Source organism: Populus alba, chromosome 3, assembly GCF_005239225.2.
Source record: "Populus alba chromosome 3, ASM523922v2, whole genome shotgun sequence".
Classification (NCBI taxonomy): Eukaryota; Viridiplantae; Streptophyta; class Magnoliopsida; order Malpighiales; family Salicaceae; genus Populus; species Populus alba.
The window spans coordinates 20291616-20347646 of record NC_133286.1 but is presented as its reverse complement, the minus strand read 5'-3'; the positions used below and the strand labels follow the sequence as shown (position 1 = coordinate 20347646).

General features: G+C 33.7%; 6 protein-coding genes and 1 pseudogene across 14 annotated transcripts; 2 read left to right on the top strand and 5 right to left on the bottom strand.

Annotated features, from left to right (window-relative positions):
• Positions 1-291: 291 nt before the first annotated feature.
• LOC118054725 (uncharacterized) lies at positions 292-19954 on the top strand. 7 transcript variants are annotated; one of them, XM_035066399.2, is made up of 29 exons: positions 293-483; positions 725-980; positions 1072-1229; positions 2632-2697; positions 4621-4738; positions 4838-4971; positions 5073-5168; positions 6743-6866; positions 7593-7660; positions 8029-8115; positions 8320-8472; positions 8558-8647; positions 8830-8889; positions 8994-9112; positions 9205-9292; positions 11061-11165; positions 11243-11347; positions 11438-11490; positions 11635-11698; positions 11806-11940; positions 12027-12139; positions 12218-12311; positions 12618-12837; positions 13401-13531; positions 14881-15027; positions 15201-15329; positions 16997-17095; positions 17319-17357; positions 19284-19954. In XM_035066399.2, exons 2-29 carry the CDS (start codon positions 740-742, stop codon positions 19419-19421), a joined length of 3174 nt encoding a protein of 1057 aa, XP_034922290.1. In that variant the 5' UTR covers positions 293-483; positions 725-739; the 3' UTR covers positions 19422-19954. The 7 variants fall into 7 exon arrangements, with proteins under 7 accessions (XP_034922294.1, XP_034922290.1, XP_034922293.1 ...); XM_035066402.2 differs by having other exon boundaries at positions 720-980; positions 4838-4947; positions 11246-11347; XM_035066400.2 differs by having other exon boundaries at positions 720-980; positions 11246-11347.
• A 1338-nt stretch (positions 19955-21292) lies between these two features.
• On the bottom strand, positions 21293-25179 carry LOC118054724 (protein NCA1). Its single transcript, XM_035066395.2, has 8 exons — positions 25104-25179; positions 24658-24945; positions 24314-24545; positions 23875-24020; positions 22842-22929; positions 22607-22753; positions 21920-22069; positions 21293-21831 (listed from the first exon to the last, which is right to left on the bottom strand). Exons 2-8 carry the CDS (start codon positions 24927-24929, stop codon positions 21775-21777), a joined length of 1092 nt encoding a protein of 363 aa, XP_034922286.1. The 5' UTR covers positions 24930-24945; positions 25104-25179; the 3' UTR covers positions 21293-21774.
• Positions 25180-29324: 4145 nt separating this feature from the next.
• LOC118054721 (CO(2)-response secreted protease) lies at positions 29325-38016 on the top strand. Of its 3 annotated transcripts, XM_035066393.2 has the most exons (11): positions 29325-29544; positions 29638-29741; positions 29833-29930; positions 33408-33560; positions 34403-34514; positions 34817-35357; positions 35487-35587; positions 35667-35909; positions 36563-36677; positions 36763-36976; positions 37148-38016. In XM_035066393.2, the coding sequence occupies exons 1-11, from the start codon at positions 29410-29412 to the stop codon at positions 37696-37698; spliced, it is 2367 nt and encodes a 788-aa protein (XP_034922284.1). In that variant the 5' UTR covers positions 29325-29409; the 3' UTR covers positions 37699-38016. The 3 variants fall into 3 exon arrangements, with proteins under 3 accessions (XP_034922284.1, XP_073263961.1, XP_034922285.1); XM_073407860.1 differs by lacking the exons at positions 29325-29544; positions 29638-29741; positions 29833-29930 and adding exons at positions 32134-32317; positions 32554-32683; XM_035066394.2 differs by lacking the exons at positions 29325-29544; positions 29638-29741; positions 29833-29930 and adding an exon at positions 32134-32317.
• A 2628-nt stretch (positions 38017-40644) lies between these two features.
• LOC118054720 (cytosolic sulfotransferase 15) lies at positions 40645-42027 on the bottom strand. The gene has a single exon (XM_035066392.1). The coding sequence runs from the start codon at positions 41955-41957 to the stop codon at positions 40983-40985; it is 975 nt and encodes a 324-aa protein (XP_034922283.1). The 5' UTR covers positions 41958-42027; the 3' UTR covers positions 40645-40982.
• Positions 42028-42285: 258 nt separating this feature from the next.
• On the bottom strand, positions 42286-43711 carry LOC118054719 (cytosolic sulfotransferase 15-like; annotated as a pseudogene).
• Positions 43712-50349: 6638 nt separating this feature from the next.
• On the bottom strand, positions 50350-51544 carry LOC118054718 (cytosolic sulfotransferase 15). Its single transcript, XM_035066391.2, has one exon. The coding sequence runs from the start codon at positions 51475-51477 to the stop codon at positions 50527-50529; it is 951 nt and encodes a 316-aa protein (XP_034922282.2). The 5' UTR covers positions 51478-51544; the 3' UTR covers positions 50350-50526.
• Positions 51545-53484: 1940 nt separating this feature from the next.
• Positions 53485-54727, bottom strand: LOC118054717 (cytosolic sulfotransferase 15). The gene has a single exon (XM_035066390.2). The coding sequence runs from the start codon at positions 54677-54679 to the stop codon at positions 53690-53692; it is 990 nt and encodes a 329-aa protein (XP_034922281.1). The 5' UTR covers positions 54680-54727; the 3' UTR covers positions 53485-53689.
• Between the last annotated feature and the right edge of the window lie 1304 nt (positions 54728-56031).

Here is a 56031-nt window from a genome sequence, read left to right as displayed (position 1 = left end):
AATTTTTTAATGTATCACAAAACAAAAGTTATCTTACCCTAACATACTTTAGCACTATTTTCCAACAAACCATCATATCAAATTATAGAGCTTAAAATCAATGTAGATATATTATTATTTTATATCTTGTTTGTTTTAAAGCTTTGATCGTGATTTTTTTTAAAAAATATATATTTTTAATATTTTTTATTTGTTTATACTCAAGATAAATTTTTTAAAATAAATTTTCCAAGAACTATCTTACACATAAACCCAAAAGGAGAAATAATAATAATAAAAAAGAACAGAAAATACAAAGCCAAACCCAACAAGGCTCCTGGCCATTGGAGATTCCCCTCTCCTATTACAAAAAGCTAAGCCAAACAAAAAACAAAAAATAAAAAATCGGATTCTCTCTTCGATTCCCTCTCCATCATAAGAAAACATCAACAAAAACACCAATTCCCTTACTCAACACTAGTTTTTAGATCTCAGATCCATCAGGTAATCTCAAAAGTCCTCTCTCTTTCTGTTCACTTGTCTCCTTTTCCATGTCCTCCCCTGAATTTCTTCTCTTCCTCTTCAAATCGCTCTTTTCACTGATAATCAAACCCTAACTTCCACTATCTTTTCCACGTAATCAAACAGTTTATCGATTCTTCATTTCAGAGATTATTGATTTTTTTTTTATAAAATTTTGGATTAGTTAATGCGATTATGTTTTAATGATGATGATGAAGGTTAGGGTTTGGTTTTATCGATGGAGAGTTTAGCGCAGCTAGAAGCATTGTGCGAGAGGTTATATAACTCACAAGATTCTGCAGAGAGAGCACACGCTGAGAATACATTGAAATGCTTTTCAGTGAATACAGATTACATTTCGCAATGCCAGTACATTCTTGACAATGCGTCTACGCCTTACTCGTTGATGCTCGCCAGTTCTAGTTTGTTGAAGCAAGTCACCGATCACAGCCTCTCATTGCAGCTCCGTCTTGATATCAGTATTATATTTTAGTTTGTTTTTGTTTTGATCAGTTTTTTTTTTTTTTATTGTTACCTGGATTGAATTTGTCTGTGTTTGTTTTGTGGTAGGGAATTACTTGATCAACTATTTGGCTACGAGAGGACCGTTGCCGCATTTTGTTAACGCGTCTTTGATCCTACTTCTCTGTCGTGTTACGAAGTTTGGATGGTTTGATGATGATAAGTTTAGGGAAGTAGTTAAGGAGGCTACTGATTTCTTGAGTCAGGTTGGGTGTTATGCGTTTACGTGTGTAATTGCTCTCTCATGTTTTCATGTATACGGATATTATCATTTTTTTTTTTGTGAAGTGCTAGAGACATAGATGATACCAATGCGAGTTTTTCATTGGTATATTTAATTTTGGTTGTTTTTTTGACTTTTGACGTGTACTTACTCAAGTTAGTATTAATGAAGCAAAACCAGCTCGTAGCTTTGGCTTTGCCGAGGTGTTTTCTAAGATAATTTTGTTGCTCTTAAATTCGCATGTAATAAACAAAACCAATTTATAGCCTTACCCTTGTCTATGTTTTGCTATGATAATTTCCTTGCCTCTAAATTGGCATGTAATAAGTGAAACCAACTCGTTGCTTTACCCTTGCCAAGATGCTGCTACTTATGATATCTTGGCTCCTGAAATGGCAAGTAATTTAAGATGAAATCATTATGTTGTTTCTATGTTTGCTGTATTTTATACAAGTCTATTTAGTCAAGTGATGTTTTTTTTTTATTCTATGGTTTTACGTGCAATTGCAGAATGTGTATTGCTGAGATGTTTGCACGTTGGTTTTCCTCACATTTTAGTTTGTATGGTTTTGTGTCTCTTAAAGGATCATTATGGCTATTTTTATATTTTCATGGAATGCTAGGGGTGTGGACGATACCTATGCAAGTCTTTTGTTTTTGTTTTTTTTTTTTGAATTTTGATGTTTATTTACTTATTTTGATAGTATTGAAGATGTAAAACCAACTCGTAGCTTTAGCTTTGATGAGGTGGTGTTACTGATAACATCTTTGCTCTTAAATTGACAAGTAATTTAAGACTAAATCAAATTATGTATTTTTTTGTGAGATAAACCTCAACTCAAAGGGTATAATTAAGAAAGTTTCAAATTGTAGGACTAAAATGTGAAGTTTCTAAAATTTTCAGGGTTGCCATGGTCCTTATTTTTATTTTTATTTCAGTGAGCTTGTTCCAAATGGAGTGTTATGGCAAAGATGAAGAATAGATATCGGAAGGAGTTGATTAGATAATGTTTTTCTAATTGCAAGCACAAGTCCTAGTACTTTAACTGGTTAATTATTCCTTTGGTGTTTAAATAAAATTTTGTCTTCCTATCCTTTATTGGACTGCCTTTTCATTCTTAATTAACATCACCCCTTAAATTGCCATGTGCCACTCTTCCATCTAGCAAACTAAGCTCTACATGCTGCTTACGAGATTTCAAAGTGTTTCATTACAGCTTTTCTTATACTACATATTGATTCTTTTGTCCTATATCATGCATTAATTGGTGACCTGCAGTTATTGATTATGTCATTTGGAAGTGCACTGTTATTGATGAGGTGTGTTTGTAAACATTTATTATTATCATCGTTGTTATTAATATTTACTTCTCTCCTATGTACAGGCATCATCAAATCACTATGAAATTGGTTTGAAGATATTGAATCAACTTGTGACTGAAATGAATCAGGTTGGTTTCTTGCACTTGTCAAAGTTTCTCAATAGTATGGTGCTAGTTGCTAACTTGTGCATAACAATTAAATGTACTTTATGTTCTCGTGATGATTCCTAGAAATAATGTATTTATGATGCTTAAAACTATTTACAACATTATCATTCTATTTCCATTTTTATGAGAAGCAAAAAATGGAAGCAATTACGAATGCTTTGCTTGAGATTGATCTGTAGCATGAATGCTTATTTTATAAAATTATGTAATCTATCCACTCAGCTGCCACATGATGGGTTCTTAAAGGTTAAATCAAACTGATATGTAAAGCATGGGAATCCAAAGTGGCTTTTATACCCAATTGTAAAGGAGGCAATGCCTTTTAGTAATTTTGCAGTAGTTATGCAAGTGACAAATGAAATGCATTGAGAAATTTGAATGGCTAGTAGGCTGCTTGTTGAGGTTGAATCATGCTTCGATTGATATCTTTGTCTGGGATTCCTCGTCTGGGATTCCTCTTGACATCTTTGTTTCACTTTTGATTCTTAAGCATCTGGAAATTGGATGGGATTTCTTGTGGTTTATAAACTTTATATGGAGGATAGGAGAAGAGATCACCTAGTTGGTTATGAGTTTGCTGTTGGTCTAAAAGTGTAATGGGATGGGTCTTGGTTATTTAGTTTAAAAGAAAATTGGGATTTGTGCGATTCTCCATGGAACAAGGTTATTTATGAATACGTGCTTCACTCAAATAATGAGGATCCAAGGCAAAAGCATGAATCACTCAAAACGAGTTTGGAAATTCCCTCGTCAATACCTTTCTTTTCTTTCTTTTTCCTCCATTGAAATATAATGTTTGGAAATGGGAGAATCAATAGGAAATAGAATCTTATTCTTTCTATTTGGTTCCTGTCTTTATTGCCTTTTTCGATTGCATGATGCTCCTGTAGAATGCTTAAAGCTTCTTGTAGGCAATTTTGTATGTAGGCAATTTTGTATGAAAATAAATGATTCAATATCACGTGGTTTGTGCTCTCTTAAATAATACTGTTCTGAGAGATATTTGGATCTCCTTGTTCAACTTCGTATCTCTAATTCTCATAGTTTTTTATCTTGTTCGAACAATGTGTTAGATTCTAGATGGTTTTTTTTAAACTAATTTCACTCCGTCTAGCTCGGATGCCTATTGTATTGGTCTATTGTCAACTGTGCCCAACTAGCAGAGGCAGGTCAAGGCTTTTTCAAACTACATAGGCTCCATAGTACTTTGCTAAAGGACACTTAGAGTTTAATGATTCATTGGATATAAGGAGGCTCCATAAGCCTTCTAAGCTTCCATCATCTTCAATAAAAATATGAGGGGAGGGCTCAAAAAATAATAATAAAAATAAATAAAAGGAGAAGGAATATGAGGGTAAGTTTTAGTACCTAACATTGTGCATCAAAGCGGAGCTTCATGCTTCATTCATGTGGTTAAAAATATGAAGAAATGTAACTGCATTTCATCATTGAAATACTCCATACATCATTGTTTCGGGGACAAGTGAATCTTGTCATTTCATGTACTTATATATGCTGCATTATATATAGATAACTGGTAAGCCTCTTATATACTTGTAGTGAATGAATGACCCTTGACATCTCCAGGCTTGTTAGAGTTTTATTACGATTCTTATTCTTGTACTTAATAGATCTCATTCACTCATTCATTGTAAAATGGCTTTCCACAACATGCTACGCGAAGGTTTCATATAGATCACCCTTACCGCTATTACAAGACATAAATAACTTGCCTTTGCTGTTTGAATGTGACTCTTCTCTCTCTACCATCACTTAGTTGTTGTTGTCATTGTTAGTATTGCTCATTACCACCACCAACATCATTGCTGTTGTTTTCCGATGACTGACATTTGCTTATGCATTTCTTGATGCTTAAATTCTCAGCCAAATACAGGGTTGTCGTCAACACATCATCGAAGGGTAGCCTGCTCCTTCAGGGATCAGTCACTTTTTCAAATATTCCAAATCTCTTTAACATCATTGGGTCAACTGAAAAATGATGGTAATGGTTTAATGTTCTTATCCCCCCACCCACCACCCGTGTGCCTGTTGTAGCTATTTCTTTATTAGTCATTCTGATATTTTACAATGTCTGGTACAGTTACAGGTCGATTGCAAGAGTTGGCACTTTCTCTTTCTCTAAAATGTTTATCTTTTGATTTTGTTGGGACATCAATTGATGAAAGTTCAGAGGAGTTTGGTACTATTCAGGTTTTGATTACTTATTCTAGTAATGTATGATCTTTTCTTAATTGTAAAATTTCCTTACACTTGAATGTGCTATATATGTTTTTTATGGATTGGATTGTTACAAGAAAACATGTGTAATTCTGTAGATTCCGACATCTTGGAGGTCTGTTTTAGAGGATCCTTCTACATTGCAGATCTTTTTTGATTATTATGCTATTACAACATCTCCTTGTTCAAAAGAGGTCAGTTGATGTTTCGCTAATGATCACACATTATAAATTTTTATGATTCACCATCATAGTATTGACCATGCACTTAAAGTCCTGTAATATTTTTCCTCACTTGCTTCATTATGCATTGGCATGCATGCTTTAGCTGGTCTACAACATAAGTTTAAAATCTTGATACATTGAATCTATCTTTGTGAAGAAGATCTTGAATTTGTCAATGTGTGCATTTTGAAGCTTAAGATAAGGTAGGATATAGGTCTAAGGAAAAGAGAGTTGGGTAGGGATGGAAGAGCTCTATTGTGCTTGCTCCTCCCTACTAAGAAAAAGAAAGCAAGGCAGGCATGAGAAGGATTCACTGCTTTATGACTCTTTTAACGGATTGAAAAACATTATTTCTCCCCTCCTTATCAGTCAAGTTCAATTACATCGGGCCTACTTTTTGAACTTTGGTTTACTGCTCTTCAAGTTAGAGAAGGACTTGCATCAACTGCGGACTGGCTTCGCGAGACCATATTGGTCCACACTGGAGAACTTGTGTTTAGGATCTTTTGGGCCTTAGTTTCTTTTGGGTCATGGTTGTGTAAATTGAGGTGGAGTGGAATGCATGGAGATTGTGCCTTTTTTGTTGATGCTCCTCAAAAAAGATATTTAGGGTTGCATTCTGTTGGCTATTTTTGTTGAGGGAAATAGATTATTTGGTTTTGAGGTGAATTTTGTTTAGGATGGTGGATTTGCTGACAATTTCCTTGTGGCTTGGAGGAAGATTTTAAGTTTCTATCATGTGGATTCACCTGTTGTGTTTGGATGGATAAGAATGCTAGAATTTAAGGATTGGTTCTGTTCCTTGCATCTTTGTGATGTAGTGCTTTAGGTGCCTTAATGGGTGCTGTTCTTGCTTATATTTAGCAGGATTGGTGTCTCTTCTATATTGAGTTTGGTTTCTTCATCGTCTTTGTTGCTTCGGAGGATTTCTTATTTATTAACTCATCTTGTGCATTCTTCCCATGCTAATAGTACATTATCTTATGAAAATATTTTTTTTTGCCGAGGGAAGAAAAGGAGATTCGAGGGAAGAGTCTTTGCTTGCATCTTTTACATCCTTGAAAGATGTTTGGTCTTAAGCCTATAAATTATTGGCAAACACGGCAACTTTTACTAATTAGGAGGGCATCTTAACTGTGCTGATTGTTTTTGCATGTAGTTCATCTGATCCTGTATAATAGTGGTACTTGTCCTGTATAGTACTGGTACTTTTAGTGCTTTGTCAATGCAAATTCACACTTCCAATGTTAAAAAAAATTGTTGGATGTAGTGCTGTTGTCATAGGATCAAGGCCATCAGGAAGAGCATTAATCCAAAAAAATAAGAAACTGATAAATATTATCATGTATGTAAATGTAAATGAATAATGGAGAATTTATGTAAATTCACACTTCTAACATATACAGGCTTGTTTTTGTTGGATGTTGAAATTCAGACTTAATTTTTCTGGCCATTTGTTATTTGTCTGTTTGAGATGTGGATTTATGTGTTTCTATGCTGTGTCACTCTTCATTGCTAGGGGTTCTTATTGGTTTTCTTTTTAGGCACTGGAATGCTTGGTCCGATTAGCATCAGTACGGCGCTCTTTGTTCACAAATGATGCTGCTCGTTCCAAGTTTTTGGCCCATTTGATGACAGGAACCAAGGAAATTCTTCAAACAGGACAGGGTGCTGTTACCTTCTTCTTTTTCCTTGTAGCATATGGTTTTGTGATTGTACCCTGTGATTATTCAAATACAATGCATAGGCATTTCCTTTGTTTTGGTTTTGGTTTCTATGCTGTTTAACTTCTTTTTCTTTGTTTTGTTTTCTTTTCTTTTGGAGGATTCTTATTCTCCTTCAAGATGTATTTCTTTCAAGGATATCTTAATATAATAAATTATATCTTAAAAGAATTCAAATAAAATGCACTTGCATTTCTGTGTGGGGTTTTTTTCTTAAATTGTTTATCATACTGAATCATTTTGTTCACTTTCTTCCTATTTTTGTTTTCTCCATTTTCCTTCTTCAGAATGAGTTTGAGCGTGGACAATAGATCACTGTTAAAGGTGGCATGCATAGGACCTCTGGAGTGAAAATTCTGTAATTGTTGTTCGTGTTAAGTGGTTGCAATCTGTTTGTTTAGAGATTTTAATCATGCTTGCTTAGCAAATACTTCTTGTTGAACAGTTTCATTGTCTTTTTTCTCCTTACACTTCCAATTCTGAAGGGGTTTTGGAGGCCCCTGAATGAATGTGTCAATTTAGAAGTGTGTACGTTCTAAATTGTCTTATCCTGTTTTGGGTTTTGCAATCACCAGCTATTCATTTTTTTATTTCCCAACTTTTAAAATTGCCCCCCCCCCCCCAGTTTGCTTCTCATTTACTGATTTTAGTGGGACATGGTCATTATTAGGTCTTGCTGATCATGACAATTACCATGAGTATTGTCGCCTTCTTGGAAGATTCAGAGTGAATTATCAGGTAATTTATTGTATAGTCACATTTTTGACACCGATCTTTTACTTCTATGTTTTGTTTTCTTGTTACATTTTCCCATGCTATTGGTTTACAGCTTCATTTGCATGGGCATATTCACATGTCTGTAGGGACTGCCACTTGATGTTATATAACCACAAATTTGTGCATGTGCATGGGTAGAGTTTCTGCTGCTTTTAATTATTTTAATTAATTTTACTCTTTGTAACCCCATTTTAATTCCTCTTTATTAAAATGCTTTTCTTTCACTGAAAAAAAACTGTTGGTGACATGTATTCATAGCATTGCATGATGCTCTTTAATTACATAGAACTACAAACCTGACTCCATTTGATACACAAAATTTACTGCAGTTGTCAGAGCTTGTGAATGTGGAAGGCTACAGTGATTGGATACAGTTGGTGGCAGAGTTCACTTTAAAGTCTTTGCAGTCCTGGCAGGTGGGTTGGTGTTTATTTTCCTATCGTGATTTAAAAATTAGTCATATCTAGCCTTCGTGATAAATAACTGCATCTATGTTTAATAATGGAATGCCTCTTCCTTGCAACAATAAGTATACCATGCTTAAGTGCCTGAAACAACATGCTTTGGATCCATACTGCATTTTTGCAACTTATCTGCTGATTAAGTTCATGTCTTACCAGTGGGCCAGCAGCAGTGTATACTATCTTCTAGGGTTGTGGTCCAGATTGGTGACATCTGTACCATATTTGAAGGGAGAGGCACCAAGTTTGCTTGATGAATTTGTGCCTAAAATTACTGAAGGCTTTATAACATCAAGATTTAATTCTGTGCAGGTCTGCTTTGTCTTCATGATTGATATTTCTCTTTAAATTATACATAAAATGTTGAATTCCTATTTGGCATGCCTTTTTCATGTAGGCTGGATTTGCTGACGACGACGATCCATTGGATAATGTTGAGCTTCTTCAAGATCAGCTAGATTGCTTTCCTTATCTTTGCAGATTCCAGGTCTAGTTTTTATATATAATATAATATGTGATAGCCTCCCTGTTACTTATCCAGCCTGGAGTTTTCTAGATTTAGAAGTCCCTAACGATACTAATTTTAGTTTCCTGTGCCAAACTCGTGATTGTACCGGCCCATTAAGGCTTGGAGTCTGTTATGATTATTCTTATTTCTTTTTTTTGCAGTACCAAACAAGTAGTTTATATATAATAACCACAATGGAGCCTATTCTGCAAGCATACACGGTACGATAAGTGTATTGGATGATGTATTCTTTGGATGTTGAATATTTATGGACACTCAATATGATAAAAAAATATTTAAAATTATTTTTGAATGGAATACACAGGAAATAGCACTACGACAGAGTGCTGATAACAGTGAGCTTGCTGTTATTGAGGCAAAACTTTCTTGGATTGTTCATATCATTGCTGCTATTCTTAAAATAAAACAATCCACTGGCTGTAGGTAATTTTTTTTTTCATTTTTGTTTTGTGATAGGAATAACATGCATATGTACTTGCAAATATCAATGTATTTGTTACGTTTATCTCATGCAGCGTGGAGTCTCAAGAAGTGCTTGATGCAGAACTTTCAGCTCGTGTGTTGCAATTAATAAATGTTACTGACAGTGGGATACATAGCCAGGTATACCAACAATAATGGCCTGTAATGTGAAATGGAATAGTGTCAAATTGCTTATCTTTTCTCTCATTTTCCTTTCAAACAGTATATGAGATATGCTGAGTCATTTCTGCATTCATACAGCATTGATATGTGATCTTTAATTATTTCTGCATAATGCTATCAATTTGAATATCAGTTTATTTCCTTGTCTGTGTAACCATCTTTTTGTTTAAATCATTTGAATTTATCAATTTGCAAATATAATTTCGATTATCCATCTTGTTTGTTCTTTTATGGTTTGTGTGCATAAAAAAATTGATTCAGTTGGTTGGAGCTTTGTTTCTGAGATGCAAGAGAATTCTAATTAGTTATTGTTAATTGAGGTGATTTGAAATGTCATGTATGCTAGAACTAAGTTGGTTGGAGCTTTGTTTTCAAGATGCAGGGGAATTCTACTTTGTTATTATTAATTGAGTTGATTTGAAATGTCATATATGCTAGAAGCAATGTGACCCACATCTTATCTTCTAGTTTTTGAGAATTATTGCAGAATCAGAACTGGGTAGCTTCATGGACGCTGACATGTTAGGTTCTTCAGCATAGGTCTTCTGGGCATAACATCTTACAAACTAGCAGAAGGCCACATTGGTAGGATAGATTCTGGGAAAATAGCATCATTGGATGTTGACTTGTTTTAACCCTTTTTTTTTTAAAAAAAAGGTCTTGACACTTTTGGTTCTATAAAATTTTATAGAGGCACATTCTTAGAAGAGATTTACATCAAAGACCAATTTATTGATGATAAAACTGCTAATATACTGACAATTATTAACTCCTCTTACAAGCAACTGAAGTCTCTTCCTTGACTTCTTTAAACCTTGCCATTTTCGATTTGACTTGAATCTGTCACTTTTTCCCCCTTTTCATTTTAATGTGCTCATGACATTATATTCATTGCATTTAAGTTTAATGCCCAGACAAGTGCTTTGGCATAGATAATGTTCTTTTATGTTTGCTTATTGTCAAATCTTTGCCTTGGGAACTTTGTCTCAGGGCCTGAAATTTTCGCATTTCTTCATATCAGAGATCTCATGTTACAAATTGATGCTATAGCTTATTGGAGGTTAAAATGCGTCATTATTGGCTATGCTGGCATTTCAATTTGTTATTTGTTTGCTGTCATGTAGTTTGGGCATATGGGGAGATGGGTTTTTGTAGTATCATTATAGAATTACTCTGGCATCTTTAACAGTAGGGAAATTGGTAGAATTCTTTTGCACATGTTCTCAAAGAGGCTATGGAATCTGGATAACATGGTTCACCACTTATTTCATGAACCTTGGCAACAATATTGCATCTATGTTCATTCCCGAGCTTAAAGTTAATACTGAATGGCTTTGTTTTGTCACTCTAGGTTAATGTAGCGGGAATCCATTAGATGTTAAATATGCTATTATGTTTATCCATTTGGGTTATCATTTGCTTACTAACTCTTGATATGCTGAAGGTTTTCTTTGTAACTCTTGTTACTAACACTCAAATAATTTGCATAGCTTCATATCTGCCTTTTCGTTTGCTTTTGCTCTTTTAAGAGAAGAAGGGTCTTTATATTTTTTTCCTCAAAGGCTTTGAAAAACATGCTTATGTAATTGTTGCTCTAAAAAATCCTTTCCCTCTTTGTGGTCATGCTTTTTTTGTTCCATTATATCTGAACTAGGTTCCATCAATTTCTCAATAACAACTTTGGCACTGATTTTATTAGTATACTCATTGCCCTTGTATTTAACAGAGGTACGGTGAATTAAGCAAGCAAAGACTTGATCGAGCAATTCTTACCTTCTTTCAGCATTTCCGTAAGTCTTATGTTGGTGATCAGGCTGTGCACTCATCGAAGGTAATGATGTTGTTTTTGTCTTCATTATAAGCTTTGCATGTGTCAATATTCTCCAAGTCTTTCTTGTTGTGCTGCAGCAGCTATATGCTCGTTTGTCTGAACTTCTTGGACTTGGTGATCATCTACTATTATTGAATGTGATTGTTTCAAAAATCGCTACAAATTTAAAGTGTTATACAGAGGTGAATTCTTCATTCTGGATTGTTCTTTGATTCCTGTTCAGTATGTTTTTCAGAAAGTTTTTATCATACCTTCATTTGTGCTTGGTTTAGAGTGAGGAGGTCATTAATCATACATTAAGCTTGTTCTTGGACCTGGCATCTGGGTTAGTATACTGCTTCCTTTTTTGGCTAAAAGTAGTATAGCATATTGTTATGTTTTCACGAAGTTTAATTTCATCTACAATGATTGCTTGTTTGACTGATCATTTTTCATTTATTTATTTGGTTACTTTTTTTTTTTTGTTTAGATATATGACTGGAAAGCTGCTTTTGAAGCTGGATGCTGTCAAATTTATAGTTGCCAACCATACTGTAATTACAATTCTGGCATAAATTTTTTGCTTACCCGTTCTTCTTTTAGTTTGTTCTTTGAAATAATAATGTGTTATTAATATTAAGTATTCTTTTTGAATTTTTAGAGGGACCGCTTTCCTTTCTTAGAAGAATATAGAAGCTCTCGTAGCAGAACAACCTTCTATTATACTATTGGCTGGTTAATATTCATGGAGGACAGTCCTGTGAGATTCAAGTCTTCGATGGAACCGCTTTTACAAGTACTTTCCCACACTCACTCAGAAGGAAAGAAAAGCTTTTTCTTAGAATTTAATTGATTACCTAAATAATATTTATGGTGTCTTAGGTGTTTATAAGGTTGGAATCAACTCCTGATTCGATGTTTCGGACTGATGTGGTGAAGTATGCGCTAATTGGGTTAATGAGGGATCTTAGAGGAATTGCTATGGCCACAAACAGGTTAGTATAGGTTTTGGGTACGGGGTTGTTTATTTATGAACTGTTAGGTTTCATGCCCATTTTTTAACCATTTTTCAGTCGAAGAACATATGGGCTTTTATTTGATTGGCTGTATCCTGCTCACATGCCGCTTCTCTTGAAAGGCATTTCACATTGGACAGACACACCAGAGGTATGAACATATGAGAGAGATTCAAAATCTTAGGAGCCATGTTTTATCATGATTTATTTTATTTTCAACTAAAAGAGCGTTGTTTAGAACCTTATAATGGAACCTTTTGCGCTGTCTTCCATTCAAATTTTAGTCAAAATTGTAATATGTTTTCTGAGCCACTGGCTACTTTATCTTATGCAATAACGTGCTGAAAGAGAGCAAATGAAATGTGACTTTACCAATCTTATCCATGTATTGTAGATCGTTGGTCTAATTTCTCTGGTTCCCAATATAGAGACATCATTATTTGATTTGGTGCTGCAGGTCACCACCCCTCTATTAAAATTCACTGCTGAATTTGTGTTGAACAAGGCCCAACGTTTAACTTTTGATTCGTCGTCTCCTAATGGCATTCTTCTTTTCCGGGAAGTCAGCAAATTAATTGTAGCCTATGGAACAAGGATATTATCTCTTCCAAATGTTGCTGACATATATGGCTACAAATACAAGGGAATATGGATTTGCCTAACTATTCTGTCAAGAGGTTAATATAAGACCCCTTTATTTTTGTTAATTGAAGAATTTGTATGCTGAGATTGTTGAAAGTTGCTTGGATTTACTTGCCTTCTACCATAAGTTTGTTGCTGGTCATTTGTATTTTACCTGATGAATATTAATATACAAACCATTCTTGGAGAAGTTTTCAAGGTCCGTTGGGCTGAAGAATCATACATGCACATGCCTAAAAACATGTTTATTGAAACAAGACAAAGGATTCTCATCTAGCCCTATATGCATTTGCTTGAAAATAACTCTTCTAACTATCAAACTGCGTTATATCAGTTTAATGTAGTTGTCTAATGAATTTGGGTGAATTTGTACAAGTAATCGTACTTTGGTTCATTTGCTTATTGTTTTGTGGCATATATAACTTATTTTCTTTGTTGCGAACGTGTATTTTTTATATTTGAATAGTATGGATGGCAACAAGTTGAGCCATATACTGTTAATTTGTTTCCTAACTGGTCCAATGGTCACTGAATATGAACTTTATAATAAGTATATATCTTATGTGTTGATGTTCTTGAATTTGCCACTTATTGGCAGCTCTTGCGGGAAACTATGTCAACTTTGGCGTGTTTGAACTGTATGGTGATAGAGCACTCTCTGATGTACTTGATATTGCTCTAAAGATGACACTGTCAATTCCTCTGGCTGATATTTTGGCATTTCGAAAGGTGTGTAGGACTTCTTGGCTTTCACTCACATTCCATTGATATTTTCCTGCCTCATGTATGCCTCCATGTTCCCTCTTGTTTATTGATTTGTGTTTGTTTTCTTTTACTCTTCAAGGTTTAGTTTAGTATACACTATATTTTGTGTGTTTGCATGTCTTTTTCTGTTAAGGACATAGGGGCATAGTTTTAAAACCCGTCTTGGGATAAGGCCCAGGTCAAGAGGGTCAACCATGGTTGTCTGGATTAACCTAAAAAAAATTATTTGCATATATTAATATTACAAGTAGCTAAATGTCTTGTTTTTTATAAATAGTAAACTGGAAGTAACCCACCCTAACAATGACCCAAATTTCCCCACTTCCAAACCAAACCAATCTAAACTTAAATAAATAAGACTCCCAAAAATACTAAAAAAAAGAAAGAACTAATTATTTCTTCATTTTAAATTCATACAGTATTTCCATTTGCAGTCTCAAAATCAAAATTTCCATTTTAAACCGCTGAACATTTCTGGCTCAAATATTTTAAATTTTGATTCAATTGCATTGGAATAGTATATTATTTTTGCACTAATTTCGCCTGGGATCACCCTCCTCCTCAATGTTGTCATTGTTTGATGATCAGACAGACATTTCTTGCACACAAAAATATTTGCAAATTTAGATGACATGGAGTGACGTGATACATTATTTTATGTGTATCTATTGTACTTGGTGATTGTCAGGCACCTCTGTGGTCGATGCAGACAACAAATCAAGCAAAATGCCTGTATTTTTATGTGATTTGAAAGACAGTAATTTCCAGATTGACTGGAATTTCATGAGTTTAGGCCTTATTTTAAATATTGGGGATAATTGGGTCTTCCTATCCTAAATAGGAGTGGTTATTTTTTTTGTTTCAGAGTCTTGAATCCTTGTTAGAATAGGTATGCAAATACGGCATAGCTTTAAGATGAGTACATCGAGTCTATGAATACATTTGTTTGTAGTGCTTTGTTTTGAGAAAGAGTTTAATTAATTTTCCAGGAATTATGCTTTATTTTAGGCATGACTCCTAAGAACCCTAGGCTTGATGCTGTCCCTCCAAGGTGTGGTTCCTAGAAACCATGCTAGCGTGACTATTGTGCCCATATGGACATGTTTGCATATGCTTTCATTTTTCCTTCTTTTTCCAAAACTCTTTGTATTTTATTATTTGTCATCTAAATTTTATGCTTTATGTACCAATTTTGGCTGATGCATGATGTGTAGCTTTTCATTTGGTGTTGGTTGATTCTCATGTCAATTTGGCCACTGCTATGTTTTTCCACTAATAATGGTAAGTTTGTGTCTTTGTATGTTTCTTTGCAGCTTACAAGGGCTTACTTTGCATTCTTGGAGGTTCTATTCAGCAGCCACATTGTGTTCATATTCAATCTGGATACAAACACCTTCATGCATATTGTTGGTTCCCTGGAATCAGGTCTTAAAGGTCTGGATACAAATATCTCATCGCAGGTATGTCATGCCAATACTGCAGATCGCATCACTCTTCTCACCAACTTCCCTTGTCATTTATGCATGTTGATTTGTCATGCCAAGCTCACCTGGCATATCTGAATATGATGCCATGTATATTTGATTTGTTTTGCTGATTCCCTGCATTTAAAATAGAAAGATGAACTTTTCAGTGTGCATCTGCCGTCGACAATTTGGCTGCTTTCTATTTCAACAACATTACAATGGGGGAGCCACCCACTTCACCTGCTGTAATTAATCTTGCTCGTCATATTGCAGATTGCCCCAATTTGTTTCCCGAGGTTAGTCAGACTATTCTTTATTATAGTACACCTCCCTAATATTATTTGCAAGTCTTGTGTGACTAAAAATGGCTTACATAAAGTTTCATCTTCTGAAGTGTTCTTGATGGTATAATACCCTCCCTTCAGGTATCTCTATTTGGTAAATTTTAGATGTTGATTTCTGAGTTTTCCTTTTTTCGTTAACAAATATTTTATATGTTGATTGTGCAAAAGCATAGAAGCAACGGTTTTACTTTTCCTGCTGTTATAAGAGTTTGTGCTTATGGATGTATAAGGATGGAAAGAGGGTGGATGATTAGCTATTAACTCTTTTGGACGCAAGGAAGAGCGGAAAACAAACAATAAGAGATTCCTTCAAGAACCTTTTTTGTCTTCCTTTGAAAAATAAGGTGGACGTGGCAGAGAAAATGGCTTTCTGAATTATTACCCTATGTTACTTTTAATATCAAATGGATCATGGTATTTCTTTTGTTAGTTTCAGAAAGCCACTTTCCGTTGTTCCTTTTCATTAATTCTAGGGAATGAATAGTTTGTTTTCTATTTTGAGGTTTGAGGCTCTTTTTTTCCTTGTTGCTTTTTTACACAACTTCCAGAGTAATTTTTACTAATTACCCAGGTTTGCATGACTTGTGGGTTGTTGAGACTCTTACTGCTCTTGCTTGGTTATTGTTGTGCTGTTGTTTTGACCAGAGCAACTGATATATGCGTTGATTAAAGAATTTGTATTATTTGCTACCTTTTGGTCTTACTCAATTGCATATCCAAGCGATAAACATCTGACATCTTTCCTAAGCTGAGTCATCTGTTCTGTTTCAGTGAAAACTCCCTTTTGCATGTCTTGGTCATCTTTTTAGTTTTGAGGCCATTGTGGTTGCTGGTGAACATAGGATGGCTAGATAACAGTGATTAGCATAGTAGAGGATTTGTCGGGGGCAATAGAAGGCTGTAGGCATCTCTGCAAACTTGGAAAGAAGGAATTCTTATTTGGCTTAGTCTCCTGTGTTACATGAAACCAGGGGAAAATATGTTCCCTTAAAAGCTGTTCCCCATGAACAAAGAGACATTATAGATGACTGTGGCGGGGCTCCACTTATTTCAAATTTGTGGATAGGCGAAGGGGTTTGAATAATTAGCTTTTTCTTAGGTTTAAAGAATGAGCAACTAGATGGGGGTGATTCATCAAAATTTGCCTGCTTTGCATTCCAAATGTGCTCTCATACTCAGAACACCAACTCAGAAATTTTAAACTTGCAAAATTAAATCAATTATGCGGGTCACGTGCCTTCAGGCCTTGCATCACATCATCACCTTGATCAAATATGTGTCAGTTTCTTTTGAATCAAATATGTGTCAGTTTCTTTTGAACTCAATCTCCAGGATGTATTCCATGGTCTTACTGGAAATAAGTTAGCACCTACATCTTGGTGCCTAAATTGGTTCAATGCATTGTTAAGATGAGTTATCCTGTGAGCATGTGAATCAAAGCACTTTTTTTAATTGTTGACCATGTTCTCTGACACCAGTTTTTAGAATTTTCTTAACATGCACTGTCTTGTAGAGCTTTCTTTTAATTATTTTTTTTACCATTTTAGATTTTATTTTCATGGTGCCATTTTTGTTGTGTTGAGTACTTGGTAACTTGAATCGTTTCCCTGCATTTACAGATACTGAAGACTTTGTTTGAGATTGTTTTATTTGAGGACTGTGGCAACCAGTGGAGTCTTAGCAGACCCATGTTGAGCTTAGCTATTATCAGTGAGCAGGTAAGAGTCTATGGCAGTCGTCTTCTGTGTACTCAATTTCTTTGAGTAACAACTTTAATTTTATGTTTACTTATTATTTGAGAATAGTTAACATGGCTGTGGCAGTTCATATGTTTGATTTGGATCACTTTGGATCTTCCTTTGAGTTGCTTATTTAGTAATTGTGTTTTTATTGTCCTTTTATTTTTAATATTTGTCTAAGATAAGCACTGTTCACTTGCAGATATTCTCTGATTTGAAAGCTCAAATTTTGGCTTCACAGGTAAAATATTTACTTTATTCATTGTCATAACCATCCTTTTCCTTTTTAATTTTTAAACAAAATGCAGTTAGTGTCTACCTGGTTATATAACTATTTATTTAAAGAGTGATGCTATTTGTTAAGAAAATTGTACAAGTTTCGAGAATACACAGTTATTTGATTGTAGTTTTCACCATTGGGTCCCAAATTAAGATCATGATCCAATGACTCACAATTTTCTTGAAGCTTATTCTGAATCTTATATCTTGTCAAATATCACGTCTCTATTTTAAAGAGGGGAGATTTTGTTTTTAGTTTGTATTTGTTACAGTTATACTGTGTTTTATTTAAAGCTTGTTCAACTCCATTTGGGTAGAACTAAAATAATGCATCAAAGCTAGACAGCGATTCATCGCACACAGCTAATACCTGCCCTCCCCAAAGGACCAGTCTCCGAGCCCCCTCACTGAAGAAATACACATAATAAGAAGAAATGCTACTTTCTGAGTTATTTTGGTATGCTAATGAGCCCATGAGATAGATGATACATTTGACTATCACGCGCTGCTACTTTTATTTACTCACAAGCACAAGGTATATAAGCCAAGTGTTTTAGTTCTAGTACTAGTGTAATATTTGTTGTCATCTATATGAATCAATGTTGAACAATTTTATTTCTGATTTTGTATGATCTTTCATCGGTCTCAAACTCAAATCTTTTTTTTAATGATGTTATTTTAGAGCCAATGAGTTGCGTGTTTGTTGAGATACTTAGTTAAGCGTCCTTTTTTATTGATATTCAAGCAATTGCATAAGGAACTTGGTTTTCTAGTCAGTAGTTACAGGGGCCATTCTTTCTGAATGAAACTCGAATTTAGGATTACTGTTAAATAGGTTTCTAAGATTGAAAAGAAGAGGACTTGGATTTTCTTTTTCATGTTTCTAAAATTGGAATTATGTATCCCTTGTGGTGACAGTTAATTACTAATTTGATACTGTGAGGGCCTCAATATATCGTTTATGAAGGCTGAATATACCTTTCAGGCTAGGATATCAGCAAGTACAGAAGTCATATAGCATTGAACCAATTATTTTACATTTCCCAACTCTATTCTTGATTCGGCCAGATCTTGACCGTATCAATCTGAAGCAATCACTGGGGCTCCTAATATTTTTCTCATTATGTGAACATCTTTGTGCATGGTTTGTTTGGAAAATTACACTCTTCTTTTTGTTCCTTTCCTTTCTGCTGACATTAATCTGTTAACATTCAGACAGAATGAAATAGAATGCAATTTTTGGTATATTTGTTGGATGCTTGTGATGTATTGTCTGTTTGTTCTTGATTCTTGTTTTGTGTTTACACAGCCTGAATGAAATAAATGGGGGGAGAAAAAATGGTTAGTGGCACTTTTTTTGCGATTTGCTGAACTTGAATGAAATGGGGTGTGTTTGAGCTGACTAGTTGACAAATGTTCATATATGCACTCCACAAGCAAAAGTTGGTGTTTCTTTGTTTGATGATGGTTCTTAATGTTATTCTATTAGTGTTGTCTACCTTTGAGCTGGTAAAACCCCTCTTATTACTTCTGTGCAGTTTTGATTAACGTTTTTGACAAATGATTACCTGTCAGCCACAACTCTTCATAGTTTCTGGTGATCAGGTGTTGATGAATTATTGAACTCGTTTCGTTTCATATTGTAAACATAACTGAAAAAAAGAAAAGAAAAAATAATGGTTTACACGATGTGTTTTAGTTTCATAGAACTCATGCAACCCCAGAGTTGTCCATAATGAGTACTTTGAGGTTGCATTTTGTTGTGGGGTTTGAGCTTGAACAGTTGAAACTACTGTAAATTAATGGCGCTTTTCTAGCACCCATTATACCGCCTCCTGTTTCCAAAATGTGATCCCTATGCTTACACTTTCTTTGCATCATCTTGCAGCCAGTGGATCAACATCAGCGGCTTGCCCTTTGTTTTGACAAACTGATGGCAGATGTTACTCGAAGCTTGGATTCAAAGAACAGGGATAAATTTACTCAGAATCTGACGGTTTTCAGGCATGAATTTCGTGTCAAATAGCTCTGATCTCTTGCTTGCTGCTGCTTTGCTTTGGGAACTGAATTACGTCTGCAGAAGATTTTCATTTGAAGAATTTCCATGCACATACTTCATACACAGGTGTGCACAGAAACGAGTGGTTTTGTTGCTTATTGACAAGAGATGTTACCTCTGCAGTACTTAGACTGTTGTCCAAACCATGTGAAGCAAATATCTTGTATAACCAAGTATCTGCTACGAAGGTGGAGTATAAAATTTTTTTGTACAGGCCCTGCCTCCCTCTCTAAAAAAGTTTCAAGGGGGATGATACTGGAAATTAAGATAGCGCACTATGCTTAGGGGGTTATCAAAGGTGTGCAGAAGAAGGTGGTGGTGGTTTGATAGATAATTTTAGGGTATTGATCCTTTTTAGAACAAAGATGTAAATCTTTCATGAGGTTTACTTGGTGTTTCGGAGTTGGGTCAGTTGGAAATAGATTTTTTTGTACATTAACCCCAACATATTCATTGTATTTGTTGATAATAGAATGGAAAATGGTTTGAAATTTCAGTCATTCTTGGTTTGCCTTCCTATCATAGAAGTTGTCTTTTAGCACGAGAGGTCATAGCAAGCCTGGTAAGCTACTGATTTTTCAAGATTTCTACATTTTGTGTTTCTGTCATTTATGTATATTGTTACTATGGCGCAGGGGTTCAAGCTCTGGAAATGTGTTCAGCATCCATTCTTTTATGGCTGCTCGCTGATTGCCACTATGTAATTGCTGCCGTGGAAGACAATTTTTCCTTTCAAGTCCTCGTAGTTCTTGTACATGCAATTTTGAGCTGTCACATCGCCTGGTAATCCATGTAAGCCCTCCCTGATGGAGCATACTTGTGGAGAAAAATATAGTGGATGCTAATGCATGAAGGCACCGTCATGCTGTTGGGTTAGATCATAGGTGGGTTTCTGTTACTTTATTGAGATCGAATTCAATCATTCTGGGGAGTCGTTATCCTAAAGAATATTGAACACCCTGGACCGTCAACCAAAAGAGCGCACTTATACATGGTTTACCCCCTCGCTCTCTCGGTTTATAACAGATTGAATTAAAACGCGCCTCTAAAAAGCAATTTTACAAGACTCGGGCCAGATCTAGCAGGTGAACTCGAGGCTTGATGAGTGAAAAAATCAGAATTTTTTTGTCAAATGTCCTGCTTTAAACTGTCTCTGCTGATTTTATTTTTAAAAAAAAAGCTTGTTCCCACAATTCAAGTGATTCCTGGTTAGGCCTTGGAGCAACTTTAATGGGTATGTTGATAGAGAGAAATAAAAAAAATATATTATTTTGGGTCTATTTATTTTATATGCTTCAAGAGCAATGCTACAGAAAATGTCAAAATGGTTTTTTCTTTTCAAAAATACTATTTTTATATATCTCCTGATGAAGGCAAAAAAATAAACCAATTAAATACCAAAAAGACAAAAAAAAAAAAATTGACATTTAACTCATTGAAAAAAAAAAAGTTATCTCATTCCAGTATAATTAGATTTTCAAATGATTTTTTTTTTATTCCAATATACGTGGTAAAAAAAAAAAAACTCATTAGGAGATGCTCTTATACAGGAGACCTCCATGCAAGACTTTCCAGAGCTGGGCAGTCTAGAAATTATTACGATCCGTACAGGACAGGCAAGGCTAAACATATTATTCAGACCCGGTGCTTTTAATATATAGTAGCTACAGACAAATGTTTTGAAGAGTCCAGAATGATAATTATGTTACCATAGAAAAAGGATCAAGAATTTAAGATAGCATTGACAACTGTAGTTAGTTGGCAGTAGTGCAAAGCCCGTCAAAAATCTTCGAAGCACAAACAAGCAAATTTGAGTTCAACGAAGTCAATAAATCTGGTTGTGTACAAAAATATCAGGTGCGTTCCATTAGTATGACAGTGAAGGCCCTAGTAATTTATTTTTGTTCACAAGGAAATATACATGTAAACAAAGCTTAGCATAGAGTGGAACAACCATCAGAAGCAGTGATCACCTGATCCAAGACACCATAAGGCAAAGTGTGCATGAATTCGCATGAAGACCACATGCAGGTAACAGTGACACTTACAGGCACTACTTGAGTGATACTAAGAATCCATGTAGGGTACATTTGAAAAAAGAGACGACGTGGGATAAGTTCACCTCCCATGCTCCAAGGGGCCAGGTCTGCCCCTAATGTCGCCTCTCGGAAAGCCTTTGAATCTATGGATGGTTGCTATTGTTCTCGAATGTGCTTATTACAAATGAAATTAACTTTGCATATATACAACAAGAAAAAAAAAAGATTTATCTTTGTGTTGATTGATTCTCTTCTGCAGGATATATCAGACTCGAGGAAGTTCAATCAGACTGTTTCTCTGCAAGTTGATTCTTAAGAAATTCCAGCACGGAAAGGCGCTGCGATTGGAAGCTAATTATCAGTCATTTGTTTAGGATGTAGATTCCAGATAATTACGATGGTTAACAGTTTACTTAGAAAGCATACCCGTTGCTCAAGACCAGCTTCTTCTGGCTTTAATGTCAAGGATTCCAATAATTTTATGGCCTCATGAAATCTATCAAGCGCAGTGTCCTCGTTACCAATACTCCTGTCCGCATCGGCAACTTTTGCAAGGGAAACAGCTACATCCAGGGTCTGTAATTGAAAGATAAATAGAGAACATTAATTGCAAAGGCAGCCTGGAAATACAAAACTTCTCAAACAAGCATGATCACAAATATTGTTTATCAAATCATTGTGCATTAAATAGAGAGACAAGTACAGGGTGCTGAGTTGGAGAAACTCGGAAGCATTTAAAAAACAAAAATCAATACTAGCTTAAGACAATAAACTAAAAGTTCCTTTTCGTACCAGGCCTCATTTCCTATTCTTTTTTTTAAGCAGGCCAGCATGCAGAGAAAAATGCTCTTTATAGTAGTGTCATGCAAATATTGTCATTGAAATTCTCAAAACTGAGAAGCCGTGGCCCCTCATTGCTATACAAGAGATCACAGAACGTATCACAAGTACATTTATACCTCAAGTCATAGAGCATGTGAAATGACAATAACAAGAGTGAAGGTGTGTGCTGGAAAAAAAAAACAAGAACATCTATACCTCAAGTCATAGAGCATGTGAAATGAAAATAACAAGAGTGATGGTGTGTGCTGGAAAAAAAAAACAGTTGCTGACCTGGGATGAAACACTAGGATGATGTTTGATGGCATCACGTCGCACATTGAGAGAACGCATATAGTAAGATCTTGCAGCCTCCAGATCTCCATCATAATATTTGAGATCTCCAATTTTATTAAGTGAAACAGAATGCGTATGCGTTATCTACAGGGGAGGAATATCAAAAAAATTATAGTTGGCATGGTTAAATCACGCATTGAATAAAAGGCAGCAATACTTGTAAAATTTTAACCTCCAGATCAGCTGCAGACAATTTTGATAGGAATTCTACACTCTCTTCGAAGTATGTAACCGCAGAGCCAGCATCCCCCACTGATCGACTGCAATAGACAGAATAGGTAGAGAATTTAGTAAACTTGTCAGGACTCAAAATCCATTACTTTGAAAGAAGACAATGAACCCACAGTAATGTTTTAGAATAGATGGCCTCTAAAATCTAGGTTGCACATCCTTAAAGCTATTCTTTAAAACATATGCTTCCTTTGTCTACTCAAGGATGTGAGAATCTTTTGAGTGTGCTTAAAATATTCAAAACTAGCAATTCCTAGTTCTTGGTGCAAACAATGCTGCTGATGTTATTCCAGCAACATGCCAGCAAACTCAACAATTTCATCAATGCAAGCCATGGTGCAAAGTGGCATTGCAATAATATTTCAGCGAACTTTAATCAACTTGTCCATCACATCATTGTTTCTGGAAAATGAAAAGCCACTGTTTGATGCTATGAAGTTAGCTCTTTAGGAATACTTGGATAACAGCTCTGTGACTTGGTTGACAGCACAACCAATGGAAGGAACACTGGTAGTAAATGTATATTGCTCGATCACTTCATTCTCTATTGAAAGTGCTTGGGTTCCACAACTTCTTTTGAGGAAAATGAGATAGATGGTTTTCAGAAACATATTTTCATCATGTGAAGAATGTCCTTATGTAAATATCTTTTCTATAAGCAAGAACTTAATCTAAATGGTTACACGATAATCAAGAAAAAACAAAAATCTAAATAAATATATGATCATGTTAAAAAAAAACTTTTTTTCACCTGCACCGTTTCTTTTTCAATTTTTCCACTCAATTCAACAACATCTTAATACCAAAGCAGAATTATTTTTCCTTTAACTTTGTCCCAAACTAGCTGGAATTGGCTAAAGGAATACTTTATCTCAATTCACTATCCAAATTCATATGTTGCTGTTTAATCTTTTCATTCTACCATTGTCCTCAGATCATCACAAGCTTACTAAAGAAAAAGAGAGATAACAGACCAGCAGTCCCCAAGCATTCCCAGCACTGCTCCAAGCTGCGAACACAATTCCGATGTGTTGCCCACTGTTTCTATCCGACCTCGGATGTCTTCTGCACAAAGACTAAGTCTTGATTTTGCACTTTCCACATTCTGGGCACGAAATGCCTGCACGTGAAAAGCCAAAAACAAAGAGAAAAATTAACTATAAATTGCCACAACAACTTACTAGACACCAACCAAGCACATAAAAGATAGTTGAGAATAAGTTGAAAAAAAGAAGAAGAGGAAAACAAATGAGAAGTTTACGAGAAGCTTTCTACTAGTATGGAATACCTTGATAATTTTGATGAGATAACCATAGCCAAAAAAAAAAAATAATAACAACGTTGATCTAGAAATGACATCCATCAAAAGAAAAATAGAAACGCATTAATGCCATGATAATTAACTAAACTTACCCTCATGGCTTGTTGCACCAAGAAAGCACCCCTCTCCAAAGAAACATCCTCGTATATCACTTTTTTATTCTCACCTGCTTCCCCCTCTTTATCCATGTCAACAGGAGACCTCTTGATTCTAGCATGACCATCAATGAACCGATCAACTACACTCTGTAGATCTGTATCAGCTTCAATCTTCTCAACATCAGCTCCACACAGCGGACAGTCCTTAAATCGCGAAATACACACTCTAATCCAACAAAAACAAACCAATTCACAAATTGCCTCAGACCACAAACAAGAGCAAACAAATTAACATCATATCATGGAGTTTGATTCTATCATTTCTATCATCTCCTTACTTGCAATACACATGAGAGCACGGCACGCATTTGCTACAATCAAAGAGAAGAGCTTGGCATATCATACAACTAAGAGGTCCCAATTTAAATGTCTGAGAATCATATCCAAAAGGGCATTTCGGCGAAACGGTAGCAGATTCACCACCAGACTCTTTCTTAGCCTTTCCTCCTCCTTCATGCTCGGCCCCGTGTTTAATCGGACATTCCCCTGGTTTTCTTGGTGACCCATCATCAGGTCTTGAAGCTTTCACAAATGGGCAAACTGGGGTCATCTTGGTAAATCAAAATCTGCATCAAATTCACAGAAATAAAACATGGCTCTCATCCAAATCGAATCCAAGCATCTAAAAACTTAACAACTTCCTTTAAATATTTAATCAACATAAGGAGATTTTACAAATTTTGAAAGAAAAATAAAGGGAAAGAAGGAAAGAGAAATCAAATACCAGAGTTACAACTGACACCAAAGCTTATGAATATTTCTTCTGGTCGTCTTGAGAATACGAATGGAAGATGTCAGCTTTCGTTTATTTATCATAAATAAAAACAAACTACAAATCAGTATTTAAATATTGGACATTGTTTATGTTTTAGTGTTAGAACTTTCACAATTACAATTATACCATCAACAGCCTTTGATAAGGGAGATTTTATCCGATGATATTTTTAGCAAAATAGAAAGTGAGGTTTGAGATTGAATTACATATTTTATTGTAAAATGAATTTAAAAATCTATAATTGCATGAAAAACAGGCCATTCTTTTATAATAATAATTCTAACTTGGCTTCAAAAAAACATTAAACATCAAATAAATAAAATTTATCATGAAAATCATATAGAAAAAAATTCAAGATAGTTTTGATGATAACGTTCTTGAAATAATTTATAGCTGCTAGTTATCTATGAACAAAAACTAAAATATTCCAATTTTTTTCTTCAAAACTATGGTTTCTAAAAAATGAATTTTTATATCATTTAGGAGAAGTTATGTATATTTATATATATATATATATATATATATAAAAAAAAAATCAAGTCATATTTGAGAACAATCATATAGCATCTCCAGTGGTGTTTTTTCACAAATGAATGGAGATAAGGATTTTATTGTTTGGTCATAGGATGACAAGTTGTGCAGTTTAAGGACTGGATTGGAAATAATTCTCATAGTTCGGAGACTAACTTATAGCTATACCCAATAGCAAGATATTCCCATGATCCCATCTTTGGCCCAAGTTACGGTTAAAAAGCATTCTTGTCCTTTATTTTATAGTAAATTTCGTCAAATCAATCTTTCCACTTCAAATTTTGTCAAACAAAACTCTGTATATTCAATTAAAAGCAATTTAAGCAACTTCATCTAAAAATTCTCATCGACCGAATTGCTATATAATATTATTGTGATGATATAAGTGTGAGGACTGTCCTTAATGGAAGGGAAAAAAGTTGATTTGACCAAAATTTAGAGCAAATGGACGGATTTGATCAACTTTACAAAGTATAGGTATCACACATGAATTTTAGTTATTTTGCGGGGACACGTGACTGGCCAAGGAAACGAGTGTGGTGGTTTCTGGGACAACGAGATGGATGGCTTAGGAAGCGTGACCACCAGTGACATCTGTCATATAAAGCATCTGTGCTCACGTGAATCAGACGCGTGATTAATTCGACACGTGGCAGGGTTTGTTTGTTTTGGGCTGTAACTCATGTGCTGGATTTTTTTGTAGTGTGTCTGCCCCGAGTTTTATTTTAATGGGCCTTTTCAAGTATCTCCACATTTGGGCTTACTTTTATCTGTTTCATAATCTACTGGGCGCGGGCTTTAGCTCTCATATACTCTCTGCTGCTTCAGGACCAGAATTAAAACAGGAAGAACTCTTAAATCTCGACATATATATCGCGTGTTTTAGTATTATCATACGGTATTTTTTAAAAATATTTTTTATTTAAAAATATATTAAAATATTTTTTATTTTTAATATTAATATATTAAAATTATTGAAAAATACTAAAAAAAATATTAAGTTGAAATTTTTTAAGTAAAACAAAAGTTATCTTACTTTTAAATGCTGACACTTCGTGTTGTTATTAATACACAAATATTTTTTAATCAAAATAATTTTTCTCCCAGTTTTTTAAAATATAAAGGACAAAAAACTATACTTAAGAGTGCGACAGTGACTTGTAAATCAATTTATTGTGTGACATGTGGTTAAAAGGTTTGCACACATTTAATGCTCACACATTCTATCCCACTAGATCACATTAGCCCGGGGATGGTGATCTTGGATAAATTAACTAAAAAATTAAATAGTGTTTTAGTTGTTGATAGGTCATGTGTTAATATTTATAATATATTGTATTTTCATAATAATTATTAAATAAAAATAGATTAATAATATGTTTGAATCAAATTAATTTTAAATTTGAATCAAATTAATTTTAAATATATTTTATATAAATATTATATTATCAAGTATATGGAATTGAATGAAAAAATTTACCAATAAATTTAAAATACAAAACAAGTAAATCGGTTGATTGAGTAATGGTATGAAAAAAGATCAATTCGGCGAAGTTGAATAAAGAAGGTCTGTGTTAAAGATTTATTTTAAAGCTTATTATTAGATATATTTTTTAATTAGTTTATTTTTTTTAATTTCATTCTAAAAAGTCTAATTTTATTTAATTTATATATTAAATTTATTCACAATTCTTTTATTGGAGGCACAAAACATACACAAGACTGATGTATGCCATGGAGCATAGATGGGGCCCTCCTGGTTAAACTTGTATTACTATTATAATGAACCGTGAAACACCTAACCAATCGATGATCACAGGGTCAAGTGCTAAAGCCTAAAGGTTAAAAAGCTGCCCCCTTGTTAATTTATTTATACAAAGGCTGCAGCCATATGATTGAGAGGCTATAGACAGTGGGGCAAGCAAGCTATATATAAGAAAAAGAAAAAGAAAAAACATGGAGTGAAGAAGAAGACGGGTGCAGATATACATCATTAGTAACCTTAAAAAATATCAGATAGTTTAGTGACAAGAGCTTAGAATCAATATATTTATTTTTTTAGGTTTGAGCCTTGTTGTTACTATTATAATGATAACTAAAGACTTATATAATCGTTAACTTTAAAATCTGTGAAATTAGTTGAAATATATATAAATTAGCCTGAATATTTATATTAATAATAAAAAAAATAGTAATGAAGAAGAAGGAGAAAAATAAAAATAAGGAAAAGGGGAGAGGGAATAAAGAGGAAAACCAGCACATGACATCTGTAGGATAAAAAGGGTGTTTATCCCCCCCCCCCTCTCCAGCAAAAGAGAGATGATTACTTGTATTTTAAGTATATGATTCACTTTTCTCGTCACACTCTAAAATAAACTAAAATTAATATGCGGGGGAGCTAATGCTTGCTACTGTGTTAAAATTACTTGATATTCTGCTAGAATCCATGTATGCATGCATGCATGCATGCATCATGTATATGTAGTGAACTAGACAAAAGAGATGCTTTAAAACAGTTATAAACTAGCTGGCACAATTGTTCCCCTCGTGAACTACATTGAGCTAGAAAATAATTGCGATTACACGGATCTAAACTATGTGATCAATTAATTAATATGTAGGTTGCGTAGTTTTTTAGGATCTACTAAACTTAATTAAATAATATGATAAAAAATAAACATAGCAGTAAATAAATCAAACAAAAAAATATAATTAATTATAAAAATTAATCGCTAATATCATACTTAAAAAAAAAAAAGCATGTTAAAAACTTACCATGCTCCACTATAAACATTGTTTTACCACCTTTAAAGATTTCATTAAGGCGTTTTTAATGCTACTGTAAATTAAAGGATATGGGATGACACTGAAAAAACCACATTATTTTTAATAATCAATCCAATAATTTTTAAAAACTATATAAAATTATCATTACATCGTTAGAATCCACAATACAATTATATTTGGTGATTCACTATTTTAATTTGTTTCTTGATATATATAATTTTGGTTTTAATTGTATTTGGTCTCCATGCACCTATTCCATGCAATAATTTGTTAATTGTTGTTTTGAGATTGAAAAAAACAAGGATAACATCAAGAGATGGCATGTTTTATGTATTTTTTGTTTTAAAAAGTCATGAATTCATTTTAAAACTTTCTCAAAATGTGTTCCCGTAATCAAATACATTTCTTTTCTTTTCTTTATGTATTTGTTTTTTTTTTTTTTTTTTCTATTCTACCATACTAATCAATGCAAGTATAAAGATGTGTTGGGAAATCAATTACCGCCACCAAGACTACATCGGTTGCAAATTTGCAATTGTATGTGACAATTTTCTTTAAACAATATAATATATTTGTGTAAATCATCCATTCTGCCTCTCAATAATTGTTAGATGCATGATTTTGTTTCTTAATTATTTGTGTTGAAACCTAAGATTTATGGGTAATTTGGTTCTTGCTAAGACATTGCTGGCCTACCAAGCACCATATTGCCAATGAAGCTTCATGAGTTGGTTGGTTATGCATAAAAGCAAACAAATAACATTTATAATTAGATCAAAAGGTAAAATATAATTAATTATATCTATATATATTATACTAAAATGCATAGAAAACTCAGAAAAGAGCGATCAAAGATGCTCTTACGCCTCTCACTGCAAGCTTCCTCCGGTGAAAAAGCTCCCTCCCTTGCATTTAGCCTACAAACGGGTGGTGGGATATGCCACTCTTTTCATTCTCCTCCATTTTTCTTGCCATCCCATCTTTCATGGCTTCTCCTCTGCATCATCTCTTCTTCCTCTCTGCACTCTGCCTTCTCATCATCAGCTCCACTGCATCAAATCATCTTCCTCAGGTAATTTTATGTATCACGTATACTTCTCAAAACACCATTACCTTTTCTGTGTTTTCACAAGAGATATAATCTATGTTCTTTGAGTCTTGACAGCATTATGTGGTTTATATGGGGAGTTCATCAAGTGGAGATGGAGGAGAAGCTCCTGAGATTGCAGAGGCAGATCATCTGCAGCTGTTGTCCTCCATTATACCAAGGTTACCATACATCTCTCATCATCATAATCCATCATTATATAGCCATGGTTTCAAGGGCTTGATACTTGGAATTTAATGTGCTTTTTGGCAGCCATGAGAGTGAAAGAATATCGCTAATCCGCCATTACAGCCATGCTTTCAAGGGCTTCTCTGCCATGCTTACAGAGAATGAAGCCTCTGTATTAGCTGGTAATATTTTCTTGTTTTATTTGACAGTCTGTCTTGTGTTTAGTTTAGAGCTTATGCATGTCTTTATGCTTCAAATAATAACAATACAACTAGTAAGTTAAAAGAAAGAATAAATAAAAACAAAACCCTTTGATCCTAGAACATGTTTATGCTCTAAAATAAAAAGCATAATTGCTTTGTATAAAAAAAAAATAGTTGTGAATTTGACAAACTTGGATTTTTTTTTTCTTATTTCTTTTTTTGGCTTAAATTTCCAGCCGAATTTGCTTCTTTGCAAATATTGATTTCACTAGGAATTCACTTAGTATTTGGGTAGTTGGTTATTTAATTAGTTCTCAAGTCTTTTGTCAATTCAGGTTTTTTTTTTGTTTTTTTTTTAATTTCTTGATTTTTATTGATTATGTGTGGATTTAGTTTGACCAAATAAATAATTAGTTAATTTATTGAGTTATTTAAGTTTGGCATTATGAGTATGAAAAACAATTAAAATTAAAATTTAGTCTAAATTAAATTTGGATAATGAGTTATCCGAGTTAACCTATCTTGTAGATTTCAATAACTATAATACAAGCATAATAAGCTAATTCAATTTAAAATTCTTAACATTAATTAACAAAAACTAAAAAGTGTTAACTCCAATAATTTTTTATATTTCTGAAAATTAAATTTTTGTAATTTTTTTTTATTTTTTTTAGAATTATCCTGATTTTAAAATTTAAATAATATTTTTTATTTATTAACATAAATAGTTCTAAATTTATTTAATTAAATACATATACATATATATATTTATATTTAAAAATATTTTTATCAATTTTATTTTTAAAAAAACCAACGTTTTCAAATTTTTTTTACGACCAAGCGCGGGTCTATCTATTTGTTGAGCTGCAAGAGCGAATATAAAAACCAATTAGATTCTAAATTACTCGCTCCTTTAAAAAAAAAAAAAAATCAAAACATTTTTTTTCTACCGGGCTTCAGGGAAGAAACTCCGAACGAGCTCTAAATACGGGTCCATGAGCACGTGCGACTCAACTTGTTCATCAACCCAAAAACCCTACCAAGCTGGCAAGCTTCACTAAACCCCTTACCCGCCATTAATCCACCACCCACCCGCTCTCCCTCTGTCCCTGTCCCTGTCCCTGTCCGTCTCCCTGAATCTCATCCTTGCTTCGAAGTTCCAACAAAAAAGTGGAAAAGATGCCCACGAATATATCATCCACGAGAAACCTCATTTCTCTTATACAAAAACGTTTTCTATTAACATCATCAGCAGCAACAATAACACTTTCTCCCAACTCTCCACTACCCACTGCTACTAGTAGTAGCTCCTCCTCCTCCTCTTCTTCTACGGCCCAATTCCTCGTCAATTCATGCGGTCTTTCTCTGCAATCTGCTCTTTCAGTTTCTAAAAAGTTCCAAATCCATGAGAATGATCTCCATAAGCCCCGATCTGTTGTCCAATTCATGAAAGCTCATGGCTTTAGCGAGACCCGCTTGGACAAATTGATCCAAAGTCGGCCAGGAGTTCTCCATTGCAGAGTAGAAGGCAATCTCACACCCAAATTTGAATTTCTTACAGAGAATGGCGTTGTGGGCCAGCTTCTGCCAGAGCTCATTTGTCAAATACTCATATTTTAAGAAGGGGTTTAGATTCTCAAATTAAACCATGTTTTGAGTTTTTAAAGTCTGTTCTTGGTAGCAATGAGAACGTTTTGGTGGCTCTTAAACATTCTTCTTGGCTGTTGACGTTGCGTTTGAAGGGCACTATGCAACCAAATTATAATTTGTTGATAGAAGAGAGAGTGGCTGTTGATAGGATTGCTAAACTGATTATAATGGACCCAAGAGCCATACAGAATAAGCGTGATAAAATGATATCTACAGTGAGTGCTCTCTAGGATTTAGGCGTTGAACCAAATGCTCCTGTTTTTATACACGCTCTTAGAGCGATGCTATCTATCAGTGAATCGACTCGCAAAAAGAAAGTTGAGGTGTTGAAGAGTTTGGGTTGGAGTGAGAAGGATATTTGGCATGCCTTTAAGCGACATCCTTTTCTCTTGGGATACTCAGAGGAGAAAATCAGGGCTGGGATGGGTTTTTTTGTGAATACATTGAAGTTGGGATTGCAACATGTGATTGCCTGCCCCCAGCTTCTTACTTATCCTATTGATAAAAGGTTGCTTTCCCAGGTATAATGTTTTAAAGATTTTGGAGTCAAAAGAAGCTGATTAAAAAGGATTTGAAGATTAAGAATTTGCTTAAAATAAATGAGAAGGAATTCTTGAAGAATTATGTTTACAAGTATGTGGACGATATTCCAGGGTTATTGGATATATATGGAGGAGCCGACAAAGCAAAAAAGATACACACTTGATGACGGAGAAGTAAGTTTTGTTGTCCAATGCACAATGTGATTTAATTCTAGATTGCTCTCAGCCTTCTTAATCAGAGATAGCGTTGTGGTTAGTCGTTCCACTTTACATAACTTATATTTTTAGGAGTATTGTGAGTTCATTTCTTATCCATTTGGGTGTTGATTTCTATTGAGCCACTCTCACGGGTTCTTTAACAACCATTCCTGGTTCTTGATCATTCCTATGTATTTTTTGTCACCCCTTAGCGTTTTATCTCACTGCATCGACGAGGAAGCTCAAGAAAGCTCTCTTTTTATCATCGATCATCAATGTCCACAATAATTACATATTCATGTTCGAACAGCCCCTGAAGGGATTTCTACACTTTTCTGATTTGTGAGCAAATGGTTGCTGCTGTCAATTTTTTTTTTATCCATTCCAAAGTATACAACTGAATCAGGGAATCATTAGATGATTTTTAGGGATTCTGTAAATAAATCTTGATTTTAGTGACGAAGCATAAGAGGCTAAAAAACGAATCAGTTGCTGTACTCTGCTTGTGCTGATAAGCTTATAGGGGTTCTTGGTGTCAGTTTCTATACAATCATCTAATCTAGTATGAAGTAAATTCAAAAGTTTCATTACAATAAGCCATTATTATAGCAGGAAGTAAAGAAACTGGCACTAAGTGCTTTCAAGGGTTTTTTTTTTTTTTGCCTGGGGATCTCTCTTCAAGATCAATCATTTTGTGTACCAGATATTGCTTTACACTTTGAAGTGCTTTTAAGGGTTTTTGGTTTAAATTTTGTTACTTAAAACATTATGATGCCATGAGGAAAATGAATACATTCTAAAAAAAGCAAAGATGCTTTTTTTCGGTCGAGAAAAGTACTGTTTTCAACTATCTCACCCCTGCTTTCAGATGAGAATAAAAGCATTGTTTTGTCAGTTGGATTGCCAATTTTTACAATCCATTGCATGCATAGTCGCAATCCCTGGACAAAAAACAAAAAAAGGAAAAAAACTCAGTTTAAGATGCAGGAGCCCTGATCATGGCTCCCTTCTAGTGATCCAGTAACTACAAATAGACTGAACAGAGATCAATTGATTCTGAAAACAGGTCATGATGGTATAGTATCCATCTTCCGGGATCCAATTCTTCAACTTCATACTACACGTTCATGGGATTTCCTGGAGGCAGCATCAGGCATGCAATACAAGCACAAGCAACCTTCTATGTCAAGTGATGTCATAATTGGGATGATAGACACAGGTAACTGCAATTAACTTATGTTTCTCATACTAACTGGTTCAATGGCCCTGCATGAATGAAAGCCGCCTGGAGAACTTGCCTCAAATTTCAGTTGCATTCACATGCACACACATATTTATTCCAGAAATATGTCAATATGGTTCATCCCTTTATTTGTTCTAACTTCATATCACAAAATTTATAACTCACTCTTGTAGCGCCAAAAACAACAATGGCTGTCACGTGAATCATTGTTTTGATGAACTATGATGAAAGTCTCCTTATATATTTATTCATTGAGTTTATATTTCAAATGTCTTTTGTGACTGAACACCCAGGACGCTGTTATTTTACACTTCAGCATCAATAAGAATAGTGTCTTCGTGGGGGAAGGCCACCTGCCATATTATAACTAAAAGCTCAATGGTCCTCCAAGTAAACAAAACATGGTCTTTTTTTTTAATGGTTCAGGGTTTGGAGTATTCAAATTCCAAGGACTTCAACTTTTAAAACCTCACATCATGCCTTTCTCCTTTACGTGGGGCTGGTTTTGAGTTCAAATCTTTATGAGGGTGTGTTGATTTTGAAAGAGGGGAGGCTACAGAATTCAGTGAGCCTTTCGATGAATTGGAAAGACATTATAAAAGGATATAAATTTTTTCAATTATAAATTTTGCATTTAAATTGTATGTCAGTAGAAGTTATTGGAATAATTAGAAGTTTTCTGTTAACTCGAAATAATTTGTTTCCCATCATTTTGTACAAAGCTTTTTGTTGTGTCTTGCTGCGATTGAGTCTTATCCAAGGGCATATTGTTAGACTTCAGAAATTTTTTAGAATATTACACGTGTTCTTTGCTTTAGGGATATGGCCTGAGTCGCCAAGTTTCAATGATGATGGAATTGGGGAAATCCCTTCAAGATGGAAAGGAGCTTGCATGGAAGGATATGACTTCAAGAAATCCAATTGCAATAGGTGATTATGTATTTTTCGTTATAAAGTAAGAGAAGGACAATATGAACATATGCAAATACATGTTTGTGTAGATGCCTCCATTAATAGAATAGCTTTTATCTATATTGTATACTCATCCAGTTTTTTTATATCAGAGAGCAAGTACTTTTTTCTTAAAACAGTCGTAGCAATATGCCTCAAGTCTAAAATCTTTAGCTAAATACACACCCTTACCCTGAGACAAGCCCAAGTGATGATTTCCACTTGCTGTTAACTTTAATCTATGGTGCAGAATTCTTATTTTCTGGTCTGAATGTCTGTAGGAAGTTGATAGGAGCAAGATACTATGACTCCATCCAAAGGACATACAATAATAACAAGACCCACGTGGCTAAACCAGATGACTCACCAAGGGACTTTGATGGCCATGGGACTCACACCACATCCATTGCAGCTGGTGCTAAAGTTGCTAATGTTAGTTACCATGACTTAGCTGGAGGCACAGCTAGGGGTGGCTCACCTTCATCTAGAGTAGCAATATACAAAGCATGCACATTAGATGGTTGTTCTGGTTCCACCATATTGAAGGCAATTGATGATGCAATTAAGGATGGAGTTGATATAATCTCCATTTCTATTGGGATGAGCTCGCTCTTTCAATCTGATTACCTAAATGACCCCATAGCAATTGGTTCATTTCATGCACAACAAATGGATATCATGGTAGTGTGCTCTGGAGGAAATGATGGGCCTGATCTTTACACTATTGTCAATTCAGCTCCTTGGATCTTTACAGTTGCAGCTTCTAATATTGATAGAGATTTCCAATCTACTGTGCTGCTTGGAAATGGGAAGACTTTCCAAGTAAGATATTGATTTGTTGATTCTTTTAATGTTGTCCTATATTAAGATCCGTTATATTCATAATTCTTCTCTCTCTTCCTCTCTATTCTTTTTGGAATGAATTCGTGTCTTTACAATCCTTTTGCTTAGGGGTCTGCCATCAGTTTCTCAAACTTCAATCACTCAAGAAATTATCCTCTCGCATTTGGAGAGGATGTTGCAGCTAAGTTTACTCCAATATCAGAAGCTAGGTATTATCAAGAAGTGATGCTCATGATAATGATAAAAGTCATGTATTTTATAAAGTGAATTAATTTCACTAAAATGCAGGAATTGCTACCCAGGATCATTAGATACACAGAAAGTTGCGGGCAAGATTGTTGTATGCACGTATAATGATTTAAATATTCCACGGCAAATCAAGAAATTAGTCGTGGAAGATGCTAGAGCCAAAGGGTTGATTTTAGTCAGTGAGGATGAGACAGTTGTTCCTTTTGATTCAGGCACGTTTCCATTTGCAGAAGTTGGAAATCTTTCAGGGTTGCAGATTATTAAATACATCAATGGTACCAAGTAAGCATCACTGATATAAATTTCAAATTTTGTACCTTGTTTAGTCTATCCTATTTCAGCTTGGATGCACAATAAGGAACAAGGTTTTGGTCTTAACTCTTGCTATCCTAAATGTTTGTAAGATTTGATTGTCTTCTGTGATAACACAAAATAACTATCAAGACATCAACTAAACTAGCTGAAACTCACATTGCCTCTTTCTTCCTTGTTCTCCCTTCTTACATGTCTTTAATATGATCACCAAGTGCTGTGCAGGAAACATACATCCCATATAGATATCCCTTTCTTCTGGTCAAATCTTTCTAACCAGGGCAATGTATTATGGATAAGATCCGCTCATAATCTGAAACTGATCCCTTTTTCTGGAGATCTGACCTCTTTGCCGTCCTGGTTCTTGTTTATTCCTACTTTGTGCTTGTCTTATCCAGCCACTTCAATTAATTAATCAAAGATACTCCTCTCAGTAATAGACATAATACTACCTAGTTTTCTTTTAACACTCTTCAATAAATACGAAAACTTTAGAAACAATTACTTTTTGTGAGATTCTTAACATCCTAAGTAAGTTGTGAGGCGCATGCCCTACATACCAGTTAAGAAACTTGTCCAAGAACTTCATAGATGGATTTGCTCTCTTCTCTGTCCCTGTACAGAAAGCCTACTGCAACCATCCTTCCTGCCCGTGATGTTCCTCGATATAGACCAGCTCCAACTGTTGCATATTTCTCTTCCAGAGGGCCTGGACAATATACAGGAAACATTCTCAAGGTTAGCTTCTGTAACACATTAGAATTCAGGAGCTGTTTTATTAGCTAACAACTTAGTTAATCATTAACAATGATCGGGAATTCAGCCCGATATAATGGCTCCAGGAGTTGCCATTTTGGCTGCCATGATACCTGAAAAGGAAGCAGGGAGTGTTCCTGTTGGAAATAAGCCATCTGGATATGCCATAAAGTCTGGTACATCAATGGCCTGCCCTCATGTGACAGGAGCTGCAGCATTCATTAAGTCTTTTCATCGTGGTTGGAGTACTTCCATGATCAAATCTGCACTTATGACAACGGGTACTTTATATTGTTTTAGCGGGAGGGGATTGAATATGCTTTTGATTGTACAGATATTTCCTTTCATGTTATTATTGTTTAATATCTGAATGGTCCTGTGTTCATATATTAACTTCCACCATCATGCACTACAAGTGCTCGCATTGATCTCTTCCTCTGTTCTCTTTGCAGCGAACATTTATGATAATATGGGGAAACCCTTACAAAACAGCTCACATCACTTTGCGAATGCCCATGAAGTGGGGGTTGGAGAAATAAACCCACTCAAAGCTCTTAATCCAGGATTAGTTTTTGAAACAACCACGGAAGATTATTTGCAATTCCTTTGTTATTATGGATATTCAGAGAAAAACATAAGATCTATGTCCAAGAAAAACTTCAACTGCCCCAGAATCAGTATTGACAGACTCATCTCCAATATCAACTATCCATCAATCTCCATCGGTAACCTTGATCGACATAAGCCTGCTCAGACTATCAAAAGAACTGTGACTAATGTGGGGTGTCCAAATGCCACATACATTTCCAGAGTGCAAGCTCCTGTGGGATTAGAGGTGAAGGTTTTCCCAAAGAAGATTGCTTTTATCGAAGGGTTAACAAGGGTTTCCTTCAAAGTCTTATTCTATGGCAAGGAGGCTTCCAATGGCTACAATTTCGGGTCCATAACGTGGTTTGATGGTCGACTTTCTGTTCATCTATCATTTGCAGTGAACGTAGAATAACATAACAACATAACGAACTTACATTGAACAAAGGTACCATTCAATTTGAAGTTAACACACATGACTCACTCATAAGGTTTTAGATACACGTTGATGTTCTTACTGTTTTGTCCAGTGCTGGAACCCTTGTTGTATGGTTGGAGTTAATTACTGCAAACCACCAGAATAGGAACATTCATAGATACATTCTTCAATTAATGTCTGTCTGTCCAAGACCTTTTTTTCTTTGAACATCATGGCATGTGCAAATATTATTATCCAACGTGTCTGCTATTTGGACTACGGTTGCTTGTGCAATAATAGTCATATTTACTTCAATTTATACGTACTAAATAAAAGGATGCCTATGTTTAATGCATGTTAGAAGCAATGATTTCTGTTTACTTTGATTGCTGCTCCGCTATTCCATTTTTCAGCTGAGAAATTAAACGGTTTCAGCAAGGCCTAAAATATTGACCATGTGTGGGAATGCTCTCTGTATTTCATGGATTAGGGTTAGAAGTCCTTGATCAACTAATACAACATTGCTTTGTTCCTATCTTTGATAAGCACATGCAGATGATCAGATAGCGAGAGCATCAATTCAATGGTGATTTTGGCTGCAGCCTGTTGTTAATCACAAGCTTTCTTCAACCCGCACGCATGCTTTGTTACTGTTTTAATTTATTAATTCACAAGCAGACGATAAAATGCTTTAGTTCTGATGAAATACTTGCCTTCTGACATAAAAGTTTACCTGATTCTAAAGGGCCTTTGGCATATGACATTACCATGAGGATCATAGGTACTTGTGATGTGTATGTATCTCCACTTCTGCAAACAACTCCTGCATAGCCAACCTTGCTTTGTCTCATTTTATATATATGTATTCCTTCTCAAAAAAATTTCAATTTCATTCTTAATTTTTTTCCTTTCAAATTTGAGCCATTCTTAATTGCATATTTTTTAGAAGAAAGGATTGGATTGAAAGCCAGAGCACCAAAGTAAAAATGACATGATAGATGATAATGGTGGTGATTTTGAATTTCTTACAAACACTTTATTTTAGTCTCTTGTTTTTTTTAGTTTATAGATGATCAGTTCTTTTAGTTTTTAGGAAATTAATTTTAGAATCAAAATTTATTTTTCTTATTTTTTAGTCCTTTTATGTGAGAAAATAGAGAAGATTGTTAGATTCTGATTTTGAAAAAAAAAATTGTTGTTCACATCTATTCTGATCATCAAAATAGTTAAAATTGGTGTCAATCAATTTTATTTAATTCAGTGAAAGGATTCTTATAATGGGTGTCATAAACCTTGATATTACTGAAAAAAACAAATATAGGTTGAGGATGAAAAATTTATTTGGTTTGATTTTGTGATTTGAGCTTTCTTTTGGTTTATTGGGTTGTTAAATTGGTTTATACATGTTCTAGGATTTTTTTTATTTTTTTTTATGTTTGGCTTTAAATGAGTTGAAAAATAGGTTTGTTAGATTAAAAATTCATAGCTCTAATTTTTCAGCCACCGTAAGGGTAGTTGAAATCTGAGTTGAAAGACTACTTGTCGTTTGCATTAACGAGTGACTCGTCATCTTTGTATTTCTTTAAAAAAGTACAAAGGGTCATTTGCCCTTTTAAAAAAAAAAAAGGCCCAGACACGCAGGTCTGGAGTTAAACGCGCATACACTTGGGTTGTTCCTTCCAAAGGTCCAATGCAGCGAGCATTTTTTTGCACTTTTTTTTAATACAAATTCATGAAAAAAAAATTAACACGGCTAGTTCTGTGATATGAATTGCAAATTTGACGAATTATGCCACAAAATCCAATGTATTGTTTTTTTATTGCACTTTTTATTCCTTGATTTAAAAAAAAAATAATAATTCCACCCTTTGTTATCAATTATTTATTTTTTTATTTAACTTAAAATTAAAAAAAATTATTTCACCATTTGTTACCAATGATCTGCTTTTGTCATCTTAGTCTTATATGCTCGTTGTAATTGTTTTGTTTTTAATATTTCATTAAAAATTACATGCGTGTTATTGTTGTATAAATCTATTAAATAAAAAATTATTTAATATGATGTAGTGCATGACTTGCATTGAGAGTTTAGTTAATTAGCTCAAATTTACTTTTATTTTTTAAAAAAATAAGATTTTTTTTGCCAACTTTTTCCAAACAACATTGAATTAATTTGATATTTAAGTTTTTTTTTTATTTTTTTAATATAATCCAGTTAATTTTTTTTTGTTACCCGAAATAACCAAGCATCTCCTAATTAATGGTAGATAAAAATTTTTGTCATGAACAACTGATTTAAATTTATATATTTTATTATTATTATTAATATGGTTGTTTGGACTAACTTGCATATATTTAATAAAATTTAAAATTAATAATCAAATACATTTTTAATGATTATTATACTAGTAAGAGGCCATTTGGCACTGCGGTCCAACCGGTTTTTTGTAAAATTTCAATTTTTTTTTTTTTTGCTAAAATTGAGTGCGGTTTGTACTTTCTGGATCATTTTGATGTGCTGATATCAAAAATAATTTTTAAAAAATAAAAAAACATCATTGGCATACTTTTCAGCTTGAAAATCAACCGCTACCACACTCCTAAAACACCCTCTAATTACAGTGCAGGGAGTAAATTCATATCTCTTTAAACTAATGTTTTGGATAAATAAATAGTATCCCTGCAATCATGTGAATTTTGTAGAATCAAATTATGTGGCTGTAAAGTCCCTTTCAGTCCACTCAAAGAAAGTACAGTTCTCAATCTATGAAGATGAGCTGTAGCTACCATCTATGACGTGGCCACGATGAGTTGCTCCTTTGAATTTTCTTGAATAATATATATATATATATATATATATATATAAATTTCATGACTAATAATTATTTTATGACCTTTCCAGGTACAAAGATTGAACTGAAAAACAAATAACGACAAGGAGGATAAAAAGAACTTATGATCTCAGGACTTAATTATAAATGCATTAAACAAATGTACTGAAACAGCTTCTTATAAAATTACAGGGACTAGAAGACTGTTTTTAGGACACCAGAAAGAATGGAGGTTTAGTGGAACATGTACCCATGATACAGCAAAAGACCAATCTTTTTCTTGATGAGATGTAGATCACAAAACTAAGATCACAACTATGTGAAACCAGTTTCTTTCTCTGTGTTTTTTTTCATCTTCAAACTCGTTTATAGCTTAAAAAATCTTCTTAAGGGTAACGGACCAACAAGAACAAGAGAGGATTATGATAACGCATCCCATAGATTTGCGCTTTATTGAGATGTTCTGAAGGTTAAACCAGATCCACTCAACTTCTCTTCCACGATCTTCAAGTAATTCTCAGCCATGGAAGGACTCAGATGATTTGCCCAGTCACCCACCTCTCCTTTCCTGAAGAAGGAACTGTTTAGAGCCCCAAAAGGACGAAGAACACCATTTTTGTTCACTTCCAAATTCCTGAGGTTGTCGAAGCTGCACAGCCTTGATATTTCTTCAATAGCCCCTTCCTTTTCTTCTTCGTCGGTGAAAGGAATTCCCAAGAACTCAGCGATTTTCTTCAAGTTAGAGATTATATCCTCCTTCAAGTCTTCATATTTTAAGAACAACACCTTGTCTGGTCTCTCTAAGCTTGCTTTCCAGTACCCCAGCACGTTATCCCAAAAGGGGCCCAGAACATGGACTCCACGACAAATGTTCTCATAACATTCATCTAGTGATAATAAAGGTGTGCCATCGTGTTTGAACTGGTGTGCAAACTGAAAGAAAGAGACAACTTGGTCCAATGGATTTCTGCAAATGTACACAACTTTACACTTGGAATTTCTAATGGATTCTGGCAAACTTGCAAAATGGGAGTGACAACCGAAGATTCTTGGAGGAGGAAGTTGTTCAAGATTTGGGTACGGGTCTTTCATGTAAAGGTCAGTCTCTAAAAAACGCACCAGCTCATGAGGTGGGGTGGTGAGTAAAGGACTTTCTCTGGGGTCATAGAGGTGGCGTTTTGCGACGGAGAAGGTGAGGGCTTTGAGCCAAGTAGTGCCGGATTTCGGCATGCTAGCTACAATTATATCGGTGTCTTGAGCAATGAAGTCGCGTTGAAAGGAATCCACAGCTCTTAACAAAGAAACTGGAAGCCAGGCCCCTTTGAACAGATAGAGAGAATTCGTGCCATCAAGGTTTTTCTCTCTGGGAAGGTTGGCGATCAATTCCTGGAGATCTTCTGCCATTGAGGGCTTTTGGTTGAACATGTTAGATGGAAATAGGAGAAGAAGTGTAGCAATAGAAGAGGGGAAACTCAAGGGACTATGGAAGGAGCTCATTTCCACACATTTATTTATAGATAGGAAAAAATGATTTCATTTATTTTTTTATTGATTATATGCGTGGTTATTCTCAGACCATGAAATCCATTTTTCCCGGCCTGCTTTTTCCATATTACTAACTTTTATTTTATTTTTTTATTTTTTATTTTAAGAAAAAAATGAGTTTTGAGGAATAAGCCAGAATTAGATTATAACATTCTTATTGGAAATTCATGATTGCGAGTAATAAAAAACGAAGATTAAAATATATAAATTTCATGACTAATAATTATTTTATGACCTTTCCAGATACAAAGATTAAACTGAAAAACAAATAACGACAAGGAGGATAAAAAGAACTTATGATCTCAGGACTTAATTATAAATACATTAAAAAAATGTACTGAAACAGCTTCTTATAAAATTACAGGGACTAGAAGACTGTTTTTAGGACACCAGAAAGAATGGAGGTTTAGTGGAACATGTGCCCATGATACAGCAAAAGACCAATCTTTTTCTTGATGAGATGTAGATCACAAAGCTAAGATCACAACTATGTGAAACCATTTTCTTTCTCTGTTTTTATTTTTCATCTTCAAACTCGTTTTCAGCTTAAAAAATCTTCTTAAGGACAACGGACCAACAAGAACAAGAGAGGATTATGATAACGCATCCCATAGATTTGCGCTTTATAGAGATGTTCTGAAGGTTAAACCAGATCCACTCAACTTCTCTTCCACTCTTCAAGTAATTCTCAGCCATGGAAGGATTCAGATGATTTGCCCAGTCACCCACCTCTCCTTTCCTGAAGAAGGAACTGTTTAGAGCCCCAAAAGGACGAAGAACACCATTTTTGTTCACTTCCAAATTCCTGAGGTTGTCGAAGCTGCACAGCCTTGATATTTCTTCAATAGCCCCTTCCTTTTCTTCTTCGTCGGTGAAAGGAATTCCCAAGAACTCAGCGATTTTCTTCAAGTTAGAGATTATATCCTCCTTCAAGTCTTCATATTTTAAGAACAGCACCTTGTCTGGTCTCTCTAAGCTTGCTTTCCAGTACCCCAGCACATTATCCCAAAAAGGCCCAGAACAGGACTCCACGACAAATGTTCTCATAACATTCATCTATGATAATAAAAGGTTTGCCATCTTGTTTGAACTGGTGTGCAAACTGAAAGAAAGAGACAACTTGGTCCAATGGATTTCTGAAAATGTACACAACTTTACACTTGGAATTTCTAATGGATTCTGGCAAATTTGCAAAATGGGAGTGAGAACTGAAAATTCTGGGAGGAGGAGCTTGTTCAAGATTTGGCTGCGGGTCTTTCATGTAAAGGTCAGTCTCGAAACAAGGTACCAATGCATGAGGCGAGGCAGTGAGGAAAGGACTTTCTTTGGGGCCGTAGATGTGGCGTTTTGCAACCGAAAAGGTAAGGGCTTTCAGCCAAGTAGTGCCGGATTTCGGCATGCTAGCTACAATTATATCGGTGTCTTGAGCAATGAAGTCGCGTTGAAAGGAATCCACAGCTCTTAAAAAAGAAACTGGAAGCCAGGTCCCTTTGTATAGATAGAGAGATTTCGTGCCTGCAAGGCTCTTCTCACTGGGAAGGGTGAGGAGCAATTCTTGGAGATCTTCCTCCATCAAGGGTTTTTTTATGGCAACAAGTGGAGCTATAGAAGAGGGGAAATTCAAGGGACTAATGAAAGTGTCTAATTTCCACACATTTATTTATAGATAGGAAAAAAGGGTTTTTTTATACAATTACAAGAGGATAAATAAATATTATCCCCGCTTTTTTAAATTATATATATATATAGACACACACACCGGCAATGCTGTGAGTTATTGTTTTAACAAACAAAAATAATTATATAATTTACTTTGTTAAAATTAATTTTTTTTCTATTTAATTATCAGACTTTCATACTTTCATGACACGTATCCTAGGCTTGACGGGTTAACTTGGTTTAATGGGTTAACCCAGTTAATTATGAGTAAACCCATTATTTTTTTTTTCTATTTAGTTATCAAACTTTCATGACGCGAATCCCAGGTTTTACGGGATAACCTGGTTTAAAAGGTTAACCCAATTAATTCATTTTTTTCCTTTTTCTTCATTGGTTTTTTCCTTCCTATTGATTTTTTTTCTTTGTTTTTTTTTAATTAATATATTTAATTATCACACTTTTATGACATGACCTTATAGCCAGATCCACATCCAATATTCTTGGGTCCGGTGTTGCAGTCAGGCTCACTTAAAACTTGGGTAAAGCAAGTTTAATTTTATTATTAATATTAGAAATATTACTTTTAGGTCAAGACGTTGCAGTCAAATCCAAAATTCTTGGGTATAGCCTTTGCAGAAAAACCCAAAATTTTTTAAATTTTTATTTGTTTTAATATTTTTTATATAAAAAAAAATGAATCGCAGCATCGCGCTGGTCATATCTCTAGTACTTTCTTAATTTATCAACTTGATAAGTTTAATTTGGATTTACGAACCCCAGGGAAATCAAAATAGAAATCTTAGAAATGCAAGATATATTCTCTTAATGGACAGGAAAGTAAGTAAAGGAAACACAGCCTCGCACAAAAGCAATGCTTTGACAGGATAGCAATACTTTGGTGGGCTTACTGATATATTTTGAAGGCCAAACCAGAGCCATCCAAATTAAATTGGATTTTTATTTTGATCTTTTTACTTTGCAAATTTTATGTTTTGATACAAAATTTCACCCTACTGGCATTCTGATCGCTAAAATAGAAATAGAAATGAGAAAATTATTAAAAATAAATAAATAAAAGACAAAGTATCAGTTGGTCATATTCCAATAGCAAAACAATTCAAACTTGGTGTTAATGCGCTCCTCTTTAGAAGAAGAGCGTTATCATTGAGATTTTTTTAGCTTTTATATTGTCTGTAAAAGTACATTAGGGTTGAGAAAGTTTTTTTTTTTTTTTTTAGCTTTTATGTTTTCAACCCATAACATTATTTTTTTCTAGTTTTCAATTTCTGAAACTATAGATTTAAATGAAATATCATTTAAGGATGAGTTCAAAAAAAAAAAAGTTTGACGATAAAAACAAAACAAAATTACTATAAAAAGCCATGGTGAAATTCGAGTGTGTAATATGCATGGTGAAAAATTACCAGAAACAATTGGGTACCAAGATTGCTGGCACCAGTGCTCTTTTATCATCTTCTTATTGGAAATTTATGATTAGGAGTTATAAAAAACGAAGTGTTTTTTTTTAACATTATTATTATTAGAAAATGCCTCACATCACCGAGGAAAAATTTGTCGGTGAGAGGAATTCCCAATAACTCAGCAAGTTAGAGATTATATCCTCCTTCAAGTCTTCACAGTTTAAAATTTTTGCTTTCAAAAATCAATTTTATAATTAATTTTAGTGTGACATATCTGATCCCAAAAAATCCTTCCAGCACAAAAGAGAAAAAAACGAAAAAAAGAAGAAGAAGAATATACCAAGTTGTAGTAGTTATACAAGAATGGGACGTCAAAAGTGGCAATGATTTTTAAGGTTTTTTTTTTTTAACCATTTAACCATAACTAAAATGGACTTAGTGTTTTATTGTGAACTATATAATACAGTCCTTAATTAAAAATGAGCTTTTTTTTTTGTTTTTTTATCTATTTTTTTTTATGCCTTTAGGGTTTTTTGTTTGTTTGTTTCTTTTTTTTTCTTTTAATAAATTTTTTTGTTTGTTAATGTTAATTTTTTTATTAGGTTATCAGACTTTTATGATATGGATTCCGAGTTTAACAGGTTAACATGGTTTGACACGTTAACCCGGAAAATATTTTTTGCTTTTCTTTTCTTTTTAATTAATTTTTTTCGTTTACTTTAGTTTGTTAATGTTAAATTTATTTTTATTTAGTTATTAGACTTTTATAACACATCTTAGGTTCACGGGTTAACCCAGCCGTCAATTTTTTTTGTTTTTTTTCTTTTAATAATTTATTTATTTAATTTAATTTGTTAATGTCAAATTTTTTTTATTTAGTTATTAGACTTTCATGACACGAGTCCCGAATTGAACGGGTTAACCTGGTTTTACGAGCTAACCATTTTTTTTTCTTTTCAATTAATTTTTTTTGTTTAGTTTAGTTTGTTAATTTTAAATTTCTTTCTATTTAGTTATCAAACTTCCATAACAAATATATCGGGTTTTACGGGTTAACCTGGTTTCATGGGTTAGCTCAATTAATTATGGGTTAACCCGTCAATTTTTTTTTCCTATGCAGTTATTAAACTTTCATGATGTGAATCCCATGTTTGATGGGTTAACCTGGTTTCATGGGTTAGCTCAATTAATTATGGGTTAACCCGTCAATTTTTTTTTCCTATGCAGTTATTAAACTTTCATGACGCGAATCCCATGTTTGACGGGTTAACCTGGTTTGAAGGGTTAACCTAGTTAATTCAGATTTTTTTTCTTTTTTTTCATTAGTTTTTTTTCCTTCCTGTTGGTTTTTTTTCTTTATTTGTTTTCTTTTTAGTTAATCTATTTAATTACCACACTTTTATGACACGATCTTGCAACCAGACCCACATCCAAGGCTATTAGTTTGATGTTGCAGTCAGACTCACTTAAACTTGAGTCATGTAAGTTTAATATTATTAATAATATTATAAATATTACTCTTGGGTCAAGTGTTGCAGTTAGACCCAAAGTGTTTGGGTATATCTTTACAAAAAAAACTTAATACTCTTAGATCCTAGCCTTTTTTATATTTTTTATGCAAGAAAAAAAATTTAACCCATGGCATATGCCTTTGTTTTTTTTTTTTTTCCTTTTTAAACCTTTTATCATGGACTGCACAGTGCAGTCGACGGTGAAAAAGCTGATGCCTTGAAGCTTTTTTTTTTTAGATTTTTTTTTTTTTGCTTTTTTTTTTAATTATTTTTTTATTTACTCTTTTAATATTAAATTTTTTTCAATGTGATACTAGTGATAATAAAAGCAATAACTATGGTTAGAGCAAATAACTGAAAATAATATTGAGAATAAATCATCAGATGGCGGTGATGATAATTGTAAATTATCGATAAAGACAGTAATAACAACAATAAAAATGACAATGATGTAAATAATAAAAAGAATAGTTATATTAATGATTGAAATAACTTGATAGTATATATATATATATATATATCATAGCGATCTCTGTCGAGAATCCGTTGGCTTGCTCAAAGGTATGAGCCTTGGTGTTGTAGACAACCCGATCATGTGGATGCCCATCCGCGACAATATTTGGTACCATTAAAAAAGTCACCGACCAGGTCCATATGTCTCGTATGCCGAGGCAGCCCATATTACTTGTAACCGCTCTTACGACAGCGCTGCAGTGATAATAAAGAAACAAAAAATATGTACGGCCCATGCATTGCCATAAAAATAATAATTTATATTTTTAACATTACATATCAAAATGATTCTTTTTAAAAAATTAACTTTTTTAAAAACACTATTAAAGGCCACAGGACAGGTGGGGTAAATGTGATTATTGCATTAAACTTTATCGGAATTTACTAGGTTTGAAAGAGTCGGTGGTCCTCGAATTGAATGAAATTTGTCGGTCTCTCAATTTTGCACAGAAGACATTTTAGTATTTATTGAAAGATTTCTTGCAATCAGGTCCATGCTTTCACAATTTTATTTAGTATCCGATTCATTGTCATTCTGTATGTATAGGTTAGGAAAACATATCTTCAACCTTAAGGCTGCAAGCTACAAGATGATATTAGGAATTATTGAACCAACATTACGAAAATGAGATTCCAAATTCTACAGGTCGATTTACCTTATGCATATCGTCGAGCGGGCTTGCTCGTGGACCTAACAAATAGGCTAGGCTGGTTGGCTTAGATGGTCAGGTTTAGAGCACCTGGGTTGCCTTTTTTTTTTTCTTTAAAAAAAAAAGTTAATGCTCATTAATATCTTATTCTATCTTTTATTTTGTTTATATAGCTTCTTTTAATTAATTTTTATTTTTTTTATTATGCATTTAATTTTTTAAGAGGTTTTTCTATTTATCTATAATATTTTTTTATTTTTTGTATAAATAAACTTTATTTAAAAAAAAAAAACAATTTATGTTTAGATAATATTTCTAATATATGTAACATTGCATAATATTTTTTTATTTTATTTAATAAATTTAATGTGTACATCTATTTTTATTATGGTTTAATTGAATAAAAAAGATATTTTCAAAAAAACAAATTTAGTAAACACAACTTAATAAATGTTTAATCTTGCAAAATTAAATATCTTGATCTAAATCTGTCTCTCGATTTTTTTAGTTTTATTTTTGACTTATCATTTATAGTTTTGTTTTATTTATTAACACATATAGTTTTCAATTTATTTGATTATAAGTACCCATATTTTTTTTAATTTTCACTTATAACTTTTTTAACTACAAAAACATGTAAAAGCAAGCCTATATATAAATTTTTTTATTGTGACTAACATGTGATTGGTGCTGGAAACTGTCCATGAGACAATATATATATATATATATATATATATATATATATATATATATTCACCTAGATAAGTTTCCACAAAGCTACAAAATTCACTTCAATTAATTATCACAAAACATTAATTTAATATTTAGACAGTGTTTGGGAGATACGTCTGTTGACTATTATATGATGATAAAAATGTCCCTCTCTTAATTTTTCATTATGCAAGTTTAATTAAAACAAGATGACATTAACCAAGATCCTAGCTAATTAAAATAGACAAGAAACAATATTATTGAGCCATGGATCATCCATCTCATCTCCACCAACCAGCTGGCAGTCCCGCAATTGCAGGAAATTTAATTTAGTAAATAAAGGAGATCGATTAATAAACGTATATTGTTACATGCACGTCTGTTGGATGAATGCTATGTTTTTAGTTAATTAATTGTAGATATAATAGAGAGGATCTTCGTCACATAATCTTGGAGTGACCCGCCCCAAGATTCCCTCATGCCCCTACTTTTCGCCATTATATTATATGCTCCACGGTGCATTTATTCATTATTGAGATCTAAGTTATTGAATTCAGTGCTCTTATTATTTTAAAAATCTTGATTAGATTAATTAATTACAGGTTCACCTACCTAATCATACAGTAGAATCTGATCGAGTCGATTCTCATTTATTTATTTTTAATTCAATCCTAGCTATTGTGTAATTGAACCACAACTGTCTCATAATGAAATGTTGTGGCATCATCGAATGGTGGTGTGGTGACTCAATTCCATCTTATAAATTAAAATAGAAGGTTAGTTAACTTTGTGAAGTAGTTTAATTAGTCAGGTTTTGAATTTGTTTTTCAATAATTATGAGTTAGAGTTTTTTTAGGAAAATTTATATAATTGTTAATTTTCAGGATCTGTAAAATTAGTTGAGATATGCACAAACTGACTCGGAATTTAATCTAAAAATAAAAAATAAAAAAATTAAAAGTTAGTTTTGTGATAGCGCATTGAAACAAGGTCACATATTCAAGCATGACTCTCCGATTCAGTATAAATATACCTTAAATCCATGGATGGTGCTTCAAATACTATAAAATCACAAATCATGTTTTGTGTTTTACTTTTATAACTGAGATCCCTCACAATGTATTCTCAAAGCAGCTATTTAAGTGCTGGTATTGTGGAAAGGGTCGTCTTCTTCAGAGGTCATACATGGGAAGTTTATTGGAGGACCTTTATCGGAGGTTCCCAAGATTTTACCCTTGCGGACAAGGGTGTTGATACGGGGGAGGCATTGTTCCCGATGGATTTCAGTGAGATGGAGCCAGAGGGGGAGTTAGGGCAGAAGGATTCAAATGATCAGACCGTTGGGTGCCTTGGACTTAAAACACAGAGTTTTGATTAATGAAGAGGTAGGAAACGCTGCGTTTTATCTTTCTTTTATGTCGATAGCTAGTATTGCCACCTTCTTCGTCTTCGTCTTCTTCTCTCTTCGTCCCTCCTCATCTTTTAGTTCTTAATATACTAATTGATCTATTCAACGTTACTCAATCAATTAACCAACTTAATCACAAATTCAAAACGTATTATTATGAAAAGAAATATTTTGATAATTGATGAAGTGAAAACTGTAGACCGAATTGGACTACGTACGCTGCAATCTTTATGATCTAGTCGGGGGTGACCGAGCTTGACTTAGATATGTCATAAACATTGCTGGCACCTGTGATCGTTTATCATCTTCTTACTGGAAACTTGTTGTTGGGAGTGATAAAAAAAAAAAAAAAAAAAAAAAAAAACAAAGTCTTTTTGGTTATTATTAGAAAAAAAAACCTTATAAAAACTGACGTTGGAATAAAAATTAAACAAAACAATGAAGGGTTTAATTAGCATCCATGTCAGATGCCATGAAGTTTTGAGATCCAAGATCTTAATTTTTAGTTAAGAAAGCAACAAGAAGGGTTCACTGAACACAAGGGAATTGAGGAGAACGCATCCCATAGATTTGCACTTATTGAGATGTTCTGAAGGTTAAACCAGATCCACTCAACTTCTCTTCCACGATCTTCAGGTAATTCTCAGCCATGGAAGGACTCAGATAATTTACCCAGTCACCCACCTCTCCTTTCCTGAAGAAGGAACTGTTTGGAGCCCCAGAAGGACGAACACCATTTTTGTTCACTTCCAAATTCCTGAGATTGTCTAAGCTGCACAGCCTTGATATTTCTTCAATAGCCCCTTCCTTTTCTTCTTCGTCGGTGAAAGGAATTCCCAAGAACTCAGCGATTTTCTTCAAGTTAGAGATTATATCCTCCTTCAAGTCTTCATATTTTAAGAACAACACCTTGTCTGGTCTCTCTAAGCTTGCTTTCCAGTACCCCAGCACATTATCCCAGAAAGGTCCCTGACCGAGGACTCCACGACAAATGTTCTCATAACATTCATCTAACGATAATAAAGGTGTGCCATCGTGTTTGAACTGGTGTGCAAACTGAAAGAAAGAGACAACTTGGTCCAATGGATTTCTGAAAATGTACACAACTTTACACTTGGAATTTCTAATGGATTCTGGCAAATTTGCAAAATGGGAGTGACAACCGAAGATTCTTGGAGGAGGAAGTTGTTCAAGATTTGGGTGCGGGTCTTTCATGTAAAGGTCAGTCTCGAAAAAAGGCACCAGCTCATGAGGTGGGGTGGTGAGTAAAGGACTTTCTCTGAGGTCATAGAGGTGGCGTTTTGCGACGGAGAAGGTAAGGGCTTTGACCCAAGTAGTACCGGATTTCGGCATGCTAGCTACAATTATATCGGTGTCTTGAGCAATGAAGTGGCGTTGAAAGGAATCTACAGCTCTTAACACGTAAGCTGAAACCCAGACCCCTTTGAACAGATAGAGAGAATTCGTGCCATCAAGGTTTTTCTCTCTGGGAAGGTTGACGATCAATTCCTGGAGATCTTCTGCCATTGAGGGCTTTTGGTTGAAGATGTTAGATGGAAATAGGAGAAGAAGTGTAGCAATAGAAGAGGGGAAACTCAAGGGACTATGGAAGTAGCTCATTTCCACATATTTATTTATAGACAGGAAAAAGGGATTTCATTTTATTTTTTATTGATTATATGGGTGTTTCGAATATTGTGATTGGAAGATGACGAAATTGATTATTGACTTGGTTATTGAAATGGTTTAAACTGTATTTTTTTTTAAATTAAATTTTATTTATTTAAAATTAATTTTAATATATATTTTTAAATCATTTTAAAAAGTTGATATAAAAAATAATTTAAAAAATATTATTTAATATATTTTAAAATAAAAAAACACTTTAAATTGTTGTTATGTTTTCAAATACACTTTTATTTTTATTTTTAATTGCTTTTCACTTTTGTTAATTACAAATGTGAAATTTATTATCATTTTATAATAGATACATCTTTATTGACTATAATATGATGATAAAAGTGTCCCTCTCTTAATTTGTTATTATGCAAGTTTAAAACAAAATGACAATAACCAAGATCCTAATTAAAATAGACAAGAAACAGTATTATTGAACCATGGATCATCCATCTCATCTCCACCAACCAGCTGGCAGTCCCGCAATTGCAGGAAATTTAATTTAGTAAATAAAGGAGATCAATTAATAAACGTATATTGTCACATGCGTGTCTGTTGGATGAATGCTATGTTTTTAGTTAATTAATTATAGATATAGAGAGGTTCTTCGCAGTGGCCGAGCCGCGTAGGGTAAAAAAGAGGCAATTGTCCCTTAATATTTTTTAAAAATATTTTTTATATTAATATAATAATATAATGAGAGCGTGAGGGATTTACACACGCAGAGCCACAAAGAAAATATTGTTGACTTGTATTTTAATATAATAAATAATATATATATTTTATGTTTAGGTTTCAATACTCACTCCAGCTCATTTCTCATTTCCCATTTCCCTGAACGTTTTTCTTTTCTTTCTTCTTCTTCCACTCATTATCCGAGAGCTTTTCTATTTTTTTTTAAGCTAATGTTCCCTGCCTCTCTTCCTTGTATAATTTTTTCTTCAAGTCCAATTAAACAAGTAATTTTTTTTACTTTAGATAAATTTCTTTTATTTTTTCTATTTTTTTATTATCTAATTTTAATTTTATTATTTTACAATTAGTTATTGAAAATATTAAGGTTATAATAATTTAATGGTTTTGGTACGTATAATGTTTTGAATCAATTAAAGGTGAATGGTAGATACCAAGCAAGATTTTAAACAATAGACATTGATTTAATTTTTTTGAATTAATTAAAGGTTATATAATTTCCTATTAAATTGGTTACAGTATGGAATTAAACTTTTTCAATTGTTATCAGTGGTAAGTAAAGATTGATATTTATAGAATTAAAATTGTTTTAGTTTGAGATTGGATCCTTTTTATGATGGTAATTTTATTAGGCCTTCTTATAAAATAATCAGGACAAATGATTAAATAATTCATATTTTTTTTTGTTTTTTTTTTTCATCAGACAATTTGTGTTTTGATGGAGCCTTGGAGAAGAATTAACACGTGCGTGCAAACCTTCAGGTAAGTTTTTTCTTAAAAAAAGAAAAGAAAAAAACTATTTTTTTGTAAGTTTTTTTATTTTAAAAATATTTTTAAATTAATTTTATTTTATATGAGTTAGTATATTTGTTTGAATTGATTTTTAATACATGTTTATATAATATAATATTTTTTAGTAATTTATCATTTCATTTAAAAAATTCTAGCTCCACCACTAGTTCTTCGTCACATAATTTTGTATCGACCCGCCCCAAGATTTCCTCATGCCTGTACATTGCGAATATATTATATGCTCCACGGTGCATTTATTCATTATTGAGATCAAAGTTATTGAAATTCAGTGCTCTTATTATTTTAAAAATCTTGATTGGATTAATTAATTACAGGTTCATCTATCTTATCAAAGTAGAAGTGAGACAATAATTATAGAAACTGACATTGGAATAAAAATTAAATAAAACAATGAAGGTTTCATTAGCATCCATGTCAGATGCTATGAAGTTTTGAGATCCAAGATCTTAATTTTTAGTTAAGAAAGCAACAAGGAGGGTTCACTGAACAATAATAGATATCCACGCTCACAAAAACACAAGGGAATCAAGGAGAACGCATCCCATAGATTTGCACTTTATTGAGATGTTCTGAAGGTTAAACCAGATCCACTCAACTTCTCTTCCACGATCTTCAGGTAATTCTCAGCCATGGAAGGACTCAGATGATTTACCCAGTCACCCACCTCTCCTTTCCTGAAGAAGGAACTGTTTGGAAGCCCAGAAGGACGAACACTATTTTTGTTCACTTCCAAATTCCTGAGACTGTCTAAGCTGCACAGCCTTGATATTTCTTCAATAACCCCTTCCTTTTCTTCTTCGTCGGTGAAAGGAATTCCCAAGAACTCAGCGATTTTCTTCAAGTTAGAGATTATATCCTCCTTCAAGTCTTCATATTTCAAGAACAGCACCTTGTCTGGTCTCTCTAAGCTTGCCTTCCAATACCCCAACACGTTATCCCAAAAGGGTCCATGACTCAGGATACCAAGACAAACGTTGTCGAAACCTTCATCAATCGATGATAAAGGCTTGTAATTCTCTCGTTTGAACTTGCGAGCAAAATGAAAATAAGAGACAAGTTGATCCAAAGGATTCCTGCATATGTAAACAATCTTGCAACCAGAATCTCTAATGGACTGTGGCAAGGTTCCGTAATGGGAGTGAGAGCTGAAAATCCTTGGGGAAGGAAGTTGTTTGAGATCTGGGAGCTGGTTTTTTGAGTAAAGGTCGATCTCAAAGAAACGAACGAGTTCATGAGGAGGGGTAGCAAGTAAGGGACTCTGTTTGGGACTGTAAATGTTGCGGTTTACCACAGAGAACGTGAGAGCTTTTAACCAGGTGGTGCCTGATTTTGGCATGCTCGCTAGTATTATATCCGTGTCTTGTGCAATGAAATGTTTTTGAAAGGAAAGAGCACCTCTAATGGCGAAAACTGGATACCAGACCCCTTTATAGAAATAAAGGGGAGCTCCATCCCAGTTTCTCTCACTAGGAAAGCTTGCAAGCAAGCCTTGAATCTCATCTTTTAGCTCGCTTTCTCCGTTTGAAGAGATTGTGGTCGTCTCCATGAAGATAACGAAGGAGAAATGGTGCGGTGAGCAGGGGATGGTTCAGAAGAGCCCAGTGCCATCATAGCTGGCTCTCCATGCATTTATATAGCCGAATCAGTGTACAACAGTACATGTCCATTTATCACTCATGAAAATAATAGTAAAAAATATATATTTTTATATTAAAAGGCAAAAAGCTCCTTGTTGAGAAACGGAAGGATGACACGATTAAAACTTTTGTTGACGGTATAATATAAGTTGAAAATACTTCAACATTTTCATTCTAGAAAAGGAGAATGAGGAAAAAAAAAAAACATTATACAACGAAAGCTTTTTTTTTTTTCTATAAGGTTTTTAAATTTTAAATTATTATTTCAAATAATAAATTAAATGATGATCCTCAATCAGCTCTAAAACAACCGAACATTTATTTTTGTGTCTTAAAAATATTTTTAAAATTTAAAAATTTATTTTTTTTACTTTAATTTTTTTATATTTTCAATTTATTTTAATATGTTAATTTTAAAAAAAATTAAAAAAATATAAAATATTATTTTAATATATTTATAAACTAGAAATAATTTAAAATATAACTGTTAGGATACTCTCGAATAGCCTGACATTTGATATTATTTATTTATTTTTAAATTTTAAAAGTATTTTTAAAAAAATTAAATTAAATTTTATTTTTTTTTACAATTAATATTTTTTTTATATTTTCATATTATTTTTTTACGCGAATAAAACAGGAATATACTGTGGCATCCATCTCTTCTTTACCAATCACGTGGATCGGAACATTTATTTAAAATAATCAGGCATTCCCCGTAAGTGCAAGAAATTGAAGGTGGTAGCCGTGATTTTACTATACTTTTATACATCGATTATGGTGAACTGTAACAATGAAATTATATAGGTATGTTAACCATAAAAGATGTTTTTATATATTTTACATTATATTTTTTTATTTTTTAAAAAAAACTAATAGCGTGTGTTCCATACTCTCCGGTGAGTGGATAGCCGTCGCACAATTAAGAAGGCATGTGATATGCTTCCCGGAATATAGTCATCAGCTATCAAACTAGAAACGTAACCATACCTTCTTTATATGGTACAATGTGTAAACCTGGTAGAGACTTTTTTTAAAAAAAATTGTTTTTCTTTTTTCATCATTTTCCGTTAGTTTACAAGTTTACTATATAAATTCTAGAAAAATATTTTAGTTTTTCAACACGAGATTTGAAGTCTATTTATATATATACTTCATGTTCACAAAAAAAAATTATGTGTTTTTCAATCTCGAATAATTTTTTATATTTAAATACTTTAACTTGATAGGATAAGATAATATCTTTCTAACATGAAATAAA

Bases quoted from the DNA above. Each gene is read 5' to 3' on its own strand.
- LOC118054725 (XM_035066399.2), top strand. From the start codon at position 740: ATGGAGAGTTTAGCGCAGCTAGAAGCATTGTGCGAGAGGTTATATAAC. The intron at 9,293-11,060 runs GTATACCAACAA...TGTATTTAACAG, and splicing joins ACAGTGGGATACATAGCCAG to AGGTACGGTGAATTAAGCAA. The intron at 11,348-11,437 runs GTGAATTCTTCA...TGCTTGGTTTAG, and splicing joins ATTTAAAGTGTTATACAGAG to AGTGAGGAGGTCATTAATCA.
- LOC118054724 (XM_035066395.2), bottom strand. From the start codon at position 24,929: ATGACCCCAGTTTGCCCATTTGTGAAAGCTTCAAGACCTGATGATGGG. The intron at 22,754-22,841 runs GTTAAAATTTTA...CCTCCCCTGTAG, and splicing joins TGTCTGCAGCTGATCTGGAG to ATAACGCATACGCATTCTGT. The intron at 21,832-21,919 runs GTATGCTTTCTA...TTCCAATCGCAG, and splicing joins AAGCTGGTCTTGAGCAACGG to CGCCTTTCCGTGCTGGAATT.
- LOC118054721 (XM_035066393.2), top strand. From the start codon at position 29,410: ATGCCACTCTTTTCATTCTCCTCCATTTTTCTTGCCATCCCATCTTTC. The intron at 29,545-29,637 runs GTAATTTTATGT...GAGTCTTGACAG, and splicing joins CATCAAATCATCTTCCTCAG to CATTATGTGGTTTATATGGG. The intron at 33,561-34,402 runs GTAACTGCAATT...TCTTTGCTTTAG, and splicing joins AATTGGGATGATAGACACAG to GGATATGGCCTGAGTCGCCA.
- LOC118054720 (XM_035066392.1), bottom strand. From the start codon at position 41,957: ATGTTCAACCAAAAGCCCTCAATGGCAGAAGATCTCCAGGAATTGATC.
- LOC118054718 (XM_035066391.2), bottom strand. From the start codon at position 51,477: ATGGCAGAAGATCTCCAGGAATTGATCGTCAACCTTCCCAGAGAGAAA.
- LOC118054717 (XM_035066390.2), bottom strand. From the start codon at position 54,679: ATGGAGACGACCACAATCTCTTCAAACGGAGAAAGCGAGCTAAAAGAT.